At 42.9% G+C, this 72,089-nt stretch overlaps 3 protein-coding genes across 7 annotated transcripts; all 3 read left to right on the top strand.

Annotated features, from left to right (window-relative positions):
* Positions 1–8,162: 8,162 nt before the first annotated feature.
* On the top strand, positions 8,163–9,130 carry LOC110538069 (heat shock protein Hsp-16.1/Hsp-16.11). Its single transcript, XM_021624639.2, has one exon. The coding sequence runs from the start codon at positions 8,289–8,291 to the stop codon at positions 9,009–9,011; it is 723 nt and encodes a 240-aa protein (XP_021480314.1). The 5' UTR covers positions 8,163–8,288; the 3' UTR covers positions 9,012–9,130.
* Positions 9,131–33,314: 24,184 nt separating this feature from the next.
* On the top strand, positions 33,315–37,428 carry LOC110538067 (peptide YY). Of its 2 annotated transcripts, XM_021624638.2 has the most exons (5): positions 33,315–33,469; positions 34,134–34,321; positions 36,590–36,670; positions 36,983–37,028; positions 37,085–37,428. In XM_021624638.2, exons 2-4 carry the CDS (start codon positions 34,134–34,136, stop codon positions 37,005–37,007), a joined length of 294 nt encoding a protein of 97 aa, XP_021480313.1. In that variant the 5' UTR covers positions 33,315–33,469; the 3' UTR covers positions 37,008–37,028; positions 37,085–37,428. The 2 variants fall into 2 exon arrangements, with proteins under 2 accessions (XP_021480313.1, XP_021480312.1); XM_021624637.2 differs by having other exon boundaries at positions 33,316–33,469; positions 36,983–37,428.
* Positions 37,429–38,490: 1,062 nt separating this feature from the next.
* Positions 38,491–65,553, top strand: mpp2a (membrane protein, palmitoylated 2a (MAGUK p55 subfamily member 2)). 4 transcript variants are annotated; one of them, XM_021624636.2, is made up of 13 exons: positions 38,491–38,632; positions 48,118–48,218; positions 51,548–51,651; positions 55,713–55,865; positions 56,081–56,236; positions 56,567–56,794; positions 58,556–58,687; positions 58,869–58,974; positions 61,870–61,941; positions 62,088–62,249; positions 62,464–62,666; positions 62,793–62,921; positions 63,895–65,553. In XM_021624636.2, the coding sequence occupies exons 2-13, from the start codon at positions 48,188–48,190 to the stop codon at positions 64,069–64,071; spliced, it is 1,653 nt and encodes a 550-aa protein (XP_021480311.1). In that variant the 5' UTR covers positions 38,491–38,632; positions 48,118–48,187; the 3' UTR covers positions 64,072–65,553. The 4 variants fall into 4 exon arrangements, with proteins under 4 accessions (XP_021480311.1, XP_036794000.1, XP_036793999.1 ...); XM_036938105.1 differs by lacking the exon at positions 38,491–38,632 and adding an exon at positions 46,674–46,775; XM_036938104.1 differs by lacking the exon at positions 38,491–38,632 and adding an exon at positions 46,851–46,981.
* Positions 65,554–72,089: the final 6,536 nt, after the last annotated feature.

Here is a 72,089-nt window from a genome sequence, read left to right as displayed (position 1 = left end):
TACCTCACAATGATCTGGTTCAGACCCCGATAGTCAATACACGGGCGCAGACCTTCATCCTTCTTCTTCTTCACAAAAAATAAACTCGAGGAGACAGGTGAAGTGGAGGACCGAATGTACGCCTGACGCAGGGATTCAGAGACATATGTCTCCATAGCCACCGTCTCCGCTTGCGACAGGGGATACACGTGACTCCCGGGAAGTGCAGCGTCTACCAGGAGATCTATCACACAATCGCCCCATTGATGGGGTGGTAATTGAGTCACCTTCTTTTTACAGAAGGCGAGAGCCAAATCGGCATGTTCAGGGGGATGTGCACTACCGCTCTACCGCCACTCTACCCTCGGGCGGGTGGTCGAAGACTGCCCGGAAACGGTGGGTGAACTCCTCAAACTGGTCCAATGCCGCATCTCCCTCTCTCCACACTGCGTTGTCCCACTCCAGGGCTTTCCCGGTGAGGCACGAGACGAGGGTGGACACCCTCCTACGGTCCGCCGTGGCCAGGTACAGGTCTAGTTGTAGAAGGAACCCCTGGCAGTTCGCAGCCTTCCCATTGTATTCCTGGGGCAGGGATAGACGAATCCCACTGGGACCAGGATGAAGAGGGGCGCTCAGTGGAGACCCCGGTTGTGCTGGTGGAGGCGCTGGAAGAACTCCCTGTTTCACCCAGGGGTCCATTGTCTGGACAACACGGTCCATGGCGGTGCCAAGATGTTGGAGCATTGCTGCGTGCTCCCGGACGCGCTCCTCCACCCCTATACCCGGGGTACCTGCTCCTGCTGACTCCATAGAATTGGTCCGTAATTCTGTAATGCGATGCTACTGGCGAAGGAGAAGTCAGACGTAGGAGAGCGGAAACTGATTTACAGCAGTTGTGTTTAATAACCATAAACCACCGTCAACAGAATAATAAAATAAACGGGACAAACAAAACCCGGTAAATACCAGCATACTGTGCACAAGCACGACAACAAACAATTACGGACAAGGACATGGCGGGGAACAGAGGGTTAAATACCCAACATGTAATTGATGGAATTGGAACCAGGTTGGATGGAAGACATGACAAAACCAATGGAAAATGAAAAGTGGATCGGCGATGGCTAGAAGGTCGGTGACGTCGACCGCCGAACCTCGCCCGAACAAGGGGAGTGACCAACTTCGGCGGAAGTCGTGACACAGGGTAAATATACCTACATAGGGTAAATATACCTACATAGGGTAAATATACCTACATAGGGTAAATATGCCTACATACCATAAATATACCAACATAGGGTAAATATGCCTACATACCATAAATATACCTACATAGGGTAAATATACCTACATAGGGTAAATATACCTACATAGGGTAAATATACCTACATAGGGTAAATATGCCTACATACCATAAATATACCTACATAGGGTAAATATACCCACATAGGGTAAATATACCTACATAGGGTAAATATACCTACATAGGGTAAATATACCTACATAGGGTAAATATGCCTACATAGGGTAAATATACCTACATAGGGTAAATATACCTACATAGGGTAAATATACCTACATAGGGTAAATATACCTACATAGGGTAAATATGCCTACATACCATAAATATACCAACATAGGGTAAATATGCCTACATACCATAAATATACCTACATAGGGTAAATATACCTACATAGGGTAAATATACCTACATAGGGTAAATATACCTACATAGGGTAAATATACCTACATAGGGTAAATATGCCTACATACCATAAATATACCTACATAGGGTAAATATACCCACATAGGGTAAATATACCTACATAGGGTAAATATACCTACATAGGGTAAATATACCTACATAGGGTAAATATGCCTACATAGGGTAAATATACCTACATAGGGTAAATATACCTACATAGGGTAAATATGCCTACATAGGGTAAATATACCTACATAGGGTAAATATACCTACATAGGGTAAATATACCTACATAGGGTAAATATCCCTACATAGGGTAAATATACCTACATAGGGTAAATATACCTACATAGGGTAAATATACCTACATAGGGTAAATATACCTACATAGGGTAAATATGCCTACATAGGGTAAATATGCCTACCTGTGAGTGTGATGAAACAAAATGCCCGTCTACGCATTACAAACTTAATGACACAGACAGGTAGTTCTGAGTTGTGTCTCGTGGTTGGTAGTAGAGCTTTACCGTTGGTTTGGCATCATGCATGAACAATTTTGAAACAGCAGCATTACTAAGACAGGCGCCACATTTCATCTCCCTCCCTTCGCTGGATGTTTTTTCTTCTCATCTTCAAACCCAATGAATGTATTTACATAGTCCTAAATGTCAGCTGGCTGAATTTACGGAGACTTCCTGTATTTCCTCACAAATCCTCAGATTTCCTGTAGCAGCTGCTGTCTCCAGCTCCACTAGCAACACGACAGTAATGAAATCACTCCCATTCAGTTGGCTGGCTGGCTGGCTGGCTGACTGACTGGCTGAATGACTGACTGAATGACTGACTGACTGACTGACTGGCTGAATGACTGACTGACTGACTGACTGACTGGCTGACTGACTGGCTGCAGCGCTCGTCTATTACTCAATGTGTTGGATTAAGTGAATCTTGTCTGGACTGAGTGGAACAAACTGTGATGCCGATTAGCACTGTATCCTGCAGCCTTATTGGTTAATAGGTGCATTTGTGTGATTGCATTACAAACCAGGATGTTGCTGGTCGATCTCCTACCTACAGTATATTACCAAATAGTCAGTCACAATCATTTTATTATGAATTTCGTATAACAAAGCTATGCTATAATTGCAAGCGGTAACAAGGTCAACAAAAGCAATTCATTATTTACTTGTTATTTACAGTAAATGATGCCTTCCGTTTATATGACAGAATGCTTTTCCTAGGACACTATACTGGAATTTTGCAAAGGCATGAGTAACACACTTACACCTGCCCCCACTCCCTCAAGCCACACTACACACACACACGAACACACACAAACACACGAACACACACACACACACACACACACACACACTCACTAAGGCACATCTGTACATGTTCTTGTAGATACAGGTCCATTAGTTGAGTGGTGCCTGTCCAGCACCCTAACAATATGTGTGATGGCTGGCAACGGCCCCCCACCCCCCTCCCTTCAATTGGCAACAGCTGCTGTCTACTACAGATGGTACAAGTCATCCGTCAATGAGAAAATATTAGGGGCATTAACTACACCCCCTGTAGACACACACACACACAAACACACACACACACAGATACTGAGACCTCCACTATATGTCTGTAGTAGAGGGAGGGTTAATGACTCTACCTCTGCCCTGCCAGGGAAGGGCCTGCCTGGGAGGGAGGCTGGCCAGCGTTGGTCTGGGGCGTGTGGATGTGACCTGTCTTTCTCTCTTCCTGTGTCTGTGTCACTGAAGAGAGAGCAGGGGCAAAGCCCAGTGAGTCATAGGAAGGTTTGGTTTGGTGTGTGTGTGTGTGTGTGTGTGTGTGTGTGTGTGTGTGTGTGTGTGTGTGTGTGTGTGTGTGTGTGTGTGTTCGCTCGTTCCTGCACATATGCGTGTGACATAGCGGGAGAGCGATAGAGTGCCTTTGCATGCGTGCAATCATTTCTAATCACGGAAATGAGAGATGCCGAAGTTAAATCTTTCCCTGTATCTTCTGTATGACCTATGGTATACACAGAGATCATAGGTCCAGACTAGAATAGCAGATAACAGTTTTTTTTTTAAAACAATTGCTAGGACCCATTTCTCAATACTTAGGCCACTTTTTCGAAACTCTTCACACAGTTCTCCTAACCAGCTTTCAGCTTGGCACAGCAGTTCATTTCACATCCAAAATGCATTAAAACTATGAAAAGACTTCATACATATCTCAAATCAACTCATTCTTCCACAACACTAGCAAAGGTTGTCACCCAACAAGCACACTTTGTCACTCATAAAACAATGACCTAAAAAACGTCAACAACGGGTAGCATTACACAATGTTTTCTTCAGTGACATTTCTTTACAAAAACAAGAATGACACCTCTCTACTGTTTAGAATTCACTGCAATATATGTTACAGGAATGAATTAGAGAGATGCAATATGCTTCAATATGTTTTTATGTCATTTTTTTTGGCTTTGAGTAATTCCAAAACACAAGAATGTGTATATACACCAACTACCTATACAGATACCGTAGCAATGCTAGTCAATCCTATCTTCTGCATTTGGCCACAGGTTCTTATCCACATCACATCTTACGTTGTCTTGGGCAATGTCAGCCACTTCTCTGTCTCTGGCTGAGTCCATGTTAACATTACAGTACAGCATTATTCCTAAGATGTCCCCTTTTGTATAGATGGTAATGAAATTGAAAGACTAACACCTGGGTAGGTGTTCAGCTACAATGGGAATCAGCTGTGGTTGGTCTAATTGTTTTGATAGTATTTCATTTTTTAGATTTAGAATATATTTCAATACGGTATTACTGTAGAAATGTAGTAAATTGCTGTCTTATTCAAGTTTGTGTTACGTTAGGTTTTGAACTTAAGTTTAACAGTTTTGAAAAGAGCAAGCAAACATGTGCAAATTAACCTGTAGGTACATAGAGTTTTGGTGGTGGTTGTGTCTGAGTGAGAAAAGAATTCATGACATATGAAAGATGTAGTCATTGAATGCATTTTGTGCCAAAGCAAGGGAAAAGTATTCACAGTTTAGCCCACATAGACTGCTGTTGTGCTTACTGTGTGAAGAGTTTTGATGTTACATAAGTACTGAGAAATTGGTCCTAGCAATTGTAAAAAAAAAAAAAACTGTAAGTTGGAGTCAGAAGAAGTTGAACCGTGTACACCAGTGGGTCAGGTCAGGTGTGGTTGAGACAGACGAGACAAGGCGAGGCTGAGAGTAGGTTGCCACAGAGTTGCGGTAGCAGCCTTCTCCCATCAACTCACTTCCTCTCGCTGCCAAGCTTCTCACGTCATGGCGGTTGATCACTTTCAGTATCTGTGTGTCTCACACACTCCTATGTGTCCTCTGTGTCCTCCGATTCCTCTGTGTCCTCTGTGTCCTCCGATTCCTCTGTGTCCTCTGTGCATGATAGATTTTCTTATTTCACTGTATCATTTCTCCTCGTTTTCTCTTTTCTGTGTTTGTTCTCCTCCTCTTTTTCCTGTTAAGTTATCTTGTCTGTACGCCAAGCGTATACACTCTCCAAACAGCATATCAATCTAATCCAACACTGCAAGCCTATAGGAGTCCAATAAAACATCCATACATCATTTGGACTTCTGCTTATGTTAAGACTTACTTAAGACCAGGCAAGAGATAAACTGCATTAAGGGCCAGTTGTTGTTTTTTGGGGGGGGGGGTTCTCTCTCTCTCTCTCTCTCTCTATCTCTCTCTCTCTCTCATGGTTTTCTGGGAGAGAGAGCTGTCAGATTAATAGATGTCCTTTCCCCCCTCTGTGATGCGAGAGGGCCAGAGAGCCCCTCCCTGCTGGGGACTCACTGCTGCTAAAAGCACAGTTTTTGTGTTTCGAAGGGGAAAGTGGTTGGGAGTAGGGTGTGTGTGTGTTGAAGGGGGGGGGGGGGGGGGGGGTGCTTGCTTGAGTGTGTTTGTGGGGGGGGGTTACTTGCGTGCGTGCGTGTGTTTGTGTGCGTGCGAGTGTGGCATGCAACACATTCCATTGTCCTGTTCCCCTCTGTGTCTTGGATTGTTTTCATTAGTCCTAACAGTCATTTAGTAGGAACGCTAAATACATACAGTACACGCCACATGACTTTGCTCTCCATGCCAGTGAACCTGTGGCTACGTATATGGTGTATCGGAGAGTCTACAAACTTAACCAACAGTGCCACCCACCAGCCAATAAGTGTCCTGCAGCTGCAAGGAAGTTGCTTTCATTTAGTAAAATGGCTCAGGGCTGACCTCTAGTGTTCTCATTGAAGTCCCCACACAGATGCTCTCAAATCAAAAGACGCGCTTTCATCTCTATTTGGTCATGTGGTACCACATACTCTGAGTGTACAAAACATTTGGAACACCTTCCTAATATTGAGTTGCAGTTATTGACACACTCAAACTTGTGCACCTGGCATCTACTTCCATACCCCATTCAAAGGCACTTAAATATTCTGTCTTGCCCATTCACCCTCTGAATGGCACACATACACAATCCATTTTTCAATTGTCTCGTAACTTTAAGGGATCATAGCTTTCGCCTGGATTCACCTGGTCATTCTATGTCCTAATGCTTTGTACACTCATATTTCAAGCCCCAACGCTGAGGCTTTGTCATCACCTAGTGTGGATGAAGATAGCACAGATAATGTGGTGCATTGGTATGCGGGTATTTACTGCCTACCAAAAAGCGGCAAGTGTCTTTTTATGGCCTAGCGCAACGGCACCTTATCAACTTATCACCAAGACCTTGTTTAGCCGAATCAGGAAGTGCTGGGCTGAGACAAAAGCCTGCACACACTGTGGCCCTTCAGAACCAGCAGTTAATAACACTGTGTTGAGCCACACTTCTATATTCAATAACTACAGTAAAACCAAGGCAGTCTCCTTGAAGAAATCACTTAAATGATATTGCTGAATTGGGGAATGATGCAATTTGACCTATTTTAACTACCATCATTGATCGACCAGCATCCAATCAGCATCCAATCAATATCCCGGGCAGCAGTTGTGGGTCTTCAACTTACAGTATAAATGCTAGAAGTGTAAGGGGTTGTAATATGACTCTTCCTGAGTTCCTCAGCTATAAATACTCTTTCCTCTCCTCTCCTCGCTATAACTATGACTGAGTGTCTCTAGGCCCCATCAATCTCCTGACTCCATCGCAGGGAGGATTGTGGGTGACACGCTGACATATGGCCCAGCTCCCAGCAGGCACTGGGAGACACCTGCCACATGCCGCTAAAGAATGGAGCAGACTCAGTTCTTTATGGCTTCTGTCTGTGGGTGATCAATACACGCGCACACACAGACACACAGACACACAGACACACAGACACACAGACACACAGACACACACACACACACACACACAATTTCTAAGGGTGTGAAGTTGCGCTGAGGGTTGAGGTGAATTTGTATGAAGCTGTTCGACTTCGTATAGAATCACTAGATGTGATCCTTCAATAGCTCCAATTGGAGCGAATTACTGTTTTTTTTGTGACTGTGAATGGTAGCAACATTAGAGTGTACAAATAAATAACTCTAGGTTTTAGAGTGTAGCCTGTTTCTGACTGTGAATGGTAATAACATTTGCTGAGGGTGATATTCTTAGAAGGCAGGTCCCAAAGCGTCTGAAGGCTGAAAAGTACATGCTGTAAATTTAAATTTAAAAAAGCAGCGCTCATCAATTTACTTTTATACACCCCTGTCATGTTGCTATACTCATGGTGTCAGCATTTACACTACCAGAAAGTTGTCTAAAATAGACCTCACTCAGTCTGTGCTAATGTACCAACGATATTCAAACGGACTAACTTCCTCAGACTTCTGTTAGTCAGCGATGCATCACGCATGTCTCTTCTCTGCTTACAGACATACCTGGTACATGGGGCATTAGCTCATTGAACACATCCTGAACTATGTGGATAGCCCCCTAGTACATGGCCACAACACTTGGCTCCTAAAGGAGAGTTGTGGGTTCACGTCAGCTAACCCCGGGGGTGTCCGGCCATCTGTAGCCACCACTTCCAGTATGTCACCCCAACCTATCCAGCACCCCCAAATAGACAGGGGTGGGGCTCCAAACACATGTATGACACACCAGGGACAATATCAGCCCGTTGATCTCATCCAACAGCCGTGACTCAGGATAGAGGGTGGAGGGTGGTAAGGCGACCCTCAGCTGTGGCACGACCAACCCGACGGCTGTGACTAATGGACCAATGACAAACACAGAGGGGGAAACAGAAGCACCTGCCAGTAAAAACACGTAAACAGGACATGGCCATAAGCTCAGTTTAGCCCACCGACTCGTCGCAGGGAATTCTTGCCCCATACCACTTACTGCCCCCCTTCCCCCGTCCTCCTTTACTGAGCTCATGGGTTGTAAATAGGGCAACAAGGGGGAGGGCCATAGGAAGAGAGGGAGTATATAAGCCTGAGAGGTGCTGCCACAAGTTCAGAAACACTCACTGGGAGTAGCTTGCCGACCAAGAGATCCTCACAGCAAGAGATCCAAGGAACTCACACTCTTCTTCTTCTAAGCAGACCGGAAAGGAAAACAGAAAAAATAACAACATGACTCAGTCCGCTGCCCCAGCAATCGAGAGCATCTTTGGAAACGACCCTTTCTTCAGTCAGGAGAGGATGGTCTTCCCCCCCATGCACCACCAGGCCCTATCTGGCATCCAAGAGGACTTCTTCCAGAGGAGGTCCAACCTGGCCAGTGATCTCCTCAAAGAGCTCCGCGATGGGCTCCCCAGTATGTACCAGCTGCACGAGAGGGCCCACCTCCGAATGGGCTCCCCATTCCTGGAGAGGAGGAGCACAGGAGTTCCAGCAGGAGCTCTGAGCCAGGGCCTCAGCACGGAGGTGGCTGAGACAGGCCGGAGCCATAGCCCCCTGGCCCTGAGCCTAAACGCCCAGGGCTTCAACCCAGAAGACATCACAGTCAAGCTGGACGGACGGAGGCTAGCCGTGGTGGCCATGAAACAGGCCAAAGCAGAAGAGGCTAAATCCACCTCCTCTGCCATCTCTTCCTGCTCCTTTTCCTCCTCCTCGTCCCAACAGAAAGGCTTTGTTCAGAAAATTGACCTGCCTGCTCACCTAGACCTGACAGCCTTGACCTGCTCTCTGGGAGAAGATGGACAGCTGAGAATCGAAGCCCCCACTGCCTCCCCCCAGCTGGAAGCTCCTACAGCAGAGCAGGAGGTCCCCCTCCGCTTCAGAACCTCCCTGGACGTACCCATAGCCAAGGGCAACACGGACGAGTCCATAACAGTGAAGACCTCAAAACCTTGAATTATATTTTATGAATCATTTAATTGAATTATCAATCCAGTGGATTACATTGTGGGGAATTGTTTATAATATGCCTATTTGAATAAATATTATTTAATAAACACAATCTGATATTGGAATGATGGTTGCTAGAATTGTGGTGTGTGTGGGTGACAGTTTTAAAATAGATAACTAGAAAGAAGTGGTGGATCCTGTCATTACTGGCGTACTATACATTTCGAACAGTCATGTGAACTAAATACTTTTACAGTCCAAAAACACATGTGACCTTGCACTCTGCAACTCAAAACATACAACACCGTTCAAAAGTTTGGGGTCACTTAGAAATGTCCTTGTTTTTGAAAGAAAACCACATTTTTTTGTCCATTAAAATAACATCAAATTGATCAGAAATACAGCGTAGACATTGTTAATGTTGTAAATGAATATTGTAGTTGGAAACAGCAGATTTTTTATGGAATATCTACATAGGTGTACAGAGGCCCATTATCAGCAACCATCACTCCTGTGTTCCAATGGCACGTTGTGTTAGCTAATCCAAGTTTTTCCATTTTAAAAGGCTGATTGATCATTAGAAATCTGCCGTTGTGAACGGTAGTGTATTTCTCTCACTGACATCAGGATTTGGAGACAGAAAACATGACAAAGACATTGTTGCATGTCACATTGGTTGCATTGTGTGTTCTGTATTGAAATCAGCGGCGTAGGCATGGGTGGGCTTGGTGGACACAGGCCCACCCACTGGGGAACCAGGCTCACCCAATCAGATTGAGCAAAAACAAAACAAAAAATATTTTGCAGTATGATGCGCTCACCAACCTGAAGCTTGACCAAATGCTTAAAATACAAACGAGCATTGTAATTATAATTGAAGCACTCCAAACAAAGGAAGTGATGATGTTGCACTTGCTACCTACTAAAAACAAATGGTTCTATATAGTGCCAAATAAGGGTTATTTGGCTTGTAACCACAGCGGATTCCTTTTTGTTCCTGTTCCGAACCTTTCTTTGAAAGTGCTACTGTATAAAGAACCACGCGCATAAGGCTCTAAATGGTCCCTGTATGGTGCTATAATGTACACTTTCCTAAGGTTCTAAAAATAACCATTAATACAAGGTTCTATATAGCACCAATAAAGTGTTCCGCTATGGCTACAACCCTTTTTGGGGCTATATAGAACCCTTTTTCTGGTTCTTTATAGAACCTTTATGGAGAAAGGTTCTGTAAAGAACCTTCCTCAATCTCAAAGGCTCTTTGTAGATTATTTTGACAAAGCATAGAGGGTTTGTTATTCGGGTCAGCCATATGATCTTGTTAAAATTCCTTACTGTTGTGTTAATTGACCAGTTGAATCAAGTGGGCTAGCCCTGCAACGGCTGGGGATCCCTGAGACAATTGAGAACCACTGATTTAGTCAACTGTTCCCAATTGACACAAGGCCGTGCGAGTCTTTCAGAAAACACCTATCACTGGCCATAGTCATATATAACACATATATAACACACATATAACACAACAGACTAGATCAACTGGAATGAAACTCTCACTTGAACACAAAGAGCTGCTAGCAAAACAACGCCCCAAAATATTTGAATAAGACGCCACCCCGACATTTGAATTATTACTAAAAAAAAGCAAAGAACCCTTTGAAGTTCTTTGAGAACCAAAGGGTTCTTTGAGTCATTCTGGTTCCACATAGCACCATCACCATTCCGAAAGAACCCTCGAGGAACCCTCCGTTTTTAACTGTGTACCCTAAACAAACGCTACCTCTTCAATGTCAGATGATGGCGCCAGTACCCTATAACAAGAAATGTTCCATTACAGCTGCTGTACGCGTAATTCAATCAATCATACTCTTCCAAACCCTCTATCATTCTGTTGAAGCAATGGCTTGCTTCCCATTTTCTGTTGAATAAATGATTTGCAACATTTGATTTGATCGTATCAGTTCTTATAGGCCCTGCGTACTGTTCACTGGTAAAGACCATACAAATCTGTGTAGATCCATGTTAACCTCTTGTCATGGTAAAAAACAAACAAAGGGCGCACTGAGCAGGAACACAAGCTGTAATTTGATCTATGCAGTGTAAGAGACCTCTTCCTCCTCGTTAGTTTCATGTGACTTTCATGGAAGAAATATTTTATTTCTTACATTTTTATTGAACCTTTATTTATCCAGGTTAGTTTCGTTGAGATAGAATGCATTTTTCAAGAGAGACCTGGTCCAAATCTGGGTAATCTAGCTGTATTTGCGTATGCCACAATGAATTTGCATACACTACAATTCAATTCTCTCTTGGCGAACACCACAACTCACTCTTTGCTTATGCCACAATTCACAAGACACACTGAACCTCCTGGCTCAGACATATATCAGCCTGGTTATTACTGGTTGTGTAATGTGAACTACAAGAGAGCAGGGAGTCGAGTCGGGAAAGTCGCAGCGAGTTAAAGTCAAGCACTAATCACGGACACTTCCTACACAGCCACCGAAACACATTTTCTCTCAACTAAAACTCACAAGATACTTTTCAATCACCTCTAGAAGCCCTTCTAGAATCCCTTTAAGGCTGATGACGAAGAAACTCCCAGAGACAAAGGGGGTCAGAGAGGGTGAGACGCCAAACAGAAAGCAGCATCTTTAGTCTCTACACTTGGGGGGAAACTCGACACCAGGGAAAGGAGAAGAAGAAAGAGCTTTAAATGCTACCATTACACACAACTCCCCGAAGGGGCCTAAATTAGTATCTGTAAAGGTTCCTCTGACATTTGCTACCTGGGAGACACTATTTGTTGTCACGCCATAATGGGGACAAAACACAGCAGTTAATATTTGATGAGTACTGCTTTGGGCAACAGGATAGACTCTAGGAAGAGAAGAAGAAAGGAAACCACTTAAATCTTTAGCTTTATTTAAATGTCACCGAAATTAAATATTTATATTATGAGAGTTAGCTGACCCTTTCCAATCTTTTAAGGCTCCAATCCAATTTAGAACAGGCAAATTGTTACAGGTGAAAGAGGTGGTATGTTCAGAGAAACATACACAAGTCAAGTTGCACTATTCAGTTAACAGGGATCTGTTTTTCTGTTTTTCACAAATGAATAGCGTTCATTGATTTTCAATGTGTTTTCTCTGCCTTGCTTCTACCAAAAGATCATCTCATATTGGATAGAACACTTTCACAATGTTTTCGGGACACAAGTAAAGGGTTCGCTGTCAATCCAAGTGGATAATCATCACTTGGAGGGAAGAACCAGAAATCTCAGGGATCCTGTTTCTCCACCTGAAAATATTGCTCATTGTACCTTAACCTTACGACACAGTCCACAGCCTGCCTGGCAGCTTGTATCATCTGGAAGAATATGTGGACAGCTTCATGTGTTGCTCTAAACTAGTGTCTGACTGGTATCGATGTTCAGCCCTGATGAGGTACAGAGAGAGCTGCTGCCAAATCATCACAATCTGAGACATCCCTTTTACAGGTGTAGGACATTTAAAAGGGGATACTTTCTGTTGACGTCTCTCTGCATCATCAGTATCTTCCAGAATTTAATTGGATTCTAACATTTAGAGGGTTCTGCTCTATCATTTGTCTTGATCTTCCAGAAATCCTCTCATCTCCCCCAGGTGGGGTACCTCATTTGGAGAGCGCGATGGGAAAACATTATTGCCACCATCAGCTATTGCAGACCTCTGTAATATTAGATCATGTTGCTATTGGGCGTTTATGAGCCGGTGGTATGACAAGGTCTGGAGCGCAGCTCCCCCGGTGTTCCTGGATGTCATAGAGACGACAACATGAAATGTGGTCCGCTGCATCAAACCCAATGAGCTTCGCCATGGCGGCGAATATTAACTGGTAATAAAGATGGATTCCAGTGGCGTCTCGGAATGGCCAGGGCCGAGGCAGGGGGTCGAAGGCTGATTTGATTTGTCAGGCCATCTAGCCGATACAGGGGCGAGAGCAAGCAAGCGTTTAGCCGGGTCGCCAGTCCCTTACCTGGAGCTCACGGCACATTAGTGATGTTGGGAATAGCTCAGCCGCAGGTTGTAGACACTGTGGCGTACTAAACTGAGCAGACAGATATGCGTGTGTTCCCGTGGGATTATGAGGCTGAAGCATGTGACTCACGGGTTTAAAAAGATTTCCGCTTTGACAAATCTTGAAATACACATGGGGCCGTTGGCTATTAGTGGTACGTAAGATAATAAATAACTATAAGCAGGTACTCTCACACAAATCATAAAAAGGACAAACTAAGGAGGCAGATATGTAAAAAAATATATATATATGTATACAGTGTATATACAGTTGAAGTCGGAGGTTTACATACTTAGGATGGAGTCATTAAAACTCGTTTTTCAACCACTCCACAAATTTCTTCTTAACAAACTATAATTTTGGCAAGTCGGTTAGGACATCTACTTTGTGCATGACACAAGTAATTTTTCCAACAATTGTTTACGGACAGATTATTTCACTTATAATTCACTGTATCACAATTCCAGTGGGTCAGAAGTTAATATACACTAAGTTGACTGCGCCTTTAAACAGCTTGGAAAATTCCAGAAAATGATGTCATGGCTTTAGAAGCTTCTGATTGGCTAATTTACATCCTTTGAGTCAATTGGAGGTGTACCTGTAGATTTATTTCAAGGCCTACCTTCAAACTCAGTGCCTCTTTGCTTGACATCACGGTAAAATCAAAAGAAATCAGCCAAGGCCTTAAAAAACAATTGTAGACCTCCACAAGTCTGGTTCATCCTTGGGATCAATTTCCAAACGCCTGAAGGTACCACTTTCATCTGTACAAACAATAGTACGCAAGATTAAACACCATGTGTCTCGACTTCCGCCGAAGTCGGCCCCTCTCCTTGTTCAGGCGGAGTTCAGTGATCGACGTCACCGGATTTCTAGCCATCGCTGCTCCATTTTTTATTTATCCATTTGTTGTTCCCTGCACACGTGGTTTTCATTCCCCAATTACACTACATATATTTATTCCTCTGTTCCCCCTCATGTCTTTGTGTTAGATTGTTTTGTTTTACATGTCCATGTTGACGCACTTTACTGGTAGGCGTTTATTCTGTGTTTAATTTCACGAGGTATGTTATTGTGTTTATACAATATTATTGTGACTGCGTATTTGCACTTTTGCATTGGCTGGAGGTTTAGACGCAGTGGCGTCCGTCTGTTGGTTTCTCCTGCCTAAATAAAGTGCGCGCCTGTTCACAACTCTCTGCTCTCCTGCACCTGACTCCGCTCCCAGTACGCACGCCATTTACAGAATCTCACAACAACCATGGAGTCAGCAGGAGCAGGTACCCCGGTCAGAGGAGTCAAGGAGCGCGTCCAGGAACACTCGGCAATGCTGCATCATCTCGGTGCCATGATTGACCGCGTTGTCCAGACCAGGTCATTGTTCATTTGGAAGACCCATTTGCGACCAAGCTTTAACTTCCTGACGGATGTCTTGAGATGTTGCTTCAATGTATCCAGGTAATTTTCCTCCTCATGATGCCATTTATTTTGTGAAGTGCACGAGTCTCTCGTGCAGCAAACCACCCCCACAACATGATGCTGCCACACCCGTGCGTCACGATTGGGATGGTGTTCTTTGGCTTGCAAGCCTTCCCCTTTTTCCTCCAAACATGATGATGGTCATTATGGCCAAAGAGTTCTATTTTTGTTTCATCAGACCAGAGGACATTTCTCCAAAAAGTACGATCTTTGTCCCCATGTGCAGTTGCAACCCTTAGTCTGGCTTTTTTATGGCAGTTTTGGAGCAGTGGCTTCTTCCTTGCTGAGCGGCCTTTCAGGTTATGTCGATATAGGACTCGTTTTACTGTGGATATACAGTCATGGCCAAAAGTTGAGAATGACACAAAAATGAATTTTCACAAAGTCTGCTGCCTCAGTGTCGTTAGATATTTTTGTCAGATGTTAATATGGAATACTGAAGTATAATTACAAGCATTGCATAAGTGTCAAAGGCTGTTATTGACAATTACATGAAGTTGATGCAAAGAGTCAATATTTGCAGTGTTGACCCTTATTTTTCAATACCTCTGCAATCCGCCTTGGCATGCTGTCAATTAACTTCTGGGCCACATCCTGACTGACGGCAGCTCATTCTTGCATAATCAATGCTTGGAGTTTGTCAGAATTTGTGGGGTTTTTGTTTGTCCACCCTCCTCTTGAGGATTGACCACAAGTTCTCAATGGGATTAAGGTCTGGGGAGTTACTTGGCCATGGACCCAAAATATCAATGTTTTGTTCCCTGAGCCACTTAGTTATGACTTTTGCCTTATCGCAAGGTGCTCCATCATGCTGGAAAAGGCATTGTTCGTCACCAAACTGTTCCTGGATGGTTGGGAGAAGTTGCTCTCGGAGGATGTGTTGGTACCATTCTTTATTCATGGCTGTGTTCTTACACAAAATTGTGAGTGAGCCCACTCCCTTGGCTGAGAAGCAACCCCGCACAAGAATGGTCTCCGGATGCTTTACTGTTGGCATGACACAGGACTGATGGTAGTGCTCACCTTGTCTTCTCCGGACAAGCTTTTTCCGGATGCCCCAAACAATCGGAAAGGCGATTCATCACAGAAAATGACTTTACCCCAGTCCTCAGCAGTCCAATCCCTGTACCTTTTGCAGAATATCAGTCTGTCCCTGATGTTTATCCTGGAGAGAAGTGGCTTCTTTGCTGCCCTTCTTGACACCAGGCCACCCTCCAAATGTCTTCGCCTCACTGTGCATGCAGATGCACTCACAACTGCCTGCTGCCATTCCTGAGCAAGCTCTGTACTGGTGGTGCCCCAATCCCGAGGCTAAATCAACTTTAGGAGACAGTCCTGGCGCTTGCTGGACTTTATGGGCACCCTGAAGCCTTCTTCACAACAATTGAACCGCTCTCCTTGAAGTTCTTGATGATCCGATAAATGGTTGATTTAGGTGCAATCTTACTGGCAGTAATATTCTTGCTTGTGAAGCCACTTTTTGTGCAAAGCAATGATGATGGCACCTTGCAGGTAACCATTATTAACAGAGGAAGAACAAGGATTCCAAGCACCACCCTCCCTTTGAAGCTTCCAGTCTGTTATTCGAACTCAATCAGCATGACAGTGATCTCCAGCCTTGTCCTCGTCAACACTCACACCTGTGTCAACGAGAGAATCACTGACAAGATGTCAGCTGTTATTTTTTTGGCAGGGCTGAAATGCATTGGAAATGTTTTTGGGGGGATTCAGTTCATTTGCATGGCAAAGAGGGACTTTGCAATTAATTGCAGCTCATCTGATCACTCTTCATAACATTCTGGAGTGTACGCAAATTGCCATCATACAAACTGAGGCAGCAGACTGAGAGAAAATTAATATTTGTGTCATTCTCAAAACTTTTGGCCACGACTATAGATACTTTTGTACCTATTTCCTCCAGCATCTTCACAAGGTCCTTTGCTGTTGTTATGGGATTGATTCACACTTTTCGCACCAAAGTGCATTCATCTCTAGGAGACAGAATGCGTCTCCTTCCTGAGCAGTATGATGACTGCATGGTCCCGTGGTGTTTAATCTTGCTTGTACAGATGAACGTGGTACCTTCAGGTGTTTGGAAATTGCTCCCAAGGATGAACCAGACATGTGGAGGTCTACAATTTCTTTCTGAGGTCTTGGCTGATTTCTTTTGATTTTCCCATGATGTCAAGCAGAGGCACTGAGTTTGAAGGTAGGCCTTGAAATACATCTACAGGTGCACCTCCAATTGACTCAAATGATGTCAATTAGCCTTTCAGAAGCTTCTAAAGCCATGACATCATTTTCTGGGATGTTCCACGCTGTTTAAAGGCACAGTCAACTTAGTGTATATTAACTTCTGAACCACTGGAATTGTGATACAGTGAATTATAAGTGAAATCATCTGTCTGTAAACAATTGTTGGAAAAATGACTTGTGTCATGCACAAAGTAGATGTCCTGTGTTCAAAATGATACAAAACGTGCCAATGCATTATATATTGGCTCTAAGAAAATGTCACAAAGCGTGTTTCTCCACCTAATCTGTACTACGACACTGCTGTTTCTCCACCTAATCTGTACTACGACACTGCTGTTTCTCCACCTAATCTGTACTACGACACTGCTGTTTCTCCACCTAATCTGTACTACGACACTGCTGTTTCTCCACCTAATCTGTACTACGACACTGCTGTTTCTCCACCTAATCTGTACTACGACACTGCTGTTTCTCCACCTAATCTGTACTACGACACTGCTGTTATAGAGGCCGAACATTTGATTTTTTTTGTTGCACTTATTGTACTTTGCAACAATACTTTTTGTATACTTTCAAGTTGGAATTAAATTAAGTATTTTTTTGTACATCTCTGGCTCGTTGGTTTTTCCTTTTGTGGTTTGAGTGCTGATGCATCAGAATCGAACCACACATGAAATCAAATCCATCACAGCACAGCAATTAAAAGAACATATGTAGTTATGGATGAAAATATTCTGAGGATGACCAAATGACTGTAGGAGGAATTCTATCGTAATAATAATTAAATGTGACTCCATGATCATGTGAATAAAATGTGAAAGGCCCTCTGATGGCTCCTTCAAGATAGCTAATCGTTGCATCAGCCTCAGAGACTATAATTTCACATATCTTGCACTGTTATGCAATTAACAAAGTCCAAATACTGAGCTGATTCTAGCCATCAAAGTTCTAGCATGAATGAATTAAGCCAAATTAGAGCAGGGATGTCAAGGTGGAACCAAATAATTTCGATGTGTACTGTAACCTATTTATATTAACATTATTCCATAACAACCAAAGAATACAGTGAATTATGAGGACGTCAGTATGAATCCAATTTAAAAGTAACTAAGATGCATTACAGGCATATGCAATAAGAATACAATTATCAAACATGTACATACCATAGGTCTTCAAAGTAACTCATGCACCGTACCATGGCATACAAAGTATACCCAGGAAATGTGCAAAACAACTTCTCCATGAATGAAGCAACCATCAACTTTTTACCCTACCTAGGGCGAACTCAATTTCAATAACCCTCATCGTTGAATTAGCAGCACTCCGCTGGCCAGGAAACAATAGGCTATAAGGAAAGGCGTAAAACTTCACACTCATTCTCTAAACCTAGTGACAAACTGGGGGGTTTGAGCCCTGAATGCTGATTGTCTGAAAGCTGTGGTGTATGTAAGGGATAATCAACTAATGGCGGTATGCGTTCTATGGAAAATAATGAATGATGTGGAAGGTCCACGGGAGTTGCATTATTTTCCAGAGAACGCATACCGCCATGAGTTGATTATCCCTTTTATACCATGGCTATGATTGAAGTTATTTTTGCATTGGGCTGCATCTCAATCCACCGCATCCGCCTACGTCGGCCTTTCGCATTTGCAATGGAAGGTGGCCGAGCTACAGCGGTGTTTGTCAAACCATGAGGCACGAACACAAATGTCACAAGACTCGTTCTGAAGGTAACCCGTACAAACGAGTGGAAGTCCGGAGGTAGTTGTGTGCCAACAAAAATAAGGGGTTGAATATGTCCCCAAAATGTTTTTATTTCCTGAGCTTTCTGATATCTCCTAGATATAGGACAGACACTCTCAAACCTGATTCCTTATGTCTTATTGTCTGACTGTCTTTTTGGCCATTTGTGAATGTGATATTCAATGTATTTTTATGGGCTATAGTAGTAAAGGCTGTCCACCCTCCTCCCATCAATCTAAACGATAGGTGCGCACATCTGTGCAGCGTAAAGCTGACCACGGTCCGGCGACCAGTTTAGTTTAGCAGCTCCGTAAAGAGAAATCCAGTACGCGTATAGTACAGTGAAGATGTGCAGCTCTTTATGAGCTATTGAAAGGATCCAAACGTGACACTTACATTTATAGAGTTACATTCACCACAAGTCAACACGAGTTTCATCAGCCTTCACGTCTCTGAGGGCGCCAGTATGGAGCTCCGTGGGAATGTCCCGCCTTGGAGGAAGCCACGGGCAAAGGTGTGCTCACTCCTGTGATGTGTAAACATACGGCCATACATTCGGACAGTGCCGTAAATCGTGTTCAAATCATCAGGCTGTGCCTTAGTGCCGACAAGTCACCGTGGTGTCTTCATCACTACCTTCATCATCGGTCACCCACATGCTTGTGTGGGTTATTAAATGCCGCTAGTGTTTCCAGCCCCTCTCTGGGCTTCTGGGCCGACCATGTTGTGTCTGAGACAAACTGCTGCAATAACAGTGGCGGCCATTTTGCTTGTGGCTTGTTGATGCTCGTGGCTGTGAGCCTCTTGGTCAGTTTTGAATAAAACAACAAAATTAGGGCATCAGTCACTTTTTAATAGGCCTAGCTGTATTTCTGCCATTATTTGATAGATGTTTCAAATAAGAGCAATATAATTTAATGCGACAAGATAGACTTGTTAAACGCTAGAAGCTAGCTGTTCAAAAATCTTCTAAAAATGATACCTTGAGGATACCAGTATTGTCTATGTCTCAATAATCTGTGTTATGTCCGTTCCTCACTGCTTAACTGACCTCACCCTCCCTCTCGCTGTCCTAAGGTAAAGAGACAACAGATGCTTCATTCCAAAAGGTGGATTAATGGTCGAAATGAGCTTTGTTGATTCCGTCAAAAAAGCACTCCCATCTTTCCAACCTCCACCGTCAGAAACACACTCCCATCTTTCCAACCTCCCCCCAGCACTGACAAAATGGATGAAATGTAGGAGGATGATAAAAATATATGTCCTGAGTCTGCCCTGTGGTCAACCCCCTCCTTTCACACCTCGCCTTCTCAACATAGAACTCCTGGTAAGCCCCTGAAGAGCCAATGCAGCCCTGTGGATATCCAGTAATGTTTCACTTGTATTGTGTATCCTAAAAGCCACGGAAAACTGTCATAACTATGATAAGTCACCTTTCATAATAACAAAGTACAGGTGACAGAATACAAACGTTTCTTTCGGGACACATGCAATGACTACAAAGTGGCCATTTGGCAAACCCCCTTTCTCTGCCTCCTTCCACTCCAGACAATTCCTCCTATTAGTGGAAATTGCCAGCCATTAACATTACCTTGTTACAATACCTCAATGACACTTTCAATTTAGATGACGTCATTTTTGTGAGACATTTGCAACCCATGAGCAAATAAAGTATTAGTTCCTATCCTAACCATGGTAAACTGTCACAGCATGAATCAACATGAAATCATGAAGAAACGCTATGTATTTTTTCAGTTATGAATGGTGTTGTTCACTGGCCTGATGTGATTGTAGTTCTCTTGTTGTTTCCTTTCTTTCACAGCTGTTCGTGAAGCCGTCTTGGTCTGCTAGCGGAATCCCTTGTGGAGTTCATACCACATCGCTGAGTCCCTGCTTAACTCTTTGTTGAGTGAAATTTCCTATTGATTCTGTGGCACATAAACATGCAGATATACTATACATGCCTTCACTGACAGTGATAGCTGTCTCGTGTGACAGGCTTTAGGCTTTGATAAAATTATAAACAAATGGGCATAACGTGTGAATTCATTTCTTAGGGATATTTGAATGTCATTTTGATTTTGACATATGGGAATATACAGTAGTACACTGTGCACAAAACATTAAGAACACCTTCCTAATATTGAGTTGCAATCCCACCCCAAATCCTTTTGCCCTGAGAAGAGCCTCAATCCCATCAGGGCATGGACTCCGCAAGGTGTCGAAAAGCGTTCCACAGTTGTGTGAAGTTGGCTGGATGTCCATTGGGCGGGGAACCACACGGGACACTGTTGAGCGTGAAAAGCCCAGCAGCGTTGCAGTTCTTGACACAAACCGGTGCGCCTGGCGCCTACCACCAGACCCCGTTCAAAGGCACTTGTGTCTTGTGTCTTGCCCATTCACCCTCTGAATGGCACACACACACACACAACCCATGTCTCAATTGTCTCGAGGCTTTATTTATTTTAACCTGTCTCCTCCCCTTTCATCTATACAGATTTGAAGTGGATTTAACAAGTGACATCAATAAGGGATCATAACTTCCAACTGGAGTCACCTGGTCAGTCCATGTCTTAGAAAGAGCAGGTGTTCATCATGTTTTGTCCATAACGACACAACTTTCTTCACAGACCATAATATGTGCTGTACGGGTTCCTCTGGATGACATCTTCCTTATGGCCTTTGAGACCCTGACAGTATGAAGTCTTTTATTGACCAGGCTTAGCCTCAGTAAGCTGAGTAGCTCGCCAACTGTAATATCCATCACGAAAGACAGATATGGAGGCAAAGATAGATACGGCACATCTAAGAGAGAAATAAATCAAACGGGCAGTTCTACTATTTCTAGAGGGCCTCTTTATATCGCACAAAACAATGGACAAAACGCTACGAGAGCAGATCCAAAATTCGACTACTAAATATTTTTTTTTACCAAATGTTCTGTCAAACCGTAAAGACACCGTGTGGTTTACATACACTGTTCTCTCTGGTCAAATAAAGAAATTCCCCTTGGACAGAAGTGACACCAGTAGTGCCTTGACGTTTCATATGCAGCCATTGATCTGTTCACTTCCTTTTTTTGTGTGTGTGTGTGTGAATTGAGTAAATATATTAAAATACGGCCTGGGAAGCCAAGCAGATGTGGTATATTCCCTGGGTTAAGAAATGATCTGCCTACTGAGCCTTGTCGCTCTCACATCTACATTGCTTTCTCTGTTGTAGCCTAAGCTAAAATCTTGATGTGATTCCTATCCCTTCGGTGATCGGCCACTTATTCACATCTATTGTATGTCACGGCTTCAGCTTTAACCAAATGTATAAACCAGCACTATGTGTGGATTAAATTAGCTGAATTTATCTCATATTCAGAATAACCACAATTACACAATTGAAAATAAAGCTTGTGTTTACACTTTTAACTCAAAATCAATGGTTTCGTGCCACAATACAACCCCCAAATATCAATGTACTGCATTGAAGGACCTACCGTAGTATCTATCCAACTTTATAACCCTGTACACCTGGTAGTTGTGCATTATCTGTATATCATGGCCATTGGGCAGTCTTCCAACTGTTGTTTGCTTGCTTTGGCTCTGTTGAATGACACTATCAGTGGGTAGCTTATCGGCCATCCCATAGACAAACACTGGAGTTTAAACAAGCAGTGCTTTCCTAGAGTGCTCTGGACCCCTCACTTAGAAGATAAGACCCGGGATCAAATGCCTGTTTCCTGTCTAAAAAAAAGGAAGAGATGCGTATTAAGTGCAATTGCCTAAACGTTAAAGTTCTGCCCATCTAAGTTATTCTGGCTGACCTGGAGCGTTGGTCAAACCGAACATCCTGCTGATAAAACTGTAAAACCTGTCATGTTGTTAGATAAGAATGAACCGATAACACAGAAATCTGTGACCGATTGAGTAACTTCGGGCATCAGAGAACTGATTAGGGTGAGCTTTTAACATAATGTCCCTACTGTCATATTTGGGAAGCAACTTTTATAACATGTAAATATAGTTTTGATATCCATGGATAATTTGGGGCCGCTGGATCTGAAATGTTCCCGTTTACAATTGGTCAATGGGTTATTATGAGTGACCAGATTTGTTGGCATTTGATCGGAATATGACCTTTTCTCTGCCCTCTTCAACCTCATATCTAGCCGCATTGTCTGTAGATATACTACTAAAATAAATGCCAATTTGCACTGTTACTTCCATAATGCACAATGGCACAGCTCAACCATATGATTCAAGTCGTTCAGTCTATCAAGGGCTATGGATGTCTCTTAATAATACCATGTTGACATTGAGAAATTGCGAGGTCATGGTAGATTTGAGGCCTACATGGCAGATTTCATTTGTGTTAAGGAAGTTAAGCGTTTTTCTTGCTATGATCGCTGTTTTGGTGCATTTTTACAGCTCATACAGACTGACTTTTTGACTAATTCCTGGACAAGCTGGATACAGAAATTGATTAAACCAGGCAATGATAATCACATGTAAGAATGAAAGCTGTTTCTTGTTATCTCCAATAGCGAAAAGGTTCTCTGCTAGTCTGTTTGGTACCTCCATTTGCGATGACCTTTTGCCAACGTCCCGTTTGACATCAACACGAACATCAAGCAACCTGTCAAAACAGTCAGACGCAGCCTAGACGCAGCCTAGCGCCTATCACACCATCAGCCATGCCTGACATATCCTCGGTGCTGCTAAATACTCCCAAGCGCCAGAGATGGAGAACAAATGTACTATCAGATATCACCGGGAACCAGATATGCACTGCTCCCTCTATTAATGTGTGTCATATTGTTGTCGTCGCGGTCTGGTTTTGACAGGAGCGGTTCCGTTCTGTCTGGCCCACTCTTTGCTCAGTGCAGGGCCCAGGCGTGGCACCCTCCGATCTGATGTCCACCGCTAGTTAGCCTAATGTTGTTTTAACAGAATTTTCCCTTCCATTAGAGGGGAAGACTAAGAGGGTGACACCACCTGGGCCTGTTCCCTGCTGGTTATGTAATGCTGCACAGGCTGCTGGAGGAGAGGGTGTTTGCTCAATTAAACTTGGCCCTGATGTGGACAATTTCGGGGTTGGAGCGGTCTGCCCTGAAGGGGGAACACAAAGACTCTGTTCTAAAGGCGCTTACGTACAGAACAGAGGTTCTACCAACTACCCAGTTGGCTCTGCTTCCCAAGGTATACTTAGCAACTCTGAGAACTCCCTCCATTCCAAATGATTCTAGAAGCTGGTAAGAACAGTCTTAAGCACCGGTCTTTTTCAAATTCGACTTCTCACAACTCTATACACGGCGCATTGGGATGACAAAAGATGGACAGGCTAGAAATCAAACACAAGCACACGCCAACCGCGCTTACGTTTTTGCAAAGACCACCACCATCATGCACACAGGTTACATGCATGATGCAGTACTACCTGCCCACATCAAGTTCCTGGCTGTGATTATGAAAGTGTGGAGGTTGGGTCACCACTGCTGGACTGGTTAGTGCACAGGCAGCAGGTGCTAGACGCAACTGAGACCCTTAAAGAGGGGGGAGAGCTGTCAGCTCTAATCAAAGCCCAGACTGGATCCGTAGCAGTCTCATGGTGCCTCTCTCTCTCTCTCTCTCTCTCTCTGCACCACCCCCGCTTGAAGGCTGGACACGGCGGATAGTGGGCTCTGAACCGTCCCTCTGAGGTGAACCTTCAACGCAGTCGGCAAGGTGTGGGCTGGGGATGCCAATTCAGGCCAGCAAGTAAAGCTACTGGGAACAATCACTGAGGTGTACAAAATAAGCATTGTGCATCGCAGCTTGACCAAGACAAATTATTATTCCCGGGCAACTGAATCCCTATTTGAGCCAACTGGCTCATTCATCCTCCCTCCTCTCCCCTGTAACTATTCCCAAGGTCGTTGCTGTAAATGAGAATGTGTTCTCAGTCAACCTGGGGAAATAATAGTGAGATTAAAATAAATGCAATTATTGAATGGAGGTAAGTTACATATAAATGATCCAACACGTCATGGTTGGAGTTGAGCAGTGGCAATATAGTCTAAGGGTCATCCATATACAACCGTGTATAGTAAAGACACGACAACAGCGTGACTACATATCCCATCCCATAGGGAACATCAGATGTCACTAGAATAGTTCCGGGAACATTTACTCAGCCCAAGAGTCACTCGCTAGAAATCACAAACATCCCCCCTTTTCAGTGGTCTCAATTGTAATTGCCCTTTCAGAAACACATTAGCTCAAGACGTGTTTGAGGAAGGAACTGAGGCGCATAGCCTTGTCCAAACAGCCTCTATACACATGTAGAGCTTCCGCACACAAACACACACATGTTTGCTCATACATATAGATTGGAGTGGCCACATGTAATCTTGGCTTGGTAGAAGGGGGGGGGGGGGGGGGGGTCCTACGTGTGTTGGTGATAGGATGATGGTGGGGAGAACGTATAGGTCATAGTGTTGTGGGTGTGCGGGGGTCAGGCCTTACAGCCTTACAGCTGGCATGCAACAGAACAATCTTCATCGTGAGAGTCTGCGTCAGCTGGACTTGTGTCTGTATAGTAGACTTTTAAATGACACACACACACATGCGCACGCGCGTCTGTCTGTTTGTCTCCTGGTGTGCCAGGGGTGTGTGTGTGTTATTGTGTGTGTGGGCCAGCCAATGGTATCTGTCTGGGGGTGTCTGTCTGTCTCTTTGTCTCCAGGGGTGTCCGTCTGTGTGTCTGTGTGCAGGTGTCTAAGGCCAGCAGCTGGGTCTGGCTGACTGACAGTGTTCGTCTGTAGAGTGACGCACTACATCTCAGCCGTAACAATGTTACACAAAGCTGATTCACTACCACTCAAATTCAGTGGTTTAGGGGCCACTGCTCACACACACAGGTGCGCACGGACTCACACATACTCACCCACGGACACACACACACACACGCACCCACGGACACATTAACACACACAGACACACACATGCACAGCTTAAAGAAATGGAATAAAGGCCCAGTGCAATCAAAAACGTGATTTGCCTGTGTTTTATATATATTCCCACACTATGAGGTTGGAATAATACTGTGAAATTGTGAAAATCATGATAATACCCTTTTAGTGTAAGAGCTGTTTTGAAATTGCAGCCTGTTTTTGTGGGATGGAGTTTTGGCCTGACTGTTGACATCATCAGGCGGTAAATTACTTAATAGACCAATAAGAAAGAGAGTTCCATACCTCTCTGCCAATAACAGCTAGATTTCAGTTTTTCCCTCCACATTCAGACCACTCCAAGACAGCTCTAGCAAAATTCTTGCTTGAAAAGTTTCTATTTGCTAAGAAGCTATTTTTATTTCATATTTTACCATTTTAATTGAAAACAATCACAATAAGGTACTTAATCATTACGCAGATATGTTTTGATATTGAGAGCCAGAGAGAGGCAAGGATAATGGGATTAGTATGGTGATGAGATGTCTGTATTTTCATACTCTTTTTCCAGGAAAGATGGATCCCCTGGTGTTGTCAAAGGCAGTGCTGCCCACTAGAAAAAAATACATTTTTTATATTGAATGATTTTCCTTTTGGAAGAATTGCATGGAAACTACCCTGCTAACAAAAATGTGTTGTTAGGACGTCCCCAGAACATGAAATGGTTGCCTAAATTGCTCAGGATGTTGTGTCATGGTCCCCGAGGACATTTTTAGGACGTTCATGTGACATTATTTCATGGTCCTCTGGTGGTTTTTGTCTAGTTCCTGGTTTGTCTCGGCAAAGTCCCTGAGGACATTTTTAGGATGTGGTGTCATGGTTCCCTGGACGTTTTTGCCTAGTAGGCCTACCCGGCTTGTTCCAGGGACGTCAACTGATCACACCCTAGTTCCATTACACACACCCCTTGTTAGTGTTGCCAAGCCCATTATGGCTCTGATTGGTGAAGCACTGATCCATCATGGCTCTTTGTGTTTTGGCAATGTTAAGGATAGCCCCTCACACACTGCTTTTAACATATGATCATTGAATTACCATAGTGAATTACTGTAATGTTTGTTTATGTGTCAATTAATGCCATAAGGGATGGGTTGCCAATTGGACACGAAAATATAATTTCATTCACACAGTGTATTCAACTTAATACATATTTGACATACATAATTGCACATGTTAATTCTTACAGTAATTATTATTCAATTTGACCTCACATCCTCTTGGGTTGCAGGGATTTGAACTCACATCCTTTTGGTTCACAGCATGCTGATCTTCCTTCTATGCCATCATGACTGATTTCACCTGTATTCCTACACTTTGTAAATCTCAGCTCTGTTAAACATACACTCAACAAACAAAAAAACGATTATACTTATCATAGTGATTCAGGAAGGATATTAAACCAGGATAATATGCCCCACCAACGTTAGACAACTGTACTGAAAATCCAAACTCAAATTGCTGAAATAAGTCAATGAAATCAATGATGAGAGACTAGTCAGATGAACTGATAGCAAAAGAGGACCATGTGCACGTTTACTTTAGTTAAGTGCGGAGATGTCTTCTATGTAATGAATGCACAGGGGACTGCTGAAATTCTACAGGCTTTGTGGCGCAGCAGAAAGATCAGGTTGTGAGTTCAAATCTCACATGGGGTCATACTGAGAAGTCAATACTAAGTGTAATTGTATTGTCATTGATTAAAGACTTGTACACTATTTTAGCTGAACAGTGTAACACTTACCTTAATTAAGTGATCATGCCCGAGAAGCTGGTGTTTGGAGGATACATTGTCATGGGTGTTGTTAGGCCCAAGATGAAGTCAAGGGCTGGCAAACCGTGTCAATATATCCTCCAAACACCGGCTTCAAGTGAATTATCACTTTTATACAACGGGTTACCAACACATTCAAATAATGATTGACAGATGTTCATTAAAAACATTATTTTGATGAATTTATTCATACTAATTCATCCTTCCACAAGATATAGTCCCGAAACAAATCTAGGGTTGCTACCCAAGCCGGCTGGTCGTTCGTTCTATTGGTTCGGTTGCTAGAGACACGACCCATACATTCAGTCTTTTTATTCTGTATCTATGGACACAACCCTGTTGTTCGTTCTAAATGTTCCATTGCCATACTGGTTGGCAACATTCTTATCTCTTGCTTGCTAGCTAGCCAACTACGTCAAACAGTGCAGACAGAATAACAACAGTAGATACATTTGTTTAAGCTGTTTTTTAGTGACATTTATTTGGATACATCCATAACAATGATCTAATGAGGCACAATTTCACCTGGCGTAGAAAATGTGCTCTCTCGTCAGGACACTGTTGTTCAGAGGAACTAGCCAGCAACACCGCTAACAAAATCACTTCAAACTGAAGCTGGAAAGACTGCGAAATAGCTGCACTTCGGTTCGTTTGACCTTTTTTCAATTGACATTTCTTCGTGTATATCCAGAAAAATGTATGATTTCAACTGGCTGAGAAACGCCTGCGTCCCGACCCCAGCACGTTCATTACTATGGGACAGTTGGAGATTGAATTTGAATATTGAAACAATGTTGCAAATGTCGGAGAGACAGACAGCAAGGTTTATACAAATCTCCACTTTTGAAAACTAAATGTGAGTGGAAATGAATGTCAATAGAAAACAGCTACTTTGCTGTTATTCTGGCAGCAGAGGTCATGACTGCGTTAGCCATAGCTAGCTGGCTAGCTAGCAAGCGAAGGACAAGAACTTCGCCAGCGACCATGGCAACGGAACAGAAAGAACGAAAGACTGGGTCACGTCCATAAATATCAAACGAATCTAACGAGCGACTGGGCTGCGTCTCTAGCAACCGAAAGATGACGAAGTATGTACTTGCTGATATAAATGAAAATATCAACAGAACAATTGTATTTCTACACGTAAATGTGTGCTTAAGGTATTGTTTTCTATGGCAACTGTGTATACGTGGAATAAACAGCTTTAAGCAAATGTAACAGCATCAACTTTGCTGTTATTCTGGCTGCAGAGGTCCTGACTGCGTAGCTGTAGCTCGTTGGCTAGCTAGCAGCAAGCAAGGGATAAGAACGTTGCCACTGAACGAACGACTGGGTCCCGTCTCTAGCAAGCAAAATATGAGAAAGTATGAATTTGCTTATAAAAATCTAAATATAAACAATACTGTTTTATTTGGCAACTGTAGTATACGAGCGATAAACGCCTCCGTTCTGTACATTACCTTGAAATGAACTCTGCAAAAGGGACTTGGCTCTGCCTCGTTCACCTGCGTCATCCATTATTTTCAAGGTAATGTACAGAATGTCTGCGTTTAGCGCTTACATAATGGTTTGGGACATCTGGGGCCATTATGTGACAAAAACCTCCAGGGGACCATGACACAACATACTGACCACTTCAGGTGACCATTTTGTGATGTTCCCGGGACATCCTAACGGTACATTTTTGTTTGCAGGGACGTTCCCTTGGGACCATTACACACCGTCCTAATGACTAGTAAAATGAAAGTTTGAGAACGTCCTGAAAAGTCCTGACATGGTCCTCCGTGACGTCCTGGTAACTAGGGAACGAGACAAAAGTTCCCCAGAGAATGTTCCCTTGGGACCATCATGCGACAAACCATTGACCAACATGAAACATCCCCTTGTGGTCAATGAATGTCCCATGGATAGCATCCTTATAGGCAGGTATTTGAAAGTGGTGGAAAGAGTTGGTAAAAACTTGGTAAAAATGTAAATTCCTAGAAAAGTAGAGGCCATGCCACCGTTCTTACTCTGAAGATCATGTTAATGCATTATAAGGAAAAATACGTAAATAAATGACATTAGTTTAGAATGACTGACTAGGATACAATTGCACAATATTGCTATGTCTCATCAATTTATTCATAATTGCATTAGCATGTCTGATTGTACGCTTCATAACTGAATTCATACCTCCAATATGATATGCGAGAATTTTCTTCTCATAATAACCCGTTAGTATTATGTTCAATTTTCTAACCGTAATGCATCAAACTCTGCTCCCTTCATCACTAATGACAATCTCATGTTCCTGCAGTAGGTTAGACTTAGAGTTGTCTTACCTCGAGGTACTGTGTTTACTGACGTCTCTAGTAAGTAATCATCAGTTTGTCGACTGAGGTAAGTAAGTGTCTGATTTCACCAGACGCTTGAATGGGTGTTTTTGCACCCAGAAGCTCATTGAAGGTTGTAGGAAAAAATACATTGAAATCATTGTTATTTAAGCAATTTATGTGACATGGTGGACATACCATCTTATGTCTAGCAAGGCATATTGATAACTCTTAAGTGTAGTAATATTGACTGATGAATGCCACTGTGAAGACCTCTTAACATTTTTGACACTCCAGAGTCAAAGGTAATTGTACTGTCCGTCAGCCTTTTGCCAGACATTGTCTGTGATGTTTTGTTTTCTCTTTCTCATCACACCAGCAGTGTTGTCCCATAATGGCACTTATGCCTTTTTCATCTTTTTATTTGTTGCCGGAATAAGCTGGAAGATTGATATTTAATAATTTTTGGAGCAGACAATTTTAGGGTGACATTTCAAAGCATGGGAATAGACAGCCACCTTTGGAATACATCTGATATTTTAGTGTGTGTGTGTGTGTGTGTGTGTGTGTGTGTGTGTTTGTGTGTCTGTGTGTCTGTGTGTGTGTGTGTGTGTCTGTGTGTGCGCGTGTATTGATCACCCACAGACAGAAGCCATAAAGAACTGACCACCAAACTCAAACTCATTCATGTAATCTGCCTCTCTCGCTTTTTAGAGAGAGCAACTTGATACTTGATGTGTTTGAGATCAAAGCAATTAGTACCTAATTGGATCTTAATTTGCAAGCCACTTGACACATAATAAGGAAAACAAGAAGGCGTGGATTGTTTATCTCTTTCTCTATCTCGCTTTCTCCTCCCGATCAAATGTGTCCCTTCTTCTCACAAACTTACCCTTACCCTCCATCTCTCATTGAGTTAAACTGTAAACAGTGGGATATTGAGATGGAGGTTAGGTTGGTTTTAGTCTCTTGGGGCCTTTATGACTAGCTCACACCACGAGGAGTTGTGACGGACGCGATCTGTGTGTGTGATGATAGGCAGAGGAGGATCAGTATGGATGAGAAAGTCACTGACGTCTCATGTGGAGCCACGTCAGACGCTTTGGCCGTCTTTTCGGAAGGGGCCCTTGTATACGGGGAGAGGGCATGAGCCATGAAGTTATTTCGATCCATTTGACGTCTCATGGGTTATGGCCGGGTGGGGGAGTTGAGTGAATCAACAACAACAGAAAGGGGAGAGAATGGTCATAGTCAATCAAGAGGAAGTGTCAAATAGGGGAGAGGGCCAGAGAGCAAACGGGAGGAAAGGAGAGGAAAGCCTCTGGGCCCTTAGAGATACTTCTGTACAACTGGTGTTTTTTGATTCAGTGTCATACACTGACTGACGAACACTCATATGGATTTTTTCCTGGAATAAAATCTGGCCTCTGGCTTATTGAAAATAGACCTAATCATTCCCATTGCTAACATATGTATTCAGGTTGTGTGTTGACTGTATTTTAAATGCTTAGCCCGTGGTGATGATTTCACACATCTCTGCTCATATTCCGACATACATATGCATTGTAAATGCGGTTCTTTGTACAAATACAGCCCTCTTCACCTGTGATAAAATATATGACTTGTATATTCCTAGTCCACCCTTGATTCACACTTGCCTGAGTAAGTTATAGAATGCGTCTCTTGATTGGTCCGATAATTACTCACTCATAGTCTCAGCCAGTAATCGATGGAAGACATTGATTCGGCCAGGACGGCAAACAGTCCGTGAGTTTTATAATCCCGTGGAAAACTGCGTTTGATTTCTGATTCACCCGACTCCCGCATCTTCTCCTCTCCAAATCACCTGCAAATAATTTGCAGTGCCATTAATTATCGTGAACCTAGAAAAGGGAACAATGAATATCCAATTATTAACACTTTGTTTACAGGATGTGGATTCTAATCAAGTCTAATTATAGATAATTGAAGATATGTTGTTATAACCCGTAGCAGCTAGATTACTGTGAATAATGAAATTAACTTGATTATTTATGTTAATAAAAGATGGATATAAAACACAGGTAGCCCTGTAGAAAGTGTAGCTCATATGGAAAGTGTAGCTTATATGGAAAGTGTAGCTCATATGGAAAGTGTAGCTCATATGGAAAGTGTAGCTCATATGGAAAGTGTAGCTCATATGGAAAGTGCAGCTCATATGGAAAGTGTAGCTCATATGGAAAGTGTAGCTCATATGGAAAGTGCAGCTCATATGGAAAGTGTAGCCTATTTATCTTAATCATATCACAATCAACTTTTAACAGTTGAATGAAGACACATAATTAAAAAAAATATATATTACTTTTTTTCTGGTGTTATTAAAACATGCAACTTATGCTTGTTAAATGTGCACATATTTGCAAACTGCGCAAATACATATTTCTGGACACCGAATGTAGTCAGCCTAAATATTTTTGTTACATTTTTGTTAAGACACTCCAGGACCTGACATGTCCAGAGCAGATAGTGAATAAATACTTTTTTCATCTTTCCATCTGTAAAATACTAAAGATATCTATTGAAAATGCAGTTTTAGCATTTTTTTTTTCACGTAAAATGTTACCTAGAAAAAAAATGGATAACATATCAATAAGTCTCTCTGGGCCAGTCTGGGAAATATATCAAAAGGATAAACACAGACAATTTGGTGAATACAGATGCTTCTGAAACTGATTATTTTTGTTGGCCTGTGGGAAGAGTCTGACTTTCAGGAAATGGCATTTAAAGACAAGTGTGCCACTGAATTAAGACTACCAAAAGCCTACAGTATTTAGACCCAATTACCATTTCTTCAAAGTGACTAAATGTACTCCAGTTTTGTAACATTCTCTATGAAATGGGCTTAGCAATTATGTGTAATTCAATATAGTTAGCCTTGAAATTATTTATGCATGTCCATTTTAAGGGGTTCAAATTCATAAAAAGGTTGAGGGCAGTAGTATGATAAACTTAAGAAAATAAACATTTTCATCAAGCTTTTTTACATTTTTAAGTTTACTTTTTGAAAATACTAATATTAATGGACCAAAATGGCAACAAATCTCAAAATTGATATGTAGATGCAGAAAATTGAATTTCAGCCTGTAACGATTGGCTTTAAGGGCATTACTGGACCAATAGGAACTTGTGCGCCACCTGGTGGTTATTGGATTAGGCTACTCCAACATACTTTTTTTTCACTTTCTGACCAATAGGGAGTTTTGTCCCTTGTAAATAATAATAATAGGCAACATTAATAGGTATTTAGCCCACTGATGTCGAATCAGTGTAATCCTTATATTTCGAGGCCCGGCCCTATATGTTGTTGCTGTTTTAATCAAGATATCCATTGGAAATTGTGAAAGAATGAGGAAAGGCCTAATGATTATCAATATTTAGCCTGTTTGTAGCTTAATACCATATAGCTTTTTTTGGACATCGTCTGTCCAAATTGTTTGACATCATTCCATTGGTTTGTCAATAGGACAGGTGTGATCCAAATTGCCCTTGTGTCCTTATAGCATAAGTCAGATATTAAAATTGCGTAAACCCACATAGTTCGACTAGGGTGATGCATTAGTAATATGTTAATCATCAGGTGACGTCGGTATTATGCCCACATCCCCCTTCTCACCATCACAGCCACCCCTCTCACCCGGTGGACGAGGCGACGATGGGTATATAAACCCCCTTGTGTTGGAGTGAAACAAAAGACCAGCGATTTGCTGCAAAGACACCAGTTGAAAAGGGAACATTGCCGAATCCAAGCAATAGAATCCACACTGCTGGACACAGACACCCGTTGTCTTAACTACTTGTAAAGCTCACGTCAAGTCTTCTGAAAGTAAGAACAACTTTTAGTCTTGTGAATTTTAAATGTTTGCTGGTTTTACTTGTATATTACTTTTAAAGCTTTCATGATGCGGACGCTCACATTTCTTTGCATATTTGGACATTTAAAAAATGAGTAGCTATTTGTGCAGTTCGTCATTGAAAAAAACGGGAATGGTCCGATCACCTATGCAGAGATCTGCATGTTGCAACCTACAGCGAGAATCGTTTTCCCAACTGGAGTTGGGTGGAAAATGTTAGAAAATACCAGAAAAGGCTTTTCAGAACCACGGACAGCTACGGCGCGAAAGTTGCGCAAATGAAATGTGGATAAAGTCGTGATTTCTATAACAGTTGCAAATATTTGACAATTGCATAATAAATCATGGTCATGTTGAATAGCCCACTCTTTTACCAATAACTAGTGAATTATAGCGAATACATGTTTCAAAGGGGAAATTGAATATAATTGGTCAACTTTACCAATTATTTCTGCTGTTATACTTGTTGCTTGTTCCCTTTCAAACTCATTCCTATTACTTATTAGGATGCCTGCTCATCTTTGAAATTGGTGTAATATTGATTGGTGGGCTATTTAGCCTAGATTATTTATCTCCGTTGAGGCTTTTTAACATTTAACAATCACGTGCTCCCTAACCCCCTTCTCCTGACCACAGATGGCCATTATACTGAAACCCTGGACCGTCTTGGTCGCCTTGGTGTTGTGCGTGCTGGTGTGTCTCGGGACTTTCGTGGACGCCTACCCACCTAAACCGGAGAACCCTGGAGAAGACGCGCCTCCTGAAGAGCTGGCCAAATACTATACCGCGCTCAGACACTACATCAATCTGATCACGAGACAGAGGTAAGCAGACCGTGCTCGCACTCTACGTAGCAGCTTTTCTATTTAAATTAGTCCTAAGTCCTAACATCAGAGGACATTTTGTCTATTAAGTTATAATAAACCACATACCTCGATTTATATGGCAAATTGAACTGTTTTTCATTTTAATTCCGATCTAGGTTAGTCTACTGTGACAGTGACCGCTGAGTTTTCTGCTCTTATTTTTGCCACAAGCTCTTAATGCTCCATATACCATTATATATATATTTTCAACATTTTATTGCAGGGCACTCTCAAAAAGCTTTAGGCTTATTATAAACCACAGACTTCGTTTTTTTTTTTATGGCAAATGGAGTTGTTTTTCATTTTTATTCCAATCTAGGTTAGTCTACTGTGACAGTGACCGCTGAGTTTTCTGCTCTTATTTTTTTGCCACACGCTCCTAATGCTCCGTATACCATGATATATATTTTCTACATTTTATTACAGGGCATTAGGCTCAAAAAAGCTTTAGGCTCTCCATATAAATAATGCCATAGCAATCAAACCTGTGAAGACAGACCCACGTGAACTCTCCAAATCAAATGATGGATCCCTATGTGCCTGCAGGTTCCCTAATAACATATTCTATACTGATATGGTGATGTCTGGGTTGAATAGGTGGTCTATGTCTTATGCTGAAATGGCACTGAATCAGGCACACCTGATATTATTCATGATATTCAAATAGGCCATTGATCTTTAAGAAAATATATCCAACCCTATTACATTCAACTTAGAGGGCAAAATGTTTACTCTTTTACAATCCATTATCATAGAGCATCCACATTTAAGTTGTCATAATATAGCAATGGCTTGGATGACAACCAAAAAATATACTGGAATGGTGTAGGTCAGAACTATATAGTCCAAGAGGAATGACATTTGGTGGAGTTTGTTCTTCTTGTCTGTCATAATAAATCCTTGGACTACATTTAACATTTTAGTAATTTAGCAGACACTCTATTCAGAGTGACTTCCAGGTGCAATTCGGGTGAAGTGCCTTGCTCAAAGAGCACATAGGCAGATTTGTCACCTTGTCGACTTGGGGATTTAAACCAGTGACCTTTCGGATACTGGCCCAGAGCTCTTATCCGTTAGGCTACCTGCCACCAAATATGAATGATCATTCGGGAATGCTATTTGAACAGCAGAGAAGATTTGACTGCAGCAAGAGCACGGATTTTCCTGGAATCCAAAATATATAACAGTAATATTGTCTTCTGCATCCTCACAAAGCGGTTTCTAAGTGGAGAGATGAGAGCATGGTCTGACAACGATGGTTCCCTTTTACTTCTTGTAACAACCGCCTGTCTATGGAGAAGGTGAGATTGCCTCAGAAGGCGTGGTTGATCATGCTTCCCTCCACTTCACTGGCATCACTTTGGAGTGCCCGTGTGGGGTTGAATTGGAGTGTGAAATTGCACAGCTGCTATGAAAGTGCGACAGGTAGCCTAGTGGTTAGAGCGTTAGGCCAATAACTAGAAAGGTTGCTAGATCAAATCCCTGAGCCAACAAGGAACAAATCTGTCGTTCTGAACAAGGCAGTTAACCCACTGTTCCTAAGCTGTCATTGTAAGTAAGAAGTTGTTCTTTAACTGACTTGCCTAGTTAAATAAAACAAAACATTTATGAATTCCAGGTTAGGTGGCATGATGGGAAAGTTAACATTTTCCACTCAAAACGTTTTCCCCACAGAGGAAGGAATTCTAGCCCAATATTCAACTTCCAATTTAAATTTCAAAGAGAAATTGATCGTTTGTACATACATTTATCTGTGCAAGGAATGCTTATACACCAACAGACAAACACACCGGAAAGAAAAACAATTAGATAGTGTCTCAGTCTATTACCTACCTTACTACAGAGGACTACATTATCGTGCCATTAAAAACCCTCAGTATCTTTGGTAGTTGAACAAGAAAGGCCTCGAACAGCATCTTTTCAGAGGAAAGGAGCTCTGACTCTAATTGGCCTTGTCAGGTGGCTCCAGTGTCTGTGGGAGTTTGTGGGATGACATGCTCAAGTTTCACACATGTACACATAATTACATCACCCATCTCCCATGACACACACCTCAGACAGCTACCTGGACACCTTTAGACACATTCAGACAGCAAAATGTTCTACCTGTCATTGAGAAGCGGGATCCTCCTGCAGAATGCTGAGAGTGGAGTGGAGGTTTGACAGTCTTTGCTCTCTCTCTCTCTCTCTCTCTCTCTCCCTCTCTTCCTTCCATTTTTTTTCTAGGTACGGTAAGAGGTCCACCCAGGAAGGAGTGATGTCAGAGTTGCTGTTTGGCAACAATGCAGAGAGAGACCAGAGATCAAGGTCAGTCCATCAAAGATATCAAACATTTCCAATACAATTTCAACGGCAGGTGCAAAGACTGATATCTCTTTGTTTCTGGGGTTATTTCGATAGTGTCGTGTCAAAGAATTGTCACTTTATCGGCTACATACACCTACTGTACAGGAAAAGACTGGCATGCACAACCTTTAGTAGGTCTGCCTTTGGGTAGCCCAGGATTAAACCAAATGTTAATTCCCCCAGGACTCATTGTTCCCTTCTCTCTCTCTCTCTCTCTCTCTCTCTCTCTCTCTCTCTCTCTCTCTCGCTCTCTCTCTCTCGCTCTCTCTCCAGATATGACGACTCCTACATGTGGTGATTCCTCGTCCTCGTTGGGCATTCTCCCCAGGTGTCCACCAATAGCTGGAGAGGCCGACCAGTGTTCCCACAACCACCTCCCCCTCTGACCCCTGACCACAACCAATGACCATCACAGACCTTTTAAGACAACGTAAAAAATCTACCTGAAATACCGAACCCTCCTTCCCCCGCTTTCCCTCTCTCTCGGACTTCTCTCTCTCTCTCACACACGAAGTCTCTGACTCATTTCTTCACATGAAGACAGTTGTACATAATGAATTATTGAATTAAGATATAGAATACAATATATATAATGATTGATGAAATCATGTGTAACCATCACTGCTGTGTGTCTTAATAACAGAGAATTATCTTTTATGGTTGGTACTGTATAAATGCATTGTGTGTGATTAAAGTTTTAATGGATGGCTATGACAAAATAGATGATTGCGTCTCATTCATTCTTACAGTCAACATTATTGTGGTGTTTTAAAACGATCTCTCGGATGTAAAATCATTTGTTGATGAGCAGAAGACATTCAATCTAGTTGAAAATGTAAGTGAGGAGCTTTCCAAACCATGTTACTGTAAAGCTTTTGGGTGTCTTCTACTAGGCGGCCTGAAAATCAGACATCGGTTGTGTCTGGTGCAAGTACTAGACATCAGGCTGTGTACATTCTGCCTAACGCTGATGTCTCATCTCGATCAATATGCAGATGATATACCTCTTAACTGTAATACTTATCTTCGTCCAGTAGATGTCACTCATGTAAGGCAGGTACCTGACATGAACATGAGTGCAGGGTGAATACAATGTGAACACTGATTGAATGAGTAAATCATGTTTTTCTGAAATACATATATTATAATGGAGTACATATTGTATAATCCGACGACATATTACAAACTTGTATACACGATATAAGTACAATAATTTACTTAGCAATTATTTACTTAGCATGTTTGCAATAGTGTGTTGCATGAGTTGAAGAGCATATGGATGTATAGCATTTTCGAGAGATCTCGACGATTCAGTTCCATTAAAGCCACAATCCGTAAGATTTCTATTTGCTCATTTGCCATTTCAACGGACGGAATAGCCATGCTTTCTGAAGAATGTGACTCATAGATGCCCTGTCCTACCTTATCATAACCAAAGCAAAAGGGACACATTACGCCATTGTGTATGATACTTCAATAATACTCTGCACAATTTAGAGATTGGCTTTAACCCAAACAAACGTGGGTTAAAATATGAATATTCACTGGAAGCGTAAGGATTACACACAGCTCATGTGATGAAAATCATGTAAATTCATGACATGTAATGGTAGTCAATTATTAGCGTCAAGAATATTTGTGTGTTCTCTACTTATTGTAGATAATTGTCTGTATTTGTTATTGTAAAAACATGAAATGGGTCTGTAATAATTATTTGTTTTCTAGTTTAGAAAGACTGTTAAAAAGACAATATATCTATTCTACGCTATGACCGTACGTAGTTGGTGGGGCCCACATTGAGGAAAGAAGTGCATTGCCCGTTTAAATCTCCATCGCGACGACTTTACAGTGGTTTGACAATCAGTAGCTGTTCAGAGATTTCATATTAAACGGAGACAACGACGCGACCACGAGACGGAACAGGTTAGTGCAGTCCCGTTATGTAAAATTGCGTTTTTATGTTTTTTAAGTATACGATATATTTTCATTGGAATGCATGGCAGACGGTCTATTTGATTTGAGATATTTTTCGTTGTGCTTTGTTTACGTGTGGGGGCTTCATGCAGTCAAGTAGTAGGTGATTCCGATAATGTAGATACATAGTCAGGCAAATACTCAAATGGTGCGATCTAGACATAGATTAACCGAACCCAATTTATATTAAAATATACAACATTGTTTTTCGCATTACATTTATGTTAGATACATTATGTATGCGTTTCTCTGTCTCAGTTGCTGACCCCCAGCGTTTTGGTGGGCTACCTGGGTACCATATGTGGTGGATGTGAGCCATCGGCTACGCACCAACGATAACGGTTCTCTTCAGTCATTTTAATTCAATCTAAATACACAATAATATTAAGACTGTTTTGTAATACAGTATTTTCGTTAATGGGGGAATACCATTCGTGAAAAGTCTGGTATATTGGTGCATGCTGCAAGCAAAACAATACAATTCGTCCCTACACTTCCGCACGCACACCACCTGCACGCGCAGACTTTTGGCAAGGTGCAGTAGTATCATAAAATCACACATGTCATGTAGGCTATAAGACGCACCTAACCACACTCTTTCTCTTTCTCTCCATCTGGGGGTGGAGGAGTTTTCTCAGGTGAAAGAATCAGACCTTTGGAACATTGGGTTTTCAGTTTTGTATCCTATAGGTTAAAGCACGATAGTGAAAGTGGACTGTCCTTTTACAAATGTATTGCACTATTATAGACCTGCCATGACGGAAATCCAATTTCCCCTGCCCGATTAGAGTAAAACCATGTGATTAGTTCGAAGCCAATCATATAATTGTGTGGTGACAGTGAAAAAAAACATATTTATTATTGAAAATATGTCAGGGATTAATTGATAAGTAAAGACTTATCAGTAATTTGAATAATGGAATTGAAGAGATCAATGTCTTAAAAGTAAACATCAATTTTTCTATATTTTTCTCAATCACTCTCTCTTGCTCTCTCAATTGAGTCTTTGGGACAAACCACAAAATGCAAAGTGACTGGCTAACACACTGTGTTCATAGGAGCCATGCACACACCATAGTCTTTAGAGAGATGGGGACAGATATTGTGACACAAGCAGATGGGGCGTGCAGCCTATCTCTTAGGGAGCGGGGTGGATGAGAGGGGGGTAGGGAGGGGTGGGGGGCAATGAGGGGAGCAGATGGAGTTCACATCAGCGTGTGATCTCGTTAGGGCCTGGACATGGTGTCGTTAGCACAAGAGGCCACAGCATGACGTGTGTGTGGAGGAGGCGAGAGAGGGAGCGAGAGAGGAAGGAGAGAGGGATGGAGAGAGAGGAGAGAGAGGGATAATGAGAAGGATGGAGAGAGGGAGAGAGAGGGGGGGATGGGAGAGAGGTAGGGAGAAAAGTGGAGAGGGGTGGGAGAGAGATGAGAGGGAGAAAAGGATGGGGAGAGGAATGGGAGCGTGGGAGGAGGTGGAGGGATAAGAGAAGGATGGAGAGAGAAGAGAGAATATGCACTACCCACGTGGTCTGCCCATTATGAGTGAGGAGAAAGGGATAGAGAAAGGCAAAGGGAGGGAGGGATGGAGAAGAGTGGAAGGATGCTATTAACTACACAAGTGGGCGTCCTGCCCTACGGTTCGTAACCCCCCCAATATGAGTCAACATGAGGGAGGGAGGTGAGGAAGGAAACCTCCATAGGGATCTGTGTGTTATTGCTGAGCTTGCATATTATCTACCATCGGCTAGGAGCACTGTGGCAGGTCATGTGGTAGCAAGGTTCACATTTAGGAGTAGAGATACCGAGCTGGTTTACAGTAAGTGTACAGTAAGCAGGATCTCTTTATGTCAAGAGATAAAATAGGTACAATAGAAGAAAAAGCAAGTGGATATTTTGGGTGCTCTCTAAAGTTTTTTTTTTTTTAGGTTATTTTCTATCCAATTGACGTTAGCACAGAGAGAAAAAATGAAATCAGTTCATTTGGGATGAACATTGGAGAGAGAAACGGTTCCATTACGTCACATTGACTGGCAGAGAATCGGCCACAGCAGTGGAGGCTCTGCTGCTCTCATAGATTCTGTGGGTTTTTGCTGCCCCAGACATCCTCTAGACAACACAACTTCCTACCTACTGTCTGTCTTTTCATTTTTATTTTATTTTAGGGGGTAGATCAGATTTAATATTGCAGATAGATTGTTGCTTCCATCAATGTAATTGTCTGCATAGTTTCCAATCCCCCATATTGTTTTGTGAATAAAATATACACTGTATATAAATTATATATATTTATATTTATTTTAATGTATTATTTTCCACTAACCCTACCATCCCTCCCCTAATTGGAGTAAAGTAATGGACAACAACACTTAGGCTTCTACTTTCAGCTTATACATACTATATACATTTTACGGATACAATCTATTTTACAATAGTTATCTTTTGTTTGTTTTTAGTCCCATCCTTCAGCTCCCCTCAACCCCTCCCATCTATCTCTGAAGAACGTCCAGTTTTAGATTTTTTTTCGCCATATACTTTTCAAATGTGCTGTGATGTTTAACAAAAGTTCTGAACCTTTCTATTCTCATAGATTCTACATATTGTAAATTAAAGATAACATTTTTTTTTGCTAAGAGTATTATTAAATTATTGATCGATTGACTATGCCTTTTTAAATCACCCAGCATTGCTATCTGCAGAGTTAGCACCAGGTAAATGTTACAATTCTTCGGCCATTCGTGCGAGCAAAAACAAGCTACATATGGACAGTACCAAAACAATCTAATGATTCTGTCTCTTCGCAGAAAATTATGCAGACCTGGTATGGTTGTATCCCCCATATATGTCAGGTGTTTTTGGTTGCAAGAAATGTGTATAATAATTTAAATTGAAAACGTTTTGAATCCAGCGTTGTTTTATGCATCAGTTCATAATCGATACATCGAAAATCTCTTCCCAACTATTTCGCAATCTCAATGGCACATTCGTTTAGCTATAGCCATTTGCATTAGTTACATTATAAAATAAACAAATATTGTTAGTGGCCTAAGCTACGCCTCTTCTAGTTATTGTTAGGCTACATATTGTAACGCTTACTGCTTTGCTAAGTGCGCAAATGTGGCGGCAGGTAGTCTCGTGGTTAGAGCGTCGGACTTGTAACCAAAAGGTTGCAAGATAGAATCCCCGAGCTGACAAGGTAAAAATCTGTCGTTCTTCCCCTGAACAAGGGAGTTATCCCGCTGTTCCTAGGCCGTCATTGAAAATAAGAATTTCTTCTTAACTGACTTGCCTAGTTATATATATATATATATATATATATATAAAAATAAAAAAAAACTATACATTTTAATGTTGTTTCATACTGTTTGGCAGAATCATAATTCAGCCATTGTATCTGCCAAGTTATGGTACAAACTCATCATCATTCTGCCATTAAAATAGCTGACTACACATAATAATCTAATGCAATTACAGAAGAAATATCCGCACATACAGACTTGCTCCTAAAAAGGGACATTTTCATTAAATTATTTGAGCATAGTTTAGGTCAGACATTCCAACCATTGCTTAATATTTGTGTTAGTTTAATCTTCCCCATGTATACACTCTTAGGGGACATTTTGTGCATAAAAGCCAAACAAGCCACCACATCTATCAGTGGCTTTATGGATTGATTAACCACATTGCCCCTAGATGTCTCTAGATGTACTCCCTCTCTATCTCCACCTTCTCCTTCTTACAACAATGCCTAGCAGCAGTGTGAATGTGCATTAAAGGGGGCGGGTAGAAAGCGGTACATCCCATTGGTTGCCTACCTCCCATCATGGCATAAACACCTTTGTCCTTCTTTTGGGTGCCCAAGCTGGGGAGGCTGGAAGGCTGCTTTGTTTCCCCACCTATAGCATTGGCATGAGTGGTGGAATGATGGAACAGTGTGTGTCTGTGTGTGTGTGTCTGTGTCTGTGTGTGTGTGTGTGTGCGTGCGTGTGTGTGTGTGTGCGTGTGTGTGTGTGTGTGTGTGTGTGTGTGCATGTGTGTGTGTGTGTGTGTGTGTATAGCTTAGATGAATCACCCCTGCTGACGGTGCTCCTCTACCCACGTCCCCCCTGCTCCCCCTCCCCATCACAGCAGTCCCGATAACATGCGCCATGCGCTGAAAATATGCGTCCCTTTCCCTTAGCATCGTTACTGGTCACCATGGCGGCTGCAGACTATACTAGCAGATCGTCATAGCAACTGGCTGACGGGGAAGAAAGGAGGCAGTCCATCTCGTACGCCCCTGGATACCTACAGAGAGCTAGGCTTGTCTCACCACAGATCTATAGGTCGATAGCCCTAGGAGATGTCAGAGTGTCGGCAAATATAGCCTACCAGATCGAACACACTCAGTCCTTGGTGTGAGAATAGCATACTGGGGAACCTGGGATTTCTGGCATAGGTGGTATTGGACTGGGCATCTGTGTGTCTGTGTGTATGCTTGCGTGAATATGCACACTGTGCATACAAGCATGCATTTGTGTGTGTGTGTTGTGGCTCTCCCTAGAGAGGGGCTATTTTCAGCCCTAGCTTATTAAAGCAGACCAGCAGACAGAGAGGAAAGGAGAGCTGCTGGCTTGGTACTCTGGGATGGATGAATAGAAGGTAGCCATCGGCCAATGGCAGCCAAGTGCACACATGTTGCAACACCATCACATCTAATTAAATAATTAACAGGATAGATACTGTATGGCTGGACTCACAGATACATGGCACATTTGTCTTCTTACCATTTTACAGATACAGTATGTTTCTTCTACGACTGTTTTGACAAGTCATACCTTTCTTCTGAGATGAAATGTTATTTGAAGATGAGCAATGACAATTTCACTCCTTATCACATTCACAAGTTTTGTTTATCTAATGAAATGCAATTGGCGCCACTGTCTATTCTAAATCAAACCAACTGTCAGTATTACTGTGGGAAAATATGCCTCAACAAATGTTTGTGGGAGTAATAAGTAGGCCTAAAGCCACTCGTCACCGGTGTTGTGTATGTAATGGGTCTACTGTTGGTCAGTGTGTTGTTGTTGACCACAGGACTGCCCTCTGACTAGACCTGTAAGGCAGGTGGACTGGGACACGTGGATTAGCTGGCTGGGGTGTGTTGATAGGCTACTGAGGGGGTACTGAGTTCAAAGGTCACAAATGAAAAATGTTTCAGCAGCAGTGGTTCTCTATTTTGACTTTAGATCAGCAGTACGAGAGAAGAAGCGTGTGTGGTCACGAGAGTTTGTGGTCGGCATGCCGATTCATTTGTTTGTTGCCCAATCTTTTGTTTGCGGCTCCACACATATTATGCTTTCCATTATGTTCAAAGTCGCCTGTATCCTAACTACAGTGATTTTGTCAGGATCACGGCGAATGTAACGTAAATCCTTACTTTATTTGTCCTTGACTGCAATTGTAATTGTAGAATGGTCCTTCGTGTTACCTGGTCGAAGATTGTGGGAGACAAACGGGGGTGTGTTCCAGAGGGCATGCTTTTAAACTGTGTTGTGGTTCATGACAAATTGTTGATTGTCCAAGGGAGAGGATTATTGGTAGCCTAAGCATTGACATGTGAAATTGTATATTCCATGGCTACCCCTCAGAGCCTGGTTCGTATATAGGTTTTTGCCTAGGCTCCTGCCTTTTCCTAGGGACTTTTTCCTAGCCACCGTGCTTCTACATCTGCATTACTTGCTGTTTGGGGTTTTAGGCCGGGTTTCTGTATAAGCACCTTGAGACATCTACTGATGTAACAAGGGCTGTATAGATACATTTGATTTGATGGTGAGATACATTATGGGTTAAAGGCATGGCCAAACAGGGGACGGCTGGGCTATACTTGCCGCTGCTCATGCTAATTGCTATCGGGCACTACTGAGGCATGAGTTAGCTAGGTCAGATCTCTGACTTATGGTGCTCTTCTTCCTGTTAATCATTTTGTAAATACTGTAAGTACCTTTGACGCCTATTTATATCCACTTTGCAAATAAAAGCCCTGGGAGAAAAACATACCATCCTTGTCTGCCTCCTCACATGTACGTACATCCACCATAACGGTCCACCTAACAGTCAGCCACACGGCACATTAAGTCAGGATTGTGTTTTGCAGTAGGTCTTAATAGCCAGGAGGAGGGGAGTTAGTTCATGGAAATCCAGACTTGAAGGCACTTGTATCATTATTCTCTTTGAGTAGATTGCATTACGAATAATCCGTTTTAGGAGGTGGATGTGTCGGGGTGTGTTATTTCCCCTACAGTAGGAGTCCCTACAGGCTTCGACCGTTTAAACAGGGGGGTAACTCTAACCTGTGCTTCATTGTTATATTTGATAATTTATGTATCCTGCATTTATTGTCTTGTGGCTCCTCTAACGTCACATCGGTTTGTGCAAAAGGCATGTCACTATGACAACGGTTACCATCCGAACAGCGTAATGTGAGCGGAGGCCTAGCCATGGCAACTGTTTCTATCAAGTTCACTGCCTACTTACTACTGGGGCATTGCTTGACAGTTCTGGTCACCGGGACTCACAGGTCATGCTGGCTTTTGTTTCAGCCCAGAGCCAACACAGAGACACACCTGGTAAACCAGTCGTTGATGATTACAAATGAAACTGCAATATGCTTCAATGACTCGAATGAAAAACAAAACGTTGCCAAAGTGAAATGATACACATAACTGTTATGAAACAACAGCGACAAGAATAAGAGTAGTACCTATAATAGTAAAGAAAAAAGTATATATATATATATATATATAACAGATTAAACAAATAAATATCCAATACAGAAGTGTAATAAATGTAGTAATGGTAGAAGCAGGTGTAATCTATGTGAGCCATTCATGTGGATGCTATTCTCCTCCTCATGACTTACTGCCTGTCTTGTTGCCCAGTAACATGAGTTGTTTTGATCCTGAACAAACAACCACTGACTCAGAAGAGTCTGCAAATGAGGGGAATCTGGCCGATATCTGTCGAGCAGAAGTGATCAAAACACTGTGAAGCAGCAAAATGGCTTCCTGAGTGTGTTGGTAGAGTACATTTATCTGCCTGATTTGTCTGTCTGACGCCTCAGGCTATTATTATTGTTTGCTTAAGTAGAATTCTCTGCTCTTCATTCTGCTCCTTTAATTTGACTCTCGCTCCCTTTCTGTGTCTCTCTCATGCACTCTCTCGTCTTGCTGTCTAACTCTCATTGTATGTCTCAATTGCACACTCTCTGTCTCTCTTTCTCTCTCCGTCTGTCTTCCCTCCCTCTCAGTCTCCCATTTGTCTCTCTCACTCTCTGTCTCCCTGTCCTTCTTTGTCTGGTTTCTTCTTACTGTCCCACTTTTGGTCTCACTCTCACTTTCTCTCTCTCTTTCTCTTTCTATGTATCACGCTCTCTCTTAAACCATCTCCTTTCAGCATTCGACATATACATAGCCTCTGTGCATGGGGGGGGTGAGACAGTATTTTGGTGGGGTGTTGCTGGAGTGGGGTGGGGGCTCTGCTCTCTCTTTTTGTTCTCCTTTATTGCCCCCACCTCCCCATTCTTACCATACATTGAGCCTGTTGTCATGGATACAATGGATTAGCTACACCAGATGCCCACTCTGTCTGTGACGAAGCAGGCCTTCTCTCTTGTTCGCGTCTCTTTACATTGTCCCGTGAGAATCGACACCGCACACCGCCGGAGGGTTAGAAGAAATACGAAACAAAGGCTTAGATTAGAGGTCTTCACGTTCCAAAATGGAACTGGGCCTTTCCCACCCGAGCCCGATATGCATAAATGAAACGTGTTTTATATAGATATCCATTCTGAACGGACCCAAGGACATCTAGGCCCGTTTCCTATAAACTTGGTTGGATCCAGACCCGGTCCGATTGGATCAGAGTAAAGCTCCTTAATTAGCCAGAGCTGATAAAGGGTGTGGGAGAGGAGGGAGAGAGAGATGCTGCTCTAGCAGGCGGGAGATCGGCCGTACTGTGTGAGCAAGTGAAACGAGAGCAGGGAGGGAGAGACGAGAGACAGCATCCAACCAAGCCGACTTGCGCTATAGTAGACTAATAGCTGCCATAACTAGGTTATTTATCATCAAATATGATATGACTGCATCAAACCGGGAGAAGTTAGTTGAGCTAGTTAACGTTAAGCTAGCTATCTTCTAACTTTTTTTCCCAACATGGAGGCTCTATGACTGTAGCCTATTGCCGCTTTGATGACTTATGATTGTCCAACAACACGCTACCTGCTCGGTTCCCGGATCAGGCCTCAGGTATTCGGGTACAGGTACATTCGTGAAGACCTCTAGCTCAGAATGCAAAAAATTTGGGCAAGACAAAATAAGTGCCTTTGAACGGGGTATGTTAGTAGGTGCCAGAACTGCAACACTGCTGGGTTTTTTACTCTCAACAGTTTTTTTTGTGTATCAAGACTGGTCCACCACCCTAAGGACATCCAGCCAACTTGACACAACTGTGGGAAGCGTTGGAGTCAGCATCGGCCAGCATCCCTGTGGAGCGGTTACGACACCTTTTAGAGTCCATGCCCCGACGAATTTAGGCTGTTCTGAGTGCAAAACGGGGCGCAACTCAATGTTAGGAAGGTGCTCCTAATGTATTGTGCCCTCAGTGTATATAGATCAAGGAAAACATCCGTGCTTATTGGTAGTCCATCGTTCAAACTTGAATATAATCTGCTGATGGGAAAACAGCACTCCCTACTGGTGAATATTATACTAAGAAAAATGCCTGTTTGCACCTGTTGGATTCTATGCTGGTGTAAATGTGTATCGTTACTGTACATTAGAGCTCTTCATGGATCCACTTGTACCCGAATACACGGTTGGATCGAGAATTGTAAATAATGTCACAGGTCTGGGTTGGATCTGATATGATTGTCGGGTCTCAGTTATGTGTAATTTTAACTGACGTGTCCAGAAGAGCCCTTACAGGTCCGAACGCGACTACTACAGTAGAGAGAGAGAGAGAGAGAGAGAGAGAGAAACTGCAGTAACCTACACACACAGCACGGCCCCTGCACCTCTCTCTACCTCCTCTCCCTCGTGCTTTATCAGCTCAGGTTAATTAAGTAGCTTTAAAATGGATCAAATCGGACCGGGTCTGGATCTGACCAGGTCTATACGGAAAGGGCCTAGTTGTCCTCGGGTCTGTTCGTAACAAGTTTTATATTTTTTTAATGAATTTAAGCATATCGGTGGGACGATGGGAAAGCCCCAGGTCCATTTCTGAACGGGTCCAATTTTTTAGATCCTTGAAGGCCTCTACCATACATTTTTAGCTCTGACGACTGCATTCAAAATGGATGTCTGTTCTGGCTCACATGAGGGAACACTCTCAATTCAAATTAATTTTTGATTAAACGAAATGTTTATTAATGTTCCCCTCCTCTATATTTCTCTCTAGATCGCTCTCTCTCTCTCTCTCTTCCTCTCCTCTCTGCCGACAGCAGACACAGTTTGACTAAAGCCTCAACATGCCTGTGGCGTCGACTGGCACAGAGCCTGGTGAGTTTTGTTTTCCTCTCCCTTCCTTTCCTTTCTCCATTCCCTACTTTCCTCCCTCCATCCCTCCTTTCCTTCCTCTATCCCCCTCTTCCTCCTCTCCTCCATTACCCAGCCCATTACCTTTCTCTGTAGCTCTGACAAATGGGGCCGTCGCACATTCTGTATGACACCCACATCCATAAACACACCACACAGCCATTAAGACCCACAGTTTCTCACTGCCGCAACCAGAAAAGGTCTACTTTAATGAAGCCATATAATGTGGCCCCTAAATGGAGATTGAACTGACACGGTTACTTCCTGGAAGTAGACCCATTTTTCACTGCTTGTCCATATAGCTCCCGCCATCTTTTCTGCATACGTTTTGGGCTTTGGTGGAGGGAGTCTTGGGTCACACTTTACATTAAAGGGCAATCTAGAGTTGCTACATCCATTTGTTGACTTATAAATGAATGATATGTACCCATTGATTCTTGAAGAATATAACTTAGAAATGCCTCGTGAGCATAGTTCAAGTGCCGTACCCCACTTTTGTTTTCTCTGTTAGAGCGATACCACAAAATTGACTGTTTTTAATCAGTAGCAGAAGATGGTCAACTGAGATCTTGGGCAGATCATATATGAGATACTATGACATTATAGTATACAGGCGATTGATTGTGACTAACTATACTCATTCAAGGGTTTTTCTTTATTTTTACTATTTTCTACATTGTGGAATATTAGTGAAGACATAAAAACGATGAAATAACACATATGGAATCACATAGTAACCAAAAAAGTGTTCAACAAATCCAAATCTATATTATATTAAAGACTTTTCAAAGTAGCCACCCTTTGCCATGATGACAGCTTTGCACACTCTTGGCATTCTCTCAACCAGCTTCATGAGGTAGTCAATTGGAATGCATTTCAATTAATAGGTGTGCCTTGTTAAAAGTTAATTTGTTTAATTTCTTTCCTTCATAATGCGTTTGAGCCAATCAGGGGTGGTGCACAGCAGATAGCCCTATTTGGTAAAAGAACAAGTCCATTTCATGGCAAGAATCACTCAAATAAGCAAAGAGTTACCTCTGCTGCAGGATAAGTTCATTAGAGTTACCAGCCTCAGAAATTGCAGCCAAATAAATACTTTACAGAGTTCAAGTAACAAACATATCTCAACATCAACTGTTCAGAGGAGACTGAGTGAATCAGGCATTCATGGTCGAATTTCTGCAAAGAAACCACTACTAAAGGACACCAATAAGAAGAAGAAACTTGCTTTGGACAAGCAATTTGCATTAGACCGGTGGACATCTGTCCTTTGGTCTGATGAGTTTGAGATTTTTGGTTCCAACCACCGTGTCTTTGTGAGACGCAAAGTAGGTGAATGGATGATCTCTGTGTGTGTGTGGTTCCCACAGTGAAGCATGGAGGAGGAGGTATGATGGTGTGGGTGTGCTTTGCTGGTGACACTGTCAGTGATTTATTTAGAATTCAAGGCACACTTAACCAGCGATACGCCACCACATCTGGTTTGTGCTTAGTGGGACTATCATTTGTTATTCAACAGGACAATGACCCAACACACCTCCAGGCTGTGTAAAGTCTATTTGACCAAGAAGGAGAGTGATGGAGTGCTGTATCAGATGACCTGGCCTCCACGTTCACCCAATCTCAACCCAATTGAGATGGTTTGGGATAAGTTGGACCACAGAGTGAAGGAAAAACAGCCAACAAGTGTTCACCTTATGTGGGAACTCCTTCAAGACGGTTGGAAAAGCATTCCAGGTGAAACTGGTTGAGCGAATGCTAAGAGTGTGCAAAGCTGTAATCAAGGCAAAGGGTGGCTACTTTGAAGAATCTAAAATCTAAAATACATTTAGATTTGTTTAACACTTCTTTGGTTGCTACATGATTCCACATGTGTTGTTTCATAGTTTTGGTGTCTTCGCTGTTATTATATAATGTAGATAATAGTTAAAAAAATAAAGAAAAACCCTTGAACGAGTAGGTGTGTCCAAACCTTTGACTGGTACTATATTTTTAAAGTCCTTATATCCTTTACTGGAGAGTGACATGCTAACGACATGCTAATGTCATATAGATATATGACATTGTCAGTCACTCATGGCTTTGTCACTCATAGTTTAGTTACTCATAGCTTAGTCACTCATAGCTGGGTGCAGAAATGCAGAGGTACAGATACAAATCGTGTTTAACTTGGGGAGCTTGCTGACTGGGGGTGGAAATTTGAATTGAAAGTCTGTAAAACAATAGTTTACTTTATACATTTAGCTGCATGCTGAAGGTTTTATGAGATAAAGCTAAAAACTGATGATCCATTCAAGGTTCTTACAGTATTTGTGGTGCCCACAAATAGATCACATGGTCCGCTTAGATCACAAGGTCTGGAAAACCTCCTGAACCTTAGCTGTAGAAATGTGATAACTCCTCCAAAACGGTGACTTTAATTTGGACTTGCCTTCGCAAAAGGGTGAGTCTTTCCTCTTTACAAGGGTCAGTCCTGAACTCAGTCCTATGTCGCTGTGTGAGGCTGGGTGTAAGTCATTCCTCTGAATCTGTATCTGTGTTTCTGTGTCTCTGTGTGAAGCTGGGTGTAGGTCATTCCTCTGAATCTGTATCTGTGTTTCTGTGTGAAGCTGGGTGTAAGTCATTCCTCTGAATCTGTATCTGTGTTTCTGTGTCTCTGTGTGAAGCTGGGTGTAAGTCATTCCTCTGAATCTGTATCTGTGTTTCTGCGTCTCTGTGTGAAGCTGGGTGTAACTCATTCCTCTGAATCTGTATCTGTGTTTCTGTGTCTCTGTGTGAAGCTGGGTGTAAGTCATTCCTCTGAATCTGTATCTGTGTTTCTGCGTCTCTGTGTGAAGCTGGGTGTAAGTCATTCCTCTGAATCTGTATCTGTGTTTCTGCGTCTCTGTGTGAAGCTGGGTGTAACTCATTTCTCTGAATCTGTATCTGTGTTTCTGCGTCTCTGTGTGAAGCTGGGTGTAAGTCATTCCTCTGAATCTGTATCTGTGTTTCTGCGTCTCTGTGTGAAGCTGGGTGTAACTCATTCCTCTGAATCTGTATCTGTGTTTCTGCGTCTCTGTGTGAAGCTGGGTGTAACTCATTCCTCTGAATCTGTATCTGTGTTTCTGCGTCTCTGTGTGAAACTGGGTGTAACTCATTCCTCTGAATCTGTATCTGTGTTTCTGTGTCTCTGTGTGAAGCTGGGTGTAAGTCATTCCTCTGAATCTGTATCTGTGTTTCTGCGTCTCTGTGTGAAGCTGGGTGTAACTCATTCCTCTGAATCTGTAATTGTGTTTCTGCGTCTCTGTGAATAGCGGTACCCCCCCAGGTCCTGGATACCCTGAGTGACAGCAACAGCTCCACCACCGCCAATGACCTGGACCTCATCTTCCTCAAGGGCATCATAGACAGTCCCGTGGTGAGAAAGAGAGAGACCTAGTACACACACATTCAAACATGGCAGGATGTATTCACACACAGGCCTACAGAGAGCCTCGTAGTGATCCAGAGAAAGGTTAAATATCTAGTACGTAGGATTACACACACACTAACAAACACACACACACACATACACACACACACAAACCAGAGAGAGTGATTGAATAAGGCACACTGTCCTAAAACCAAGAAATATCAGTGCCCAAAAAAACACTGCACGTTCCCAGAAGCTATAACTCATTCAAGCCTTCACAAACTCAAAACCCTGTATGGCAACAGAGACAATGCCATGGGAACTGACACCCTCCCTCTGAACATGCATTCTACAAAAGGTGAGAGGCATCACAGCATGTAATTGCAACTGATACCCTTCTGCCGACATGTATTTTTAAAAAAAAGGTGAGACAGATCAACCTTTCCAAAAATCCGTTCAAGGATTTATTACCAAAGGAAAATAGCAGTGAAAGCTGTAAGTCATTACAACACTCTACATGGCTGAGGGGAAATGGAAACCACGGCTGTGAACAAAAGAGACAGCAAGGGGAATCATTCAATTGCTTAAGAAATAAATTGGGTGTTTAGCCTTTTGTTTAATGAATGGTCCCCAAGGAGAAGGGTTGTGCACCTTTTAATTGAAGTTGCTCAGTGATTAAAGGGGAAGTGTCTGGGTACTGTTTTTGGAAATACAGAGGGATGTTCTGGAACAAAGGCTACAAAGACGTATCTTCTTTTTTTTTTTAAAGCACAACAGGTCTTGATCATTTTGTTATTCATTTATTCATGATGAGCTGGGGCCAGTAAATGTAATTATTTAAATGAGGTAATCTCTTGCGTCAAGGAGGACTGATGAAGAGGGTAATATGATCTCAAACTAGTCGACATCTGAGGATGTGGAACTGTCATGCCCCGGCACTAATGACTGCTGCTGGACCGCTTTGATGTCAGATGATGGGAGGGATCTCTCTCGCTCTCGCTCTCTCCAATCAAATCAAATTGTATTTGTCACATTGGCGCTCCGGTACTGCTTGCCGTGCGGTAGCAGAGAGAACAGTCTATGACTAGGCTGGCTGGAGTCTTTGACAACTTTTAGGGCCTTCTTCTGACACCGCCTGGTATAGAGGTCCTGGATGGCAGGAAGATTGGCTTCAGTGATGTACTGGGCCATACACACTACCCTCTGTAGTGCCTTGTGGTCAGAGGCCGAGCAGTTGCCATACCAGGCAGTGATGAAACCCGTCAGGATGCTCTCGATGGTGCAGCTGTAAAACCTTTTGAGGATCTGAGGACCCATGCCAAATCTTTTCAGTCTCCTGAGGGGGAATATGTTTAATCTTTTCCTCTTTCCCTCTTGGTGTGCTTGGACCATGATAATTTGTTGGTGATGTTGACGCCAAGGAACTTGAAGCTCTCAACCTGCTTTACTACAGCCCCATCGATGAGAATGGGGGCGTGCTCGGTCCTCCTTTTCATGTAGTCCACAATCATCTCCTATGTCTTGATCACGTTGAGGGAGAGGTTGTTGTCCTTGCACCACACGGTCAGGTCTCTGTCTTCCCCCCTATAGGCTGTCTCATCATTGTCAGTGATCAGGCCTACCACTGTTGTGTCATCGGCAAACTTAATGATGGTGTTGGAGTTGTGCCTGGCCATGCAGTCAAATGAACATGGAGTACAGGAGGGGACTGAGCACGCATCCCTGAGAGGCCCCCTCGTTGAGGATCAGCATGGCGGATGTGTTGTTACGTACCCTTACCACCTGGAGGTGGCCCGTCAGGAAGTCCAGGATCCAGTTGCAGATGGAGGTGTTTAGTCCCAGGGTCCTTAGCTTAGTGATGAGCTTTGAGGGCACTATGGTGTTGAATGCTGAGCTGTAGTCAATGAATAGCATTCTCAAATAAGTGTTCCTTTTGTCAAGGTGTTGGGGTGGTATGCAAATTGGAGTGGGTCTAGGGTTTCTGGGATATGGTGTTGATGTGAGCTATGACCAACCTTTCAATGCATTTCATGGCTACAGATGTGAGTGCTGCGGGTCGGTAGTCATTTAGGCAGGTTACCTTAGTGTTCTTGGGCACAGGGACTATGGTGGTCTGCTTGAAACATGTTGGTTTTACAGACTCAGACAGGGAGAGGTTGAAATTGTCAGTGAAGACACTTGCCAGTTGGTCAGCGCATCCTCAGAGTACACGTCCTGGTAATCCGTCTGGCCCTGCAGCCTTGTGAATGTTGACCTGTTTAAAGGTCTTACTCACATCGGCTGCGGAGAGCGTGATCACACAGTCGTTCGGAACAGCTGATGCTCTCATGCATGTTTCAGTGTTTCTTGCCTCGAAGCGAACATATAAGTTATTTAGCTCGTCTGGTAGGCTCGTGTCACTGGGAAGCTCTCGGCTGTGCTTCCCTTTGTATTTTGTAATAGTTTACAAGCCTTGCCACATACGACGAGCTTCTCAGCTGGTGTAGTACGATTCGATCTTAGTCCTGTATTGACACTTTGCCTGTTTGATGGTTCGTAGGAGGGCGTAGCGGGATTTCTTATAAGCTTTCTCTCTCGCACGCACGCACGCACGCACACACGCACACGCACACACACACACACACACAAACACAAACACACACACACACACTCTCCCCTACAGGGGAAATGAGAAGTGACAGCCCAGACTAAAAATAGCACTCCTAATGGAGGCCTGACATTGATTTGCCTTTAAGCACAGTTTGTCAATGAACCAGATATAAGGTGTGTGTGCACTCCTAGTCCACCAGGTGGTATGATTACCAAAGAGTTTAAATTACAGTTTTGGTCTGGCAGTGAGGCCCATATACTCTGTGTAGGTGAGTCGCCTTGCCCTTAAGTGTTGATCCCAGTACAGATTTGCTTAATCCCTCTTCATAGTAAGTTTATGTTTAAGGAAGGATAGGGTGATCCTAAATTTGCTCTTATGACAACCACTGGGCTAGAAGCCTAAATTCCTGGCTGGTGCCAGATGCCACTCAGTCCCAGACCTCAGGGTTGTGTCTGGCCCATCCCTTCAGTTGTTAATGTCCACTAATTCTCTCAAGAATTACTTTCAAACATCTGCTTTTACATTAAAGACATGATCAGCTGACTTTGAACTCAATTCCTTCTGTGAATGAACTTCAAAGGGAAAGTCAGTCAGCCAGCCAGCCAGGACATTTTGGGCGGATCTTGGAGCTTCTGTGAAATATTAATGGCTTCCACTCTACTTTGATGAAAAATAGTTTAGGCAGGTTCAGATAAAAGTCAGATAAAAGTCACAGAGAACTAATAAAGTACAAAAAATAAATAGAGAGATTTCTATATATATTTTAAGGTGCAAAGTATGTGTACTTACTATTTTTAAAGTACCCAAAACCATTCTGAAGCATACTTATTTCCATCCTAAAGAGATTCTCCAATACTTTTGTATAGTTTGTAGCCAGTAGTTCTGCAAATTGTGTGCACATTTTGCTTGCTGTCACTCAAATGGTGAGGGGCTGAAGAACATTGGCTAGAACTCAAATTGTTAGGGGGCTGACCCACGTGGCAGAAAATGTAGGAAAAATGTCGCAGCACAGCTTCCAGAAAAACAGCCGCTTTCAAACTAGGGATTTCGTAGCTTATTGAGGTAAAACAGTAATTCTGCTCATAGATTATGCATGTATGAACTGCACATTTACACATCCAGCCCAAAGTGGGAGGTTAAAAAAATTAAATAAAAAGTTCCAGATCATGTCTTTAATAAGTATACATTTGTATGTCAAATATGTATTCAAATAAAAGTATAGGTGTGTGTGTCTCCTTATGTCTCCTTGTGTCTCCTTTTAGTGTTGTGGTGTCTCTCTTGTCGTGTAATTTTGTCCTATAATTTTATTGAATGTATTTGTATTTTTAATCCCAGCCCGCCCTCCCCACAGGAGGCCTTTTGGTAGGCTGTCATTGTAAATAAGAATATGTTCTTAACTGACTTGCCTAGTTAAATAAATGTTTAATTTAAAAAAAAATATATATATATAAAACATTTTTTTTTAAATGTCCCGTAGGAGCCAGAGAGTCTGGAAGAGACCAGGTTGGAGGCGGTGAGGGACAACAACGTAGAGCTGGTCGAGGAGATCCTCAGAGAGCTGAGTCCCTTCACACACCAAAGCAACAGCGCAGCAGAGCTCACGCGTATCCTCAACGAACCCCACTTTCAGGTACACACACAGAAGCACACATAGTGTGGACACACACACCCACACCCATTAAACCACACACTCATGTGAACATCAATGCACGCATACACTTACCTAGACGTGCAGAGAAGAAATGTCCTTCATCACATAATCCACTATTTAGTCTTATGAAAGTATTTGTGATAGCCTCAGTCTGCTGTCAATCTAATGTTCTCTCTCTGCCGACTGGTTCCCAGTCTCTGCTGGAGACCCATGACTCGGTGGCATCCCAGGTGTGTGACACCCCACCCCCCAGCCCCTGTGCCTACATGGAGCTCCCTGTCAGCAACCAGCCTGTGCCCCCAGATGCCGTCCGGATGGTGGGCATCCGCAAAGTGGCTGGTGAACACTTGGTTAGTACCACCTTGCTCTTTGTCTATCACCTATCTGGTATAGATAGCATGGCACCCAGAGTTTAGGTGTTTTAGTCAACTCTTCCTTCTTTGGCTGAATCACAAACAGGCTAGTGGTTTTAACCATAGTGTATAATTGTAAGCGTGGTGTATCCTCATTCATGTCCTTTTTTCAAGAGAAGGAATTGCCATTATTTTGTCATTTTAGATATTTGATTGAACATGTAGGACATTGTAGAAGGACAATTAAGAGAGGAGAGAGTTTGTGCCAAAGTAGCAACACCCCATGCCACACATCCTCATTAGTTTATATGTTTTGAACCTGTTCAGGGCGTGACTTTCCGCGTGGAGGCGGGGGAGCTGGTGATTGCCAGGATCCTCCACGGAGGGATGATCGACCAGCAGGGACTCCTCCACGCGGGTGACATCATCAAGGAGGTGAACGGGAAGGAGGTGGGTGAGGACCCGAGGGTTCTGCAGGAGATGCTGCAGGATGCCAGCGGCAGCGTGGTGCTCAAGATCCTCCCTAGCTATCAGGAGGGCCACGCGCCAGGACAGGTAAGAGTTAACAATAAAGTACCGGAGTGAACAATAAAGTACCGGAGTGAACAATAAAGTACCGGAGTGAACAATAAAGTACCGGAGTGAACAATACAGTACCGGAGTGAACAATAAAGTACCAGAGTGAACAATAAAGTACCAGAGTGAACAATAAAGTACCGGAGTGAACAATAAAGTACCAGAGTGAACAATAAAGTACCGGAGTGAACAATAAAGTACCAGAGTGAACAATAAAGTACCAGAGTGAACAATAAAGTACCAGAGTGAACAATAAAGTACCAGAGTGAACAATAAAGTACCGGAGTGAACAATAAAGTACCAGAGTGAACAATAAAGTACCAGAGTGAACAATAAAGTACCGGCGTTAACGATAAAGTACCGGCGTTAACGATAAAGTACCAGAGTTAACGATAAAGTACCAGAGTTAACGATAAAGTACCAGAGTTAACGATAAAGTACCAGAGTGAACGATAAAGTACCAGAGTGAACGATAAAGTACCAGAGTGAACGATAAAGTACCAGAGTGAACGATAAAGTACCAGAGTGAACGATAAAGTACCAGAGTGAACGATAAAGTACCAGAGTGAACGATAAAGTACCAGAGTGAACGATAAAGTACCAGAGTTAACGATAAAGTACCAGAGTTAACGATAAAGTACCAGAGTTAACGATAAAGTACCAGAGTGAACGATAAAGTACCAGAGTGAACGATAAAGTACCAGAGTGAACGATAAAGTACCAGAGTGAACGATAAAGTACCAGAGTGAATGATAAAGTACCAGAGTGAACGATAAAGTACCAGAGTTAACGATAAAGTACCAGAGTTAACAATAAAGTACCAGAGTGAACGATAAAGTACCAGAGTTAGCAATAAAGTACCAGAGTGAACAACAAAGTACCAGAGTGAACGATAAAGTACCAGAGTTAACGATAAAGTACAAGAGTTAACGATAAAGTACCAGAGTTAACGATAAAGTACCAGAGTTAACGATAAAGTACCAGAGTTAACGATAAAGTACCAGAGTGAACGATAAAGTACCAGAGTTAGCAATAAAGTACCAGAGTGAACAATAAAGTACCAGAGTGAACAATAAAGTACCAGAGTGAACAATAAAGTACCAGAGTTAGCAATAAAGTACCAGAGTTAGCAATAAAGTACCAGAGTTAGCAATAAAGTACCAGAGTTAGCAATAAAGTACCAGAGTTAGCAATAAAGTACCAAGGCACCAGTCTGCTAGAACGCACCCCCTCTTCCCAGGCTGGTTGTCATGGATACCACCAGGCGGAGGGAGCTGAGTATTTCCGTACAATGTGTCTTTTGGGGGGGGGGGGGGGGGGGGGGGGGTGATTTCTTTCCTTTTATCTAACACCCTTCTGCTGTGGAAAAAAAGAGGGATGGGAAAATAGTCTGAAAGTACAAACCCGTTGTCAGCAGAAGGGTGTTATGAGTGCTGAGGAAGTGTTGATATTTACAGTAACGTATTTCAACTGAGGATTGTAGAAAGTGGTTTGTCTTTATGCATTCTTGTTGATAATGGCATTGATCAGCTGGAATACTGTATACAGCTGTATACTCTGAATGCACATACTGCATGCTCTAGAGGAAAACTTCCACTTCGATAAACAAATGTAAACTTTGCAAGTTAGAAGTGTGACAAATCGAGCTTCTCCTTTTGAATTTGGTACGAAATGTTCAACACTATCCAACAGTAACAGACTCGTAACCATCTGTATGTATCTACTTCCTGTTCCCCACAGGTGTTTGTGAAGTGTCACTATGACTACGACCCGGCCAATGACAACCTGATCCCGTGTAAAGAGGCAGGGCTTAAGTTCTACACCGGTGACATCCTGCAGATCGTCAATCAGGATGACCTCAACTGGTGGCAGGTGGGTCCATAGGGATTATTTTGCCATGTACTGTACTGCATGTAACACAAATTGTTTTGTGTATTGCTTCTGTTGTCAATACTATCAGCCTCTGTATTCGTCTACTTGTGCCTATCGGTACACGGTGTGCGTGCTGGTGGGTCTAAGTATTGATGAGAGAATCATCCTGTGGGTCTGTCAGGCTCGTCGTTGTGTGGAGGGAGGCAGCGCTGGGCTGATCCCCAGTCAGCTGCTGGAGGAGAAGAGAAAAGCCTTTGTCAAGCGAGACGTGGAGCTGGCCCCCGCAGGTAGGACCAGTGCATAGGGCTGTGGCAGTCATGACATTTTGCCAGACGGTCATTGCCGTGCAAAAGACTGCCGGTCACACGGTAATCGACCGTTAATGAACATAAACATGTTTGGTATCTCCAGGCCTCCACGCATACAAGCCAGTGATGTGTGCCGTTGGAACATCTACATTTTTGAAAAGTATTATAAATCAATGTAATATACATCATCACAATAAATCCATGATTTATCTTAGTCAGGTCTAAGGAAACGTTATCAAATGAAAATGTATTTCAGAAGAAGAGAATGAGTTGGCCTACTGTATGTTATCTGGCTGTGCTCCATGCCATAGGCTGCAGGCTTGTTCATTTAGCGGACAAGATATGCTTATAAGTCCCATGATATTATTTAATTTTATCCGATTTTATAGTAAGAAGAATAATATAGAACTCAATAAAATAGAAAGGATACGTTTCCCATTACAGAGCGAGTGTGAAGTGGCTATGTTGAGCATAAAATGATGATTTGAAACAGGTCCTATGTGCTAGCTTTAGAGTTATTTGGCAACTTTAGTTGTGAATGATACAAACCTTAGAATGTCTTAGAAAATCAAAACATATATGGGCTGCTGATTTGATTTGAGATGATTTGAGAAAGTAACACAAAAAAAAGCTTGTGCTCTCTGTTCCTTGCCTCAGGCTGCACATCTGTTTTCTCATCAAGTGATCATATTTACACCCATCAGGCTATTCTCAATTTAATCTGGTCTTTACTAAGAAAAGATTGTCTTTATCTTGTCTTTACTCAAATTTGTTTCGATTTAGAATGGCCCATTATTAAATGGGCAGGAACAGGGGAGGAACAGGGGCGGGGGGGGATGCATGTCATCTGTATGCACTCAAATAGCGAATGGAGGCCGTGTTTTGAAGGCTACTTCGGTTTTATAGCGGAGCATAAGCTTAATATGAGCAACTGAGAAATAAATATAAGAAGACTTATTTCACTCCACCCATCAACCACTGTTTGAGGAGCTTGCTCTCTCTGCCCGACACGTGATATTTTGCCCAAACTCTTGTGTACCACGGGCTCTCAAACCTTGTTCCTGCAGCTACCCAGTGCTTAATTTGGGACACCAAGTGAAATATGTTATGGAACATCAATAGTAACATCTTTTCGCAACAAAACATATTTCACTAAACTGTTGACAGCCTGTCTGCGCGCTCAGGAAAGGAATAAAGGAGAGAGTGGAGGAGATGGAAATGCATGATGGTGAGATATTCTGTATAGCTGAAGGTAATGTGACTCTCAATTAATTATGAAAATATTTTTAAAAATCCCTAATACTAGGCTATTCAAAATCCGGCTAACTGTAGGCTAACTGTAGGCTAACTGTAAACCGCCCTGCACAAACAATGAACCAACAGCATCACCTAGGACTGGCTATACGTTCTCTCCCAGACTCATGGATAGAACCTTTGCTGCATAGTATAAGGTAACCAGTCCACCCAGTATGCACAATAATACGGTCCACACTCAAAGGCGATTATTCACATTAGTTTAATTTTGGAGCATTTATGTACCAAGACATCTTAAATCAGTTTGGTTTCATTTGTTTTCTGCCATGCGTAATATGCGGGAGGCTATGCATTGTATAACGGCACAATCATGTTGGGTACAACCAAAGCACGACTAGAGTACATAAAAGGAGATTACTGTGACTCAATGGTGAAATGACATTTGACTGCGGTCATCACTCATAACTGCCGGTGTGGCAGTCATTCAGTCACCCAACAACCCTACCAGTTCAGCCCACCTTATTAACACATCATAACACTTGGAGAGAGAGTCTGTCTCTCACTCCTCACAAATGAACGGACAGCTTTTAATATGAGCCAGATCGTCAGATCCTTGATGTGTAGCTTATTATGTAGAGGGAATGATGTTGTGCCGAAAGGCGAATGCTACAGTAGAGAGAGACAAATTGTATAATTTACGCTGCTGCTCTTTTCATGATGGTGGCACGTGTAGCTTGTTGATGGTCAATTATAAACCATCAAAGCCATCAAAATCCATAGAGCCTCCATGGAAAGAGTTATGCGATATCTAATCAATGGAAGATTAAATTAAAAGTTAAAGGAGCAGGACAGGCTACAACAACCACGAGCCAACAGTTAGGCTTCTACTTAATATTCTGATGGAGTTGTTGATATTTCTAACTGTAGGACGAGAAAGCTCATGCAGCCTCAATTAGCCTAGCTAGGTAGCTTAACTAGCTTCTCCCGGTTTGATGCCGTCAAGACGGGTACTACTTAATTATATTGGATGATAAATAACCTAGCTATGGCAACAAGTCGGCTTGGTTGGCTGCTGTCTCTCGTCTTTCCCTCCGTCCTCCATGTGCCACTCACTCTAAGTAACACACCCCTCCCCAACATGCTAGAGCGGCACCTCTCCCTCGTGTTTTATCAGCTCTGGTTAATAAGTAGGTTAAAAACTTCCCTTTTCTGCTGCTTCCTTCACTCGGATTGGGGCAGGATCCGACCAGGTCTATAATGAGTGGGTCTAGTTGTCCTCGGGTCCGTTCGGAATGGGTATCTATATTTAAGAAATATATATATTTATGCATATCGGGTCCGGGTGGGAAAGCAACAGGTCCATTTTGGAATGTTTCCAACTTTTTGGACCAATGACCTCTACTTGGCATTGTTATATACTGCCCCCTAGTGTAAAATCAAATGGATGATTAATAAGAAAACCATGTGAATACCTGTGGATGAATGTGGATAAATGGAGTTTGTATGGGATCATGTTTGTATGGGATTATATTGTATGGGATTATATTTGTATGGGATTATATTTGTATGGGATTATATTTGTATGGGATCATCATTGTTTATTGTGTGTTATTGTGACAGGAAATCTTTGTACTGGAGTGGCGGGAAAGAACAAGAAGAAAAAGATGATGTATCTAACTACTAAGAATGCAGGTGGGAATTTATTGAGTTCTGATAATTCTGAGTGTTTCTGTAAATTACATTGAAATGTTAACAAATAAACAAAGCTATCAATTTGTCTCTGTTTTATTTCTCTCTCTCTCTCTCTCTCTCTCTCTCTCTCTCTCTCTCTCTCTCAGAGTTTGACAGGCATGAGTTGCTGATCTATGAGGAGGTTGCCAAGGTGCCTCCGTTCCGCAGGAAGACATTGGTTCTGATTGGTGCTCTGGGAGTGGGCCGACGCAGCCTGAAGAACAAACTGCTGCTGTCTGACCCACAGCACTATGGCACCACCATCCCCCGTGAGTGTTGCTAACGCTAACATTCCAACTAATTGACAACAACAAAATGCTTACATGCTAAAGCCAGCCCTTTTTGATTTTTGGATTGAATCCATTGTCTTAGGACACCTTCATACAGTAACTAGGGATTGTTAAAACTGTTTCCAGCAAGTTGCTCTGGATAAGAGTGTCTGGTAAATGACTAAAATGTAGATCATCTTCTTGCCTCCTCCAGACACCTCCAGAAAGCCAAAGTCAGGGGAGCGGGAGGACCAGATGTATGCCTTCACCTCGCGGAGCAAGATGGAGGCGGACATCAAGAATGGCCGCTACCTGGAGCATGGCGAGTACGACGGCAATCTCTACGGCACCAAGATGGACTCCATCCATGAGGTGGTGGAGGCCGGTCGCATCTGTGTACTGGACGCCAATCCTCAGGTAGGAGCGACTGGCCACATTGTGGTCCCACGCACCACAATCTGGAGCCCTATCTGGGTGAATTCAGGGTTCTAACAGTGACATTGATACCTCATACAGACATTGTATTCCTTGTACTACTTACAGGCCTTGAAGGTACTGCGGACGTCGGAGTTCCTGCCTTACGTGGTGTTCATCGAGGCCCCTGATTTTGAGGTCCTTAAGGCCATGAACCAGTCGGCCATCGAGACTGGAGTTGTCACCAAGCAGCTGACGGTAAGCACCAGGGTGAAGCCAAACAGAGGATAATGCCTGAATGGAAAACTCAATGACAGCTACTGACTATGTCTTTCATTCAGGACGACCAACGTGCCTCAATTTGTTTAGCCATTATACACTGAGTGTACAAAACATTAAGGACACCTGCTCTTTCCATGACATAGACTGACCAGGTGAATCCAGGTGAAAGCTATGATCCCTTATTGATATCACTTGTTAAATCCACATTAATCTGTGTAGATGAAGGGAAGGAGACAGGTTAACGAAGGATTTTTAAGCCATGAGACAATTTAGACACAGATTGTGTATGTGTGCCATTCACAGGGTGAATGGGAAAGACAAAAGATTGAAGTGCCTTTGAACGGGGTATGGTAGTAGGTGCCAGGCTCATCTTTTGTGTCAAGAATCTTTAGATCTTTAGATGGTTCTTCATACTGTATGTCTGTGCAGTGTGATTTTTGAAAAAGTTCATCTTAACAACCAGAAAGTTCTATCTGCATAAACCCATTTGAACTTGGAGCTATCCAATCACAAGCCTGAACAAATACAGACGGACCAATCGGAACACGTCTTTGCCATCAACACTGTCAGAAATCTTAAAGTAAATTGCACATCATTGTTCAGTAATGACAGTAATTTGTCTGATGATCATAATACATTGCTTATCTGGGTAAAATAGTGTTATTCAATCATTTATGTATTCAAATAACTACAGTCTTCTTAAAAACTGAACATGCATAATTCATAAGTGTCAGGTAGAACGATGCTTTATGCAGATAGAACCTTATAGTCCCAAGGTCACAACTTGCTGTAAAGCTGAAAGGCCCTAATGTTGCTCACTAGCTACATGCTTGAGCTTCCAGGTTCTTACCTATTGGCGCCTTCCTAAACAGAACTAATTAGCTTGTTCGAGGCCTGTTCCCTTCCTGTTACTCTTAGTTCTAACAACTGACATCTTTGTTTTCTGTAGGACTCAGAGCTGAAGAGAACAGTGGATGAGAGCACCCGCATCCAGATGGCCTACGGACACTACTTTGACCTCACCATCGTCAACGACAACCTGGACGAGAGCTACAGGAACCTGAAGGCAGCCCTGGAGAAGGTCTCTGCTACCCAGCAGTGGGTCCCAGTCACCTGGGTCTTCTAGTGGGAGACAGAAGGACAAGAGGGTGGTGTCGATCACTTGTTCTCTCATTCATCCCCACAAGACATCTGAAGATACTGTCTAGCTCATCATCACTGTGACCTCTGGACCTCTGACCTTTGGACCCCATACTGTACATAAGACTGAACTGACAGCATTCTTTTTGCTGTGTATGTATTGCTTTTGGAAATTTGTCGACAAATTTGGGCATTATGGGATTCTGGTGTGTGTGTGTGTGTGTGCATGTGTGTGCATGTGTGTGCATTCGTGCGGTTGCAGAGTGTCTTTACCATAATCCTGTTCACGACATTGACTCTTTAGTTCAGCAAGACTTCATCTATGTTTACATGAATCATAAATGGACATTCAGAATAGTAAATAGGTAATCTTACATCAAAACAGTAAACAGTGGTAGATGGCCTTCTACTGTTTATGTCCTCACTACAGACACACACACACACACACACACACACACACACACACACCAAATTCTATTTTTATTACCACATTCTATTTTTTGTATGGTTGTGTTCAAGTCGGAACACTTTTTGACACCTACTGTTGGGTATTTCTTTTTTTCTATCATTTCAAAAAGTCAAGACACCAAGGTGTGATAGTAAAACATCCAAACAATTTGAAGATAGCATATAGATGCATAGAGAGATGTGTATGATAGATGGACTGTAAGCACAACCGTTATTTAGGTAACCACACAGATACTTTACGGATATGTTTTTGACGTGCCAAAAGCCTCCTTTCTCTTTTATTTCATAAGAATACTATTCCCAGGTCTGCTGTGCAGTACAGTACACACCCGTTTGACAAGGTAACGGCTCCGGCATTTTACTTGATGGGTCCCGTGGGGTTTACTTGTCAAACTGGGGCAGACCTTTTTATTCCACTTTCGTAACAGAGGATCTTGTGATGCAGTGGTACAGGATGCCTATTGGGTCAGTTGAAATCGATGCACCGCAGACGTTTGGGAAATTTGGCGATGATTAGTTTGGGGTCGTATTCACTAGACACGAAACAGAAGAAAACAGACTGAGGATGTACTCTGTACCGTATAGCTTGTTTTCGTTTTCTGTTTGCGAAACATTTAGCTAGAATGTGCCCTAATGAACACGACCCTGGAAACTCTGACACGTTTGTGTGCTCCTGATGAGTGCACGGTCATAGTTTCTTCATTTTAGCATGGTTTCTACATTCCATGATGCTCACGTGTGTCCATGGCATTTTCAAATACCTAGAATATGAGTTTGGAGATTTCAATTAGTTGAATTCATGGTTGAACGATTTCAAGAACCTTGTGTATTTGACTGTGTATCAGTCACTTTTTCTAGACGTACTGTAAATGACAGACTGTGAATGTAGATATACAGTAGACTAGAGGCAAACACTAACTACAGTGACAGTGTGTTGTTTATAGGAAAATGAACTGTACATTTGATGATGTCCACAATTAAACGTCTAAAATCAATGATACCAAATTGATGTCTGATTCCATGGAAGGATCAAATAGCATCCCAGTAAAGCTACATTTTTTTAGGGGGTTTAGGAAACAACGGGCTCAAGTGCAAGGGATTTCCAGTGTTAAGAACAAATGTAGTGGCCAAGCCATTGATAACTTTCTATTGGTAAGCCTATCAGGATGATATGCATTCCAAGTCATGATGACCTCATCTAACTCCATTTTCCACTGTCACTAAAAAAGAATGGATGGTTCCAAATAACTGATTTTTAATTCAACTTGCATAAGATATTAGATGATCGATGCCTCATCAGATACTATTGATAGAAACAGTTCCCCCCGTGTTTCTAAGAGCCCTGCCCATTGTCACTCCTCATCCCCAAAGGCCAAAGCACCAATGGTGTGTGTTTTAGAATATTTATTTATCTAAACTTCTTTCTTTCCATCCCTCAGTTCCCCCACTGCTTCAACCTTCAGTCTCTTCCACAACAGACAAGGGAATCTCTTTGTAGGTCAGAGAACGTCTGATATTTTTAGGTTATTTTCCACCTCAGGACTTTCTGCCATCTACCAACCAACAAACAAAATACTAAAAACATTTCCAACAAACGTACGTGTTCCTTTCAGGATGTGACCGATAAGGCCTTAATGTGTATGTACTCAAGTTGTGTGGTCTGGTAAGGCTATTCTCGTTTGTTAATCTCAGTGAAAAATAAGAACTTGTTTGAGGACCTACAAAGCGAAAACTAGTCTCTGGTGAGTGGTGACAGACAGCCAGAGGCCACGCAAGAGTTTGTTCAGGGTTGCAGAGATTAAGCAGAGCATAATGGCGAGCGGTGTTTAAAACACAAATTTAGGCACAATCATAAGGGAGGATCATTGGGTTGGATAAGCTTCTAATACATACACAAACGATCCAGCCAATATTCTCTCACTATCTCAACCCCCTCCCTCTGTCAGAGATCCACTACCTGGGCCAGCTCCGTAAGGACAGCATGTTTCGTGTGGCCCTGGACCAGATCAGTCAGGGCCAGGTCCAGTTCTCCAGTTCTCCAACACTTTGACACACTGATCCTAGGTCAGAGTGAAGGTGGGCATTGCTTCACGGCGGTGGCTCTGGTGTGGGACGTAGACCCCCCTCCGCCCGCAGATCCCTTTGCCTTGGTGGCGGCCCTGGTGCATGGACCTTCACTGGAGGAACCGGGCCGCAGATCATCGCCGGAGGAACCAGACCACCGACCATAGGCCGGAGGCTCCAGACCGGGGACCGTCGCTGCAAGCTCCAGACCGGGGACCGTCGCTGTAGGCTCCGGACCAGGGACCGTCGCTGGAGGTTCCGGATCGTGGATCGACGCTGGAGGCTTCGTGCTGTGGATCATCACTGGACGCTTCGTGCCGTGGATCATCACTGGAGGCTTCGTGCTGTGGATCGTCGCTGCAGGCTCCGGGCCGTGGATCATCACTGTAGGCTTCCTGCCGTGGATCATCACTGGAGGCTTCGTGCTATGGATTATCACTGGAGGCTTCGTGCCATGGATCATCACTGGAGGCTTCGTGCCATGGATCATCACTGGAGGCTTCGTGACATGGATCATCACTGGAGGCTTCGGGCCATGGATTATCACTGGAGGCTTCGTGCCATGGATCATCACTGGAGGCTTCGTGCCATGGATCATCACTGGAGGCTTCGTGCCATGGATCATCACTGGAGGCTTCGTGCCATGGATCATCACTGGAGGCTTCGTGCCATGGATCATCACTGGAGGCTTCGTGCCATGGATCATCACCGGAGGCTTCGTGACATGGATCATCACCGGAGGCTTCGTGACATGGATCATCACCGGAGGCTTCGGGCCATGGATTATCACTGGGGGCTTCGTGCCATGGATCATCACTGGAGGCTTCGGGCCATGGATCATCACTGGAGGCTTTGAACGTGGAGCCGGAACAGATCTCACCGGACTGAGGAGACATACTGGCAGCCTAGTGAGTGGAGCTGCCACAACACATCCTGGCTGGATACCCACTCTAGCTCGGTGAGTGTGGAGAGCTGGCACAGGACGCACTGGGCTATGACGGCACACTGGAGGCATAGTGCGTAGAGCCGGCGCAGGACACACTGGACCGTGGAGGCGCACCGGAGGTCTGGAGCGCAGAGCTGGCATAACTCGTCCTGGCTGAATGCCCACTTTAGCACGGCCACTGCGGGGAGCTTGCACAAAGCGCCCCGGGCTGTGGCTGAGCACCGAAGGCATGGTGCTCAGAACCGGATAACACTGTGCTTGACCAGTCATTCTCTCCCCACGGTAAGCAAGGGGAGTTGGCTCAGGTCTACAACCTGACTCCTCCAATCTCCCTGTGTGCCCCCCACCAAAATGTTTTGGGGCTGCCTCTCGTGCTTGCTTCATTGCCGTGACTCCCTCGCTGCTTCAACCTGTTCCCATGGGAGGCAAACCTTTCCGGCCAGGATCTCCTCCCACGTCCAGGATCCTTTGCCGTCCTGGACGTTCTCCCATGTCCAGTCCACCTAACCAAGCAGCTTGGTCCGTTTGTGGTGGGATCTTCTCTAACGTCTGTTGTTAGAAGGAGACCAACATGCAGCGTGGCAAGTGTTCATGATTCTTTATTTACCCAGAACACCAAACAAAACAACAACAGAATATCGAACGTCACGTTCTGCAGGCTTCACAGAGCTAACAAAAAACAAGATCCCACAAACACCAAAAGGAGAATGACAACTTATATGTGATCCCCAATCAGAGACAATGATAAACAGCTGCCTCTGATTGGGAACCACACTCGGCAAAAAATAAAGAAACTAGAAAGCCCACCCAGTCACACCCTGGTCAAACCAAAATAGAGAATAAAAGCCTCTCTATGGCCAGGGCGTGACAGGGGCAAACGTTTCGCGTAGCCTTCCACAAACTTCCCACAATAAGTTGGGTGAATTTTGGCCCATTCCTCCTGACAGAGCTGGTGTAACTGAGTCAGGTTTGTAGGCCTCCTTGCTCGCACACTATTTTTCAGTTCTGCCCACATTTTCTATAGGATTGAGGTCAGAGCTTTGTGATGGCCACTCCAATACCTCGACTTTGTTGTCCTTAAGCCATTTTGCCACAACTTTGGAAGTATGCTTGGGGTCATTGCCCATTTGGAAGACCCATTTGCAACCAAGCTTTAACTTTCTGACTGATATCTTGAGATGTTGCTTCAATATACAGTGCCTTGCGAAAGTATTCGGCCCCCTTGAACTTTGCGACCTTTTGCCACATTTCAGGCTTCAAACATAAAGATATAAAACTGTATTTTTTTGTGAAGAATCAACAACAAGTGGGACACAATCATGAAGTGGAACGACATTTATTGGATATTTCAAACTTTTTTAACAAATCAAAAACTGAAAAATTGGGCGTGCAAAATTATTCAGCCCCTTTACTTTCAGTGCAGCAAACTCTCTCCAGAAGTTCAGTGAGGATCTCTAAATGATCCAATGTTGACCTAAATGACTAATGATGATAAATACAATCCACCTGTGTGTAATCAAGTCTCCGTATAAATGCACCTGCACTGTGATAGTCTCAGAGGTCCGTTAAAAGCGCAGAGAGCATCATGAAGAACAAGGAACACACCAGGCAGGTCCGAGATACTGTTGTGAAGAAGTTTAAAGCCGGATTTGGATACAAAAAGATTTCCCAAGCTTTAAACATCCCAAGGAGCACTGTGCAAGCGATAATATTGAAATGGAAGGAGTATCAGACCACTACAAATCTACCAAGACCTGGCCGTCCCTCTAAACTTTCAGCTCATACAAGGAGAAGACTGATCAGAGATGCAGCCAAGAGGCCCATGATCACTCTGGATGAACTGCAGAGATCTACAGCTGAGGTGGGAGACTCTGTCCATAGGACAACAATCAGTCGTATATTGCACAAATCTGGCCTTTATGGAAGAGTGGCAAGAAGAAAGCCATTTCTTAAAGATATCCATAAAAAGTGTCGTCTAAAGTTTGCCACAAGCCACCTGGGAGACACACCAAACATGTGGAAGAAGGTGCTCTGGTCAGATGAAACCAAAATTGAACTTTTTGGCAACAATGCAAGACGTTATGTTTGGCGTAAAAGCAACACAGCTGAACACACCATCCCCACTGTCAAACATGGTGGTGGCAGCATCATGGTTTGGGCCTGCTTTTCTTCAGCAGGGACAGGGAAGATGGTTAAAATTGATGGGAAGATGGATGGAGCCAAATACAGGACCATTCTGGAAGAAAACCTGATGGAGTCTGCAAAAGACCTGAGACTGGGACGGAGATTTGTCTTCCAACAAGACAATGATCCAAAACATAAAGCAAAATCTACAATGGAATGGTTCAAAAATAAACATATCCAGGTGTTAGAATGGCCAAGTCAAAGTCCAGACCTGAATCCAATCGAGAATCTGTGGAAAGAACTGAAAACTGCTGTTCACAAATGCTCTCCATCCAACCTCACTGAGCTCGAGCTGTTTTGCAAGGAGGAATGGGAAAAAAATTCAGTCTCTCGATGTGCAAAACTGATAGAGACATACCCCAAGTGACTTACAGCTGTAATCGCAGCAAAAGGTGGCGCTACAAAGTATTAACTTAAGGGGGCTGAATAATTTTGCACGCCCAATTTTTCAGTTTTTGATTTGTTAAAAAAGTTTGAAATATCCAATAAATGTCGTTCCACTTCATGATTGTGTCCCACTTGTTGTTGATTCTTCACCAAAAAATACAGTTTTATATCTTTATGTTTGAAGCCTGAAATGTGGCAAAAGGTCGCAAAGTTCAAGGGGGCCGAATACTTTCGCAATGCACTGTATCCACATAATTTTCCTTTCCTCGTGATGCTACCTATTTTGTGAAGTGCACCAATCCCTCCTGCAGCAAAGCACCCCCACAACATGATGCTGCCACCCCCATGCTTCACGGTTGGGATGGTGTTCTTTGGCTTGCAAGCCTCCCCCTTTTTTCACCAAACATAACGATGGTCATTATGGCCCAACAGTTCTATTTTTGTTTCATCAGTCCAAAAAGTATGATCTTTGTCCTCATGTGCAGTTGAAAACCGTAGTCTGACTTTTTTATGGCGGTTTTGGAGCATTGGTTTCTTCCTTGCTGAGCGGCCTTTCAGGTTATGTCGATATAGGACTCGTTTTACTGTGGATGTAGATACTTTTATACCGGTTTTCTCCAGCATCTTCACAAGGTCCTTTGCTGTTGTTTTGGGATTGATGTACACTTTTCGCACCAAAGTATGTTCATCTCTAGGAGACAGAATACGTCTCCTTCCTTGCTCCCAAGGATGAACCAGACTACAATTTTTCTTCTGAGGTCGTGGCTGATTTCTTTTGTTTTTCCCATGATGGCAAGCAAAGAGGCACTGAGTTTGAAGGTAGGCCTTGAAATACATCCACAGGTACACCTCCAATTGACTCAAATGATGTCATTTACCCATCTAAAGCCAAGACATAATTTTCTTGAATTTTCCAAGCTGTTTAAAGGCACAGTCAACGTAGTGTATGTATACGTCTGACCCACTGGAATTGTGATACAGTGAATTATAAGTGAAATAATCTGTCTGTAAACAATTGTTGGAAAAATTACTTGTGTCATGCATAAAGTAGATGTCCTAACCAACTTGCCAAAACTATAGTTTTTTACCAAAAATTTGTGGAGTGGTTGACAAACGAGTTTTAATGACTTCAACCTAAGTGTATGTAAACTTCTGACTTCAACTGTATATGGGGCTTTGGTGACAAACGGATGACACTGTGATAGACTACATCCAATTTGCTGAGTAGAGTGTTGGAGGCTATTTTGTAAATGACATCGCCGAAGTCGGTAGGATAGTGAGTTTTATGAGGGTATGTTTGGGGGCATGAGTGAAGGATGCTTTTTGAGAAATAGGAAGCCGATTCTAGATTTAGATTTAGATCAAACACGGTCTATGACCCCTGATTGGTGTCACACTTTATCCCCAGCCCCAGCGAATACACCTGACTCCAATAATCAACTAATCATGATCTTCAGTTTAGGACGCAATTAGTTTAATGAGATGTGTTTGCTAGGGATGGGGGAAAAGTGTGACACCCATAGCCACAGGACGTAGGGGTGCTGAGGGTGCTGTAGCATCCCCTGATAAGTCATAATAAAATAATTATTAATATACAAATAAAAAAAAATAAAAAAGTTTAAACACCAAATTTGTGCACTAGGCGTTAATGACTTACCCCTCTACGAGCAGAGAAAACTAAAACAAATGAACTGCTGCTGAGGTCCCTTATACTTTGAGGGCCTAACCACAGTATTACATGCCTTTATTTTTAAATCACATGTAGTCCCATTTCAGCGTACGTGTAATGTTTTTATTGTAGGATGGAGCGCTACAGCTCTCTGAGCCGAGAGGAGGTGGTGGGGAACATCCCCATGATGTTCATTCATTCCCCCTCTAATCAAAGACCCCACCTCCAGAACCCGCCATCCAGGTAGCTGTCTCAACCCACACATGCACCAATAATAAATCAATCA

Source organism: Oncorhynchus mykiss, chromosome 12, assembly GCF_013265735.2.
Source record: "Oncorhynchus mykiss isolate Arlee chromosome 12, USDA_OmykA_1.1, whole genome shotgun sequence".
In the NCBI taxonomy this organism is placed as follows: Eukaryota; Metazoa; Chordata; class Actinopteri; order Salmoniformes; family Salmonidae; genus Oncorhynchus; species Oncorhynchus mykiss.
The sequence above is the reverse complement of the archived record's forward strand: the minus strand, read 5'-3'. Positions and strand labels throughout refer to the sequence as shown.

Coding starts and splice junctions, on each gene's coding strand:
- LOC110538069 (XM_021624639.2), top strand. CDS start 8,289: ATGACTCAGTCCGCTGCCCCAGCAATCGAGAGCATCTTTGGAAACGAC.
- LOC110538067 (XM_021624638.2), top strand. CDS start 34,134: ATGGCCATTATACTGAAACCCTGGACCGTCTTGGTCGCCTTGGTGTTG. Junction 34,322..36,589: donor AATCTGATCACGAGACAGAG/GTAAGCAGACCG, acceptor TTTTTTTTCTAG/GTACGGTAAGAGGTCCACCC. Junction 36,671..36,982: donor GAGAGAGACCAGAGATCAAG/GTCAGTCCATCA, acceptor CTCTCTCTCCAG/ATATGACGACTCCTACATGT.
- mpp2a (XM_021624636.2), top strand. CDS start 48,188: ATGCCTGTGGCGTCGACTGGCACAGAGCCTG. Junction 51,652..55,712: donor GCATCATAGACAGTCCCGTG/GTGAGAAAGAGA, acceptor AATGTCCCGTAG/GAGCCAGAGAGTCTGGAAGA. Junction 56,795..58,555: donor AGGGCCACGCGCCAGGACAG/GTAAGAGTTAAC, acceptor TGTTCCCCACAG/GTGTTTGTGAAGTGTCACTA.